Source organism: Humulus lupulus, chromosome X, assembly GCF_963169125.1.
Source record: "Humulus lupulus chromosome X, drHumLupu1.1, whole genome shotgun sequence".
Lineage (NCBI taxonomy): Eukaryota > Viridiplantae > Streptophyta > Magnoliopsida > Rosales > Cannabaceae > Humulus > Humulus lupulus.
In genome coordinates this window covers 74146860-74218948 of record NC_084802.1, presented here as the reverse complement: position 1 = coordinate 74218948, position 72089 = coordinate 74146860, and the positions used below count along the sequence as shown (strand labels likewise).

Sequence of the window (72089 nt, the reverse complement as noted above, 5' to 3'; positions counted from 1 at the left end):
GGATACTGATCCCGCATATCTGACTCCAATTCCTAGGTTGCTTCCTCGACCTCGATGTTCCTCCCTAATAACTTAAACCAATGTATAGTTGTATTCCTTAGGCCCTTCTCCTACATGTATAATACCTAGAGTAGTTGTTCCTCACTTACAGATCATCATAACTCAATACATGAGTCTCATCTGATACATGCTTTCGAAGCATCTAAATATGGAAAACATTATGCACTCTTGACAATACCGGAGGTAAGGCCAACCTATAGGCTACCTAACCAATCCTCTCCAGGATCTCAAAAGGTCCTACAAATCTAGGGCTCAACTTGCCCTTCTTCCCCATCCCTTTCAACGGTGAAACCCTTAGGAAGACTTAGTCTCCCACTTGGAACTCCACGTTCATGCGCTTCAGATGTGAACAACTATTATGTCTACTTTGCGATGCGAGCATCCAAGCTCTAATCTTTTAGATAGACTCATTGTTCCTCTAAACTGCTTCAGGAAATCACAACTCTCCAGAAAACCAAAATAAACCCACATTCAACCCAAACTCGACCACCCAAACAACTCTAGTAACATAGATATAAAAAATACAACCATCAAAACTCTAAAACACAAAAAAACTCAAAACCCAAGGATTTCATCAAAACACCAAGTACAAACTAAAAGCTTTGAAAACTTAGATTACCTCCTAGAACTCGAGTTCCCCACTAGATTCCCAAAGATTGGCAGCTTCTAATCCTCAAGAATAAACTTCCAATTCCCTCCAAAGATCTCTTTTAGTCATTAACATTCAAGAACTTTCCATCACCCATTGAGAGAGACTTTCCAAGAGTGAGAGATAAAGTAACGGTTTTAGATAATCAGCTCAGCACTTGGCCTATTCCCAGCTTAATGGTATCAAAAGACCAAAAGGCCCCTCCACCACAGTCTCTTCTCAAATCCCCTCAAGGGAAAAAGGGTCTTTTGACACCACTTTCCTGCTAAACCTCCAATTCCACTTATAATATGCAATTAATTCCAATATCCCCAGATAATCACCAAATTACTTCCTATTACCCAATAAGTTCCGGTAGATTACTAAATTACGAAAATAGTCCTAGGCTCACCCCGAGCTGGGTATTTAACCCCGTACATTTTCGCTAATTTCCTCACAAGATCGTCTTGTGCCGAATAACTCAGACATATCCACATAATAATTTGTTCTATATCACAAGACACGTATATTTACAAATACAACCTCAATGGGTCAAAATTATGAAAATACCTCTTCTAATAAGAAACGGGCCCAGATGCATACTTAATACACCTAAACATGCTACAATAGCCATATCATAATATAACTCACATGTTTCATATAATCATAAAATACATATAATAACTGTTTATGCCCTCTCGACACATTAATCAAGGCACTAACCCTGATTAGAAATTTTAAGGTGTTACAATTATGCCCTCCTTATAGGAATGTCATCCTAGAAATTTTTTTCCTAAATAGCTCGGGATACCGATCTCGCATATCTGACTCCAATTCCAAGGTTGCTTCCTCGACCTCATTGTTCCTCCCAAATACCTTAACCAAAGGTATAGTTTTATTCCATAGGCCCTTGTCCTACATGTCTAATACCTGGAGTGGTTGTTCCTTGTAGGACAAATTGGTCTGGATCTCCAGATCTTCATAACTCAATACATGAGTCTCATCTAGTACATACTTCTGAAGCATAGAAATATGGAAAACATTATGCACTCCCGACAATGTCGGAGGTAAGGCCAACCTATAGACTACCTGACCAATCCTCTCTAGGATCTCAAAAGGTCCTACAAATATAGTTCTCAACTTTCTCTTCTTCCTAGGCCTCTTCACCCCTTTCAATGGTGAAACTGTTAGGAAGACTTAGTCTCCCACTTGGAACTCCACATTCATGCACTTCGGGTCTGAAAAACTTTTCTGTTTATTTTGCGACGCGAGCATCTGATCTCTATTCTTTTCGATAGCTTCATTATTCCTCTGAACTGCTTCAGGAAATCATACCTCTGCCAAAAACAAAAACAAACCCACTTTAAACCCAAACTCGACCACCTAAACTACTCCTGAAAAATAGAAATACAAAATACAACCATTAAAACCCTTTACAACACAACCAAACTCATAACCCAAAGATTTCATCAAAAAACCAAGAAAAATACTAAAAGCTTTGAAAACTAAGGTTACCTCCTAAAATTCGAGTTCCTCACTAGATTCCCAAGGATTGGCAGCTTCTAATCCTCAAGAAAAAACTTCCAATTCCCTCCAAAGATCTCTTCTAGTCATTAACCTTAAAGAAATTTCCTTCACCCATAGAGAGAGAGAGAGAGAGAGAGAGAAAGTAATGGTTTTAGCTAATCAGCTCAGCACTAGGCCTATTCCCAGTCTAATGGTCCCAAAAGACCAAAATGCCCCTCCCCCACAAGTCTCTTCTCAAAGCACCTCAATGGCAAAAGGTTCATTTGACGCCACTTTCCCGCTAAACCTCTAATTCCACTTATTATACCAAATTAATTCCAATATCCCTAGATAATGTCCAAATAACTTCCCATTACTTGATAAATCCGGGTAGTTTACTAAATTACCCAAATGTAACACTCTAGATAGCCAAGACCGTTACACTGTGTGTTTAAAATAGTGTAAGACTTACAAATCAAGTCATTTAAATGAAAATGTGATCCTAAAGTTATAAACAAGTTAGGTTTAAAAGATTTTGGTCATAAATGGATAATTTTCATTAAAATAAATGTTTAGTACATGGGATCCCAAAAACAGGGTTTAAAGGACGAATTTACAAAATTCCAAAAATTATATACAATCAAGGCCACTCTAATGGAAAAATGCACATTTTAGGTTTTCTTCCTTGTGCAATCCCTCGACCTTGGCGAACGAGCAGCTGACAATGTACACCTCGCCCCCATAGCTCTCCAACTCATGGTTGATCCATCTTACCCTTGCCTTTACCTGCCCCACGTAGCACCCGTGAGTCGAGGCCCAGCAAGAAAACCATAACATCATAGCATAATCAATAATGATAATCAAATAATTCACAAGAAAAGAACCTGATATTCAGCAGGCCATAGCATACACATAATTGGTGATGACAATCAATGAATCATCAGTCTATCATCCAGGTATTCAACACGCCATAAACATGAAATTAACAACAGTAAACATATTCATATTTGACAGTTTATCGCAATCATCATACAATACTCAAGGTCGATGCCCTTAGGCTGCACCCTCTATTTAACCCACTGACTCCAGCTTGCTTAGGTCGAGCCAAGTGTTTATCTAGCAGACCCCAGGTCTGAGTGGCCGAGATGCGTCCTGTGCGCAAATTATCAGCCCCGGTTCTCTTAGGCCGCTTATTTCATGCTCACATGGCATATAATAATCATACAATATTTGTATTCAGATATAGGGAATCTTAGTCCCAACACAGCCACATAAGGGTGCAGTTTTCTTACATTGAATTCCGAGCGGAGATAATAGAGCGGCCCCGAGCACGATCCTCAGCCATAAGCATTGGCTAAAACCCTAGTCACAAAAGTCAATGGGTATTCATCAACTTCCAATTCAAAATAAAATACATAGGAGATAGAAACTAGCCTCCGGGACTTCAATTTCTACTAAACCAGGTAGTAGAAATTGTCCCGAGCGCCTAGGTTCGAACCCCCGAGCCTTACCAATTCTAGAAATAATTCTAAGGTAGAAATCCCTGGCGGGTTGCGACTTGACTTAGTGGGTCGCGACTTGCCCCCAAGTCAGAGAGCACCCTAGGACAAAATGGCCATACTCGCTGTGGCGCTCATAGGCTGGGTCGCGGCGTGCCCTCTTCGAACCCAGAAAAACTAGGTTTTTCTCTTCTTCATCCCAGCAAAGAACTACAAAGCTTTAAACCAGAATTTTCTACTAATAAAACTCATCAACCTCCATCAAACCAACTATGAATCTAAGGCTTGTGCTTACTCAATCAAACTCAAAACCATAGCTATATTACTAAAGCTAATAATCCAATTCAGCAGCTATTCTCTATCCAAAAACCAGTCAAACTCACCTCTTAAACTCAAAACTATAGAACACCAAAATCAAGCAAATAAAGCACAACCAGCAATAGAATTTGAGCTTACCTCATGATAATTATGACCCCTGAATTGAATCTCAGTCCATCCCAGCTCCAACCTTTAATTTCCTAAGCCTTCAACCATTAATTTTCCCCCTTAGCTTACTCAAGGACTCCTCTGACTTCAACTCTCAGCTTTGCTTCACAAGCTTTTAATCCTCAGCCATCCTTGGCTTCGCCAAGCTTTAAACTGAATTTCATCAGCTCCTTAGTCCTTCAATTTCTTCAAGAAATTCCCTGCTTAGGCCTAATTCCCTGCATTTTTCTTCTTTATCCTCAAAGCATAAATGAAAGAGAGAAAAAGAATTCGTGAGATAGAGAGAGAAGAGAGTGCCCAAAGTTGTTTCTACAACTTTCTGCGTTCATCCCAAATAATTTTGAGCATATCCCTATTATGAAAAGTATATTTTGCCCTCCCATTTAACACTTAGTCCTTTAATAAATCTAAGTGTAAATTATTCATTTCATTCCCAATTCCAACTAATTCCTTAAATGTTCCTATTATCTTCCAATTAATCCCGTCATCCAATTAATTACCAATTATTTATTCAATATCTAATAATTCCCAAACATATTCTCTAAATTACCAAAAATACCCCCAGGCTCTCCCGAGCTGGGTATTAATCCCCACCGTGACTATTTTGCCAATCCGCTCACTAGGACCGTCTCGAGCCATATGCTGAAAATATATCCACATAATAACGTGGTCTCAACAATTTATCACATAAAATCACATTTATGCCCTTAATGGGACAAAATTACAAATATGCCCTTATAAGCTAAACAGGACCCACATGCATGTTTAATACTCATAAACATGCATTTAATCATATCCATATAATCATGCATGCCACATAATCTTTCATTTAATCATTTATTCACATATATACCAATTATGCCCTCTCGACACACTAATCAAGTCCCTTAAGACTTATTAGAAATTTTGGGTCGTTACAAAAATACTCCTAGGCTCACCCCGAGCCTGGTATTTAACCCCATTGTGGGTTTTTCTCTAATTTGCCCACTAGGATCGTCTTGTGCCAAATAACTCAAATATATCCACATAATAATGTGGTCAAAATTCCAAAACACATATTTTTACAAATATAACCTGAACGGGTCAAAATTATGAAAATACCCATTCTAATAAGAAACAGGCCCACATGCATATTTAATGCCCCAAAACTTGCTACAATAGCCATATCATAATATAACTCACATAGTTCATATAATCATAAAATGCACATATTATCTATTTATGCCCTCTCGACACACTAATCAAGGCCCTAAGCCTAATTAGCAAATTGGGAAGTTACAATTATCCCCTCCTTATAGGAATTTTGTCCTCGAAATGTTTACCTGAACAACTCGGGATACCAATCCCGCATATCTAACTCCAATTCACAGGTCACTTCCTCGACCTTCTTGTTCCTCCATAATGTAACAACCCGGATTTTTAAGACTCGATAATGCGGAAATATAAATATTTTCACTTAACCAAAAGTCTCAAAAACCCGTATAAAAAAAAAACTTTTTAAAAGTCGTATAGCCATACTTAACATTTAATACGAACATATTTTATAAAGAGTAAAGTGAGCCTAGTTTATGAAACTGGCACAACATTTCTAAAAATAAAATGGCTTCCCAAAAGGTCGGTCCACATGTACATTCGTAAGGTAGACTCCAGCGCTCACTGCTCTGCCTTGCCCTTGTTCTTACCTACAATAGGAAACAACTAGGCAAGCAAAAACACATAGTAAGTTCAACTTTAAAACAAAAGCATGCAGGGAATTAGGGTTCTGGATCCATTCAGACTCTACACAATCAATTTCATGAACGCAAAAGCGACATGGCAAACTTATGATCATACCTGATAACCAATGACAAATTATTTCATATAAACAGATAAATTACTGCACTCAGAAAATCCTAGAACAAGCAAATATATTATATCACAACTATATCTTATCAACAAATAAATCCATGCACTCAAAAAATCCCAGAGCAAGCAGATATAATATATAACAATATAATTCGAGACCAACGCTCGACAATTTCCAACAATACGGGCGTAACACGCCCTCCAGCATAAATGCTAATCTGTAAGAGAGAACCTAGTATCATCACTAAGATCTAGCCAATTAATATCCCCATCAAGGGTAACTATCACATTACCTAGGGCATCACTACTTATCCAAGAATAAACCCCTCACAAGGGTAACCATCAAGTTACCTAAGGCATCACTACTTATCCAAGAGTGTAATCAAAGTTCCACGGGTTTACAGAGACTTCTATGTTAATCAATGGTACTGGTGAGCAGTTGCCCCTAGGGTGTTCAACCTCACTCAAACTTGGCAACCCCTAGTATCTCTAGGCACTCTCAATGAATGGCCAATATTCACGACTACTATCCGGGAATAACTTATCAGAGCACTTGCTTGGGTTCTAATCGTTCACTTATTACGTAAGCATAAGGGCCCCTAGGTCCCATTCATTTTGGCACCCCTAGGTTTAAACCAGCAATCCTTACCTCTTGGCCACTCGTCGCGGTAATGAACCGGATATAAATAAAATCAAGCAGTGTGACGGGGATCACCCGTCTAGAATATGACAGATATCTACTGGTCATATTTTCTGAATCAACACCAACTAAACTAACATCTCTAAGCAAACTTTCTACGATAGCGTATCTATGTGCATGTGTCTCTATACTAACATACAATACAATAGTCGTTTCATCTTGCAACCACACAATAGAAGTTGACTTACTTGGAGTCCTTTGCTCTCAGCAAGATTTCACTCGTCAATGTATAATCTAGTTATGCTTAGCCAATACTGTAATTATCCATACAATATACTCGGATTAATTATGGCACTTTATAATTCATTAATATTATTGTGGGCAGTTTGTTCATTTTAAAAATCATTTGAAAGGATTAAAGATCCTTATTTGGTTTTATACCCATTAAGGAAATTCATACAAAAATATTTGAGACTAAACCCTAAGTCTTGGGGAGACCTACCCTATGGTCTCGATACCTAGGCTCGGTTATCACAATAGTATTTTCCCACAATCTGCTAAAAATTTTAGTCTTTAAAAGTTCTGCTATTAACCCGTACTTTCAACAGTCAATAAAATATATAAAAGATTTTAGCCGGTATTATATCCCGAAAATACTAATTAAATTCCTTAATTATTTTTAAAGAAAATAAACTCTTAATTTTTCCTTTTTATTTTTCTTAAGGTTTTAATCTCTAAAATCCTTTTTAAGAAAATTATCTATTTTATCTTATTTTGGAAAACCGTTAAAAATTTATCATCTTGACTAGTTAATGTTTTTCAAAGTCAATTAATCAAATTTACTTACTAGAAAAATAATTCACTAAATTATTTTATCAAAATATAGGGTTTTAAACCCTCTTTTAATTTATTAACTTATCAATAAATTAATTCTTTTATTTTTAGAAAGAATAAAAATTCTTTAATAATAATAATTCTCACTAAACTGAAAGTGGTATTTTAGGTCAAAATATGTTTTCAAGACTTACCAAGTTTTTATCTTGCAATAAGAAAAATTTTACTTTTTATCTTAAGTTCCAAAATCTCATTTTTACACTGTTGACCCTCAAATTAGCCAATGACGCAGAGTCAAATATACGATAGGAAAATAGTACGATGCTTGAAAAAACAATCTAATGGAAAGTAAAGAACACCAAGAATTATAGTGGTTCGGCCCTAAAGATTGGTAATGACCTACGTCCACTTGATAGTATTATTGATGTTGAGCTTCAAAGGTGTGATCAAAGAACTAGGGTTCTTGAGTTTCATAAACCTTAGAAGGAGAAACAATACAGAAGATTGATAATAGTAATACAATTCTCTTCTTCTCAGATCAGAAAAGAGGATTCGGAAAAAAGATCCCCCCTTGAGCTATTTCTTGTATATTAATAGGCTCAAGGAGGGTTACATGAGTCAATTAATGATATCTTTATTTAATAAACTGATATTCAGGTTATAATGAAGAGATATTCTCGGATATCATTACAACTATACAAATTTATACATAAATAAACGGAGTATACGACCAGGCTTGTCGTATATAAAACTTGAATCCCGCATATGGAAGTATCTCTGGTCGATAGGCGAGCAGCATCTCTGCCATGTGTTGAAAATTCTTGCCACGTCATCCACAACTGTTTTTTGGATAAACATACACTTAGTGTGAAAACCCTATTTTTCACATTTTTAACTACATAATTTGTTAGGTCATAACTTAAAATTTACTTACCCAATTGTTACCAAAATTTTCTAATTCCATTTTTTGTATGCCATTTAGCTCTTTGTAAAATCTTTGTTCAAAAGGAGCATTTTTTATTGGTGAAATTATTTTCCAACAATGAGGTAATAATGACCTTATTTTCAAGTCCTTAATTTTTCCAAACTTTGGCACTTAATAACTTTCAAAACGTTCAGTATTTTGTTAATAAATTTTACAGTGTAATACTAGGTTATGCCAAGATTATATCCACCAAAGTTTAGAAAAAACTGGGTTGATTTACCCTATACAGTGGCTGTCCAAACTTGGTCCTGAAATTAAGAATACGATGAAAAAAGCAGTTTTTTACCTAAACTTTGAAATAACATAACTCACTCATTTTTAAACATTTTTTAGTGTTTAAAAATCTCAATTTTATGTAATCAATCTCAAAAACATCACAGTACAATTAAATTTTACAAAATCACTATACAGTGGACGCTTGACCCCTTGGAAGTCATAGCTCAAAACTTATATTTTGTTTTAGGGTTCTCGCCAAAATCCCCTATTTTCAAAAATCAACACACAAGCATCATAAAAATTATTGAGAAACTACCATAGCCTTATTACATCACCAATAAGAAACTTTAAGCATTAAATATACAAAATAATGCTTAAGAATAAAAACCATATAATAACAACCATAAAAGGTAAACTTTTTACCTCTTGTTGATCTTGTCCTAGGTTTTTGATGTTCCTACTAGCTTTTGAGTCCTTCAAATCTCTTTCAATACCTTAACCAACTCCCCCCACAACATAGATAGTTAGCAATTAAAAGACCTATGGTTAAAAAGTTTACAAAGTCAAGTATTGTGAAACTTTACCTTAGGGAAACCTTTCCTAGACCAAAGCTTAATGCTTCCAAGCCTTCTTAGTGTTCTTGAGGCTCAAGATGGAGAGAAAACTTGAGAGAGAGCTTTCAAAAAAGATGACACTGAAAGTGAGAGAGAGTGGGGTCGGTTGGGGAGGGTTAGAAGAGCATATAAACTAAAAAAAATATCTAAACACTTGAGTGTTTTTACCATCCACTTGATGTCTTAACCCTTATATTTAAATTGGGATTAAACTAAAAAAAAATTTGGTCAACCCCATTAACTCCTTCACATGGCCGGCCACCACTTATTTTGTATATGTGATCATCTTTTTTTTTTTTATATAAAGGTTAATAAATATTTCCTAAGAAGAAAAATCCAATTTGATTTCCTATAACTTTTTTCACTGTTATTAAGTTTTAAAAACAAAACCTAACAAATAATAATTAAATTAAATATCTCTCATATTTAATTTAATTAATCACACAATAAATTTTAACATAAGGTCCATTCATGGAATAAAATTCCACAATTCGGGAAAATTAAGCATTTAACAAAAAATGCTCTAAAATTTCCATTTTCCCTTAGGTTTATTATTTTTTACAAAATGTTAATTTATATGAATGTATTTTATGCCCAAAATATATTTTCCATAATTTTTCATTTTATTTTTTGAGATTTTTACCCGATCAGGGTTTTTGTGTCGATCCAAGACCGAAAGTCTTATCTTGACTTTTAAACACAAAATTCACAATTTGGCTAGAAATTACTCATGGAAATAAATTCCAAACAAATATAATATTATTTAAAATAATATTCTTAACTCGGAGAAAACAATCCCGACCCGAGTCGTTTCAAGGTACCTGGAACGCAGGACGTTACACATAATACCTTAAATTAAGGTATAGTTTTATTCCTAAGGACCATGTCCTTCCTATATAATACCTACACTGGCTGATGCTCGTAGGATAAATCGGTCTGCACTCCAGATCTTCATAACTCAATATATGAGTCTCATCTGATGCATTCTTCTGAAGCATCAATATATGGAAAACATTATGCACTCCCGACAATGCCGGATGTAAGGAAAACTTATAAGCCCACTAATCCTCTCCAAGATCTCAAAAGTTCCTACAAATCTAGGGCTCAACTTGCCCTTCGTCCCAAACCTCTTCACCCTTTTCAATGTCAGAACCCTAAGGAAGACATAGTCTCCCACATGGAACTATACGTTCAAGCGCTTCGAATCTGAATAACTTTTTTGTCTACTTTGCGACGCAAGGTTCTGAGATCTAATCTATTTGATAGCCTCATTGGTCCTCTGAATAGCTTTAGGAAATCATAACTCTCCCAAAAACCAAAATAAACCCATTTTCAACTCAAACTCGTCCACCAAAACACCTCCAGTAACATAGAAATACAAAATACAACCACCAAAACCCTATAAAACACTACCGAACTAAACACTCAAGGATTTCATCAAAACACCAAGAAAAACATTAAAAGCTTTGCAAAATGAGGTTACCTCCTAGAATTCGAGTTCCCCACTGGATTCCCAAAGCTTCACAGCTTCTAATTCGTTAGGAAAAACTTCCAGTTCCCTCCAAAGATCACTTCTAGTCATTAACCTTCAAGAAATTTCCTTCACCAATTGAGAGAGACTTTCCAAGAGAGAGAGAGAGAGAAAGTAACGGTTTGAGCTAATTAGCTCAGCACTAGGCCTATTCCTAGCCTAATGGTCCCATCCCTAGCTAATCAACTCCGTTACAAATGCTTAATTGTATCTTTGTAAGCATAACCCATTATTTCAGAATTTATGACTTAACTTAGAGAGTGGCACCTTAGGTTCGGCAAACCTAAAATACATCACCCTTTCCTATCTTTGTAACAAGCCAAGCTTGATATTTTCAAAATTCTAATCCCAAGAATAGGCTGGCACCAAAGTGGTGCCACTAACTGTGCCAAAAAATTAGTGGCGCGTGCCACCATTATAGTCTCCCTAACTTTTCTCATTTGTTTGTTTAATTAATTTTTAAGATAATATATTTATTTCCAAAAACAAATATCAGTTAATATATAAATTAACCTTATCTTAAAACTTTAGTTTGAATAATATCTTATACTAAGATAATAATTAACTCCCCTTAATATTATTCCCAACACTGATTAATATTTATTTTAACTAGTATAAAGTTTTTCAAATAAAAACTAATTAGCTAAATAATTAATTAATTGCACATAATTATCTTTTTACCATGGAAAATTAATTCCTTTGCAATTTAATTATTTTCTCCATTAATCTTGCTGAGACATCCTCATCCTTGATAGTGTAGGACAAAGGCGACTTGGGGGCCATAGACCTATAATACGAAGCTCCAATAAACAAGATTGGTAATTAAACTCTTTAATTCAATAATCTTCTTTATTAATTCAATTATTACCCCCCTATAAATATGGAATTGCACTCTAAGTAATTATAGAACTATATTTACAGAGTTTTCTCTTGTAGTCCATTGATGTAATCCATAAATGTATTTTTGTCCTCCATTTATTGGTTCGCTAATTAGAGTTGGTCAAGAATTACTGGTTTACCCTTCTAATTACCTCTTGTTCCTTAAGTACCATTAATTCACTAGTGAATAATTAACCTATAATCATATTATATATTTGAGCTCAATACCAATTCAGTCCCAGAATTAACTCTTAAGGGAACCAATATTCGATCTGCTAAGAAAGCATGGATTCATTTATTGTAAAATCATTTTCCCAGCCTTCATGATATTGAATCTCCAAAAAAATTCACTAGCCTCATTATATCAAGAGACATTAACGAATGAATCAAAAGTTCCTATAAACATGAACAGAAGTTCATGATAACTTGGGATATAGACTGATCTACAAATGAACTCTATTAAGATATGAATTAAATCTTTATGGAAACGGTAGGTTTATGAAGATAATTATTTCACATTGGTTCTGTCATATATAATCACTATTATATATAGTACATTTATCAAGATGTCTATCCACATCAGTAATCTGAATCTAGATTACTTGCATCCCATATGCTTAGCAAACTGTACTAGCAATCATTCATTAACGATTTTACACTTTAATATGTTGCTGACTATTTTATTTATTATATATGATCTTAATTCTCTCGTATGTATACAAAATCATATTATCATAAATGAATATTGTAACGCCCTACTGCCTTAGAGCCGTTACCAAGTGAGTTTAAAATGTGCTTTCAGCCCGCTAATCAGGATTTTAGGTCAAAAAGTGTAATTAAATCATAAGTGGAGTTATAAACTTTGGAAATAATTCCATTTACTAAAAATCATAAAGTGTTTGACACTTGGGACCCCAAAACACTGTTCAGAAATATTTACAACATATAAATACAAAGCAGGTCGACTAGACGACAAAATCTAGTTTTTAACACAACCATCTCTCAAAGACCACTGACTGTGGCAGCCAGGCAGGCCAAACATGTACGCGCCGCTTCACGCTCTCCGTACTCATGGTTGGTCGACCCTTCCCTTGCCCTTACCTACACCACAGAGCACCCGTGAGCCGAAGCCCAACAAGAAAACCCTCACAAGCAGAAAACATAAGCATAACAAACACATAGCATATATAAATAGGCCATCAATAGGCTAAACACATACGGCCAAGCCGTCCCAAGCACTTTACCAGGCCCTAGGTTTGCGGTCCACACCGTGAGGATATCCTAGGTATCCTTTAGGGTCTCGCCCTGACAACTCACACTCCACGTACTCAACACTGCTCCCAGCCCCTTGCCGCACTCGGCCTTGCACTCGACGTGCTTAACGCCGTTCCCAGCCCCTTCCTGTTTCCCGACCCCTGCCGACCTCGGCCTGCGCCGTTCCCGGCTCTTGCCAAACATTTACACAATTGAATTCATAGCATAATATAACATATACTGAAATTTAACAAACTCAATTCAAAGGGCTACGCCCTGTAGTTCAAACATATTGGGCTCAACCCTGCATACAAGCTATATGGGAACAGGGGTTTTCTTACCTACGCCCTAAGCTCTCAGAGCATCGATATCCCGAGCATAGTCCTCTAACTTGAGCCTCGCCGAAACCCTAGTCACAACACATTCACAATATTCATCCATTAAGTTCTAATCCATTAAATAACTTTGAGCCATATCTCTAATCTCCGGGACCTTGAATTCTATCAATCCGGGTGATAAAATCCATCCTGAGCCTTAACCTTTGACTTCCCAGGCCTAAACACACTTAAAAACACAAAATGGCATTAAGAGCCGCGACCCTATGGGGCCATGACGCAGCCCGTTCCCAAACCCGAGAGCACAACCAAAACAGGGCATGCACACCGCAGCCCTAGCTAAGGCATGCCGCGACCTGCCCTTCTTCCAGGCCACCCAAATGCTTCGGAAGGTCGTGGCTCAGCAAGAACAATGCCGCGGCCTGACCCATTGAACCCAGAAAAATCCTCCATTTTCTCTTCTAAAACCCAACAAACCATCCTTAAAAATCAACCTAACAATCCAAACATTAATCTCAGAAGTCTTAAGACAATCACAGCAGCAAAACCTAACAAGAACTTAAACCAAAAACCTCATAAAACCCAAAATCAATCTTTTACCCAACTACATGCATATTCTAAAAAAAACAAGCAGAAACTTCAAGCTAAAACCTTGTAATTTAAAGCTTACCCTTGCTGAACTTAGTCTCTGAATTTGGTCCTTAAGCCTCAGGCTTCTAGCTCCAAAGATTCCCAGCTTCACTACTTAGTCCTTAGCTTGATTTCACCAAGAATTCTCTCAAGCTCAAATGGAGAGAAAGAAAAGAAGTCAACTTCAAGAGAGAGGGAAAGAAAGAGTTAGTTTCTGAATGTTCTAAACAATTCCAAGTTTTGTTTTGTTTAACTTAAGTCTATAGGGTTACCTCAAGGCTCGGGGTACCAAAATGTCCCCGAGGGCAAAATGGTAAATTTCCCCAATATTCCCTCCTAGACAATCGAACCTCAAATATATCTCCAAATATTTATTTCGATAACCCAATAACACCATAACACATCTAATACCCAAAATACCCCTCAACTCACCCTGAGTTGGATTCTCAACCTCGTTGTGACTTTCTGGCTAACCGCTCCCCAGGACTATCTCAGATCGTGCTGCACAGATAAATCACATACATATCCCATTTATCACATTTATACCCTCAACGGACTAAGATCACAAACATACCCTTAATATCCAAGTGGGGCCCACATGCATATTTAATTCAACTAAACATGCATCTCTATCACATATTCACATAAATTCACGTATTAACATATTAAATCATTTATTGCCCTCCAGGCACGCTAATCAAGGCCCTAAGCCTTATTAGCAAATTTTGGGTCGTTACAACTATCCCCTCCTTACAGAAATTTCATCCTCGAAATTACCTGAATAATTTGGGATACCGCTCCCTCATCTCTGATTCAAGTTCCGACGTCGCCTCCTCAATCTTGCTGTTCCTCAACAACACTTTCAGCAAGGCGATATTCTTGCTCCGCAAGACTTTATCCTTCCGGTCAAGAACCTGAATGGGCTTCTCCTCATAGGACAACTTCTGATCCTGCTCCAAGTTCTCATAGCTCAAAACGTGCGTTGTATTTGACACATACTTTCAGAGCATGGACACATGGAAAACATCATGAACCCCTGATAGAGCTAGAGGCATTGCTAGTCTGTAAGCTACCTCACCAACCCGTTCCAGAACCTCGAAGGGGCCAACAAACCTAGGGCTCAGCTTGTCCCGGACACCAAACAGTTTCACTTCCCTAAAGGTGAAACCCTAAGAAATACATGATCACCAACCTGAAATTCAACGCCCCTGCGTTTCAGGTCTGAATAACTTTTCTGTCGACTCTGGGAGGCGAGCATTTGCGCTCTAATCTTCTCAATCGCCTCATTGATCCTCTGAACCATCTCTGGACCCAGATATCTCCTCTCACCTGTCTCATCCCAATGGATAGGTGATCTACACTTCCTTCCGTAAAGCATTTCATACGGAGCCACTCCGATCGTCGCTTGATAACTGTTGTTGTACGAGAACACGATCAAAGGGAGATACTTACTCCACTATCCCCCAAAATCTAGCACACAGGCTCGCAACATGTCCTCCAATAACTGAATTATCCTCTCAGACTATCCATCTGTCTGAGGATGATAAGCAGTACTAAACCATAACTGGGTTCCCATAGCCTTCTGCAAAATCTCCCAAAACTTGGAAGTGAAGGAGGGGTCTCTGTCGAATACTATCGACCTCGGAGCCCCATGAAGTCGAACAATCTCCTTCACATATAACTCAGCATACTGCTCCATAATATAAGTCATCTTAACAGGCACAATCACCCACACCGACACCCATATCAAGTCATGCTGTCCCACGGTCCTCGGCAAACCAACCATGAAGTCCATGGTGATATCTTCCCACTTCCATTCTAGAATCCCCAGAGGCTGCAGCAACCCCGCTAGCCTCTGATGTTCAGCCTTGACCTGCTGACAAGTTAAGTACTTGGCCACATAATCCACCACATCCCTCTTCATGCCCGAACACAAATACAAAACTCTAAAATCCTAGTACATCTTTGTTGTACCTAGGTGCAAAGAATAATGAGTGGTATGCGATTCATCCAGGATCTCCTGCTGAATATCAGAATCCATTGGAACGTAGATCCGACCCTTGTAATTCAGTAATCCCATCTTTGAAATAGAGAAGTCCTTAGTCGCTCCGACTAAGACATTCTCTCTGTGACCTCTCAACTAGGAATCTTTCCCCTGCACCTCCTTGATCCTCTCAAGATGTGTAGACTGGAGAGTGATGTTGGCTAACTGACCAACAACCAACTTAATACCTGCTCTTGTCACCTCCTCAGCTAGCTTATCAGATATTTTTCTTGAGCTAAACAACTACCCTGGGCCTTTCCGACTCAATGCATCAGCCACAACATTAGCCTTCCCAGGATGGTATAGGATATCACAATCGTAATCCTTAACCAATTCCAGCCACTGCCTCTAGCCCATATTCAGGTCCTTCTGAGTAAAGAAATACTTCAAGCTCTTATGGTCGGTGTATATCTCGTACTTCTCACCATAGAGATAATGTCTCCAAATCTTAAGTGTGAACACCATGACTGCCAACTCCAAATCATGCGTGGGATACCTCTGCTCATACTCCTTTGTCTGTCTCGATGCATAGGCTATCACCTTACCAGCTTGCATCAACACGCACCCCAAACCCTGTCTGGATGCATCACAATAAACTACAAACTTTTCATTATCTGTCGGCAAACTTAGCACTGGCACAGTGATCAATCGCCGCTTCAACTCCTTGAAGCTATTCTCACATCTATCCGTCTAGACATACCTTGTCTTCTTCTTTTTTAGTTCTGTCAAAGGCGTAGTTATTCTGGAGAACCCCTCTACGAACCGCCGATAATACCCCGCCAAACCCAAAAAGCTTCTCACTTCAGGAACATTGCTCGGTCTAGGCAAATCTCTGACTGCCTCATTCTTACTTGGGTCAACCAGAATCCCCTCCTTACTAACAATATGGCCCAGAAATGTAACTTGTGGTAACCAGAACTCACACTTATTGAACTTAGCATATAACTTATGCTCCCTCAACCACTGTAGAACCAACCGCAGATGCTGCTCGTGCTCTGTCTCTGACTGAGAATACACCAGGATGTCATCGATGAATACAATCACAAACTTATCCAAATAATCCTTGAAAACCCTATTCATCATGTCCATAAAGGCTGCTGGGGCATTGGTTAATCCAAAGGACATAACCAGGAATTCATAGTGTGCATACCTCATTCGGAAAGTGGTCTTTGGTATGTCCTCCTCTTTAATCCTTAATTGGTGGTAACCTGATCGGAGATCTATCGTGGAAAACATTGTTCTTCCCTGTAACTGATCAAATAAATCATCGATCTTAGGCAGTGGATACTTGTTCTTAATGGTTAACTTATTCAACTCCCTGTAATCAATACACAGCCTAAGGGATCCATCCTTCTTCTTAACGAACAACACTGGAGCACCCCATGGCGAGAAACTCGATCTGATGAACCCCAAGTCAAGTAACTCTTGCAACTGAATCTTCAACTCCTTTAACTCTGCTGGAGCCATTGTGTAAGGTGTCCTAGATACTGGCTCCGCTCTTGGCACCAATTCTATAACAAAGTCAATCTCCTGCTACGGCGGCAACCCTGGAAAATCTGCCGGAAACAAATCCAGAAACTCACACACCAATCTAGTATCACTCGGTCCAACCGACACCACCCTAGAGGTATCCACAACACTCGCTAGAAATCCCATGCAACCCTCCTGCATCAGGTCTCTAGCCTTCAATGCTGAAATCACTGGTACACGTGGTTCACTAACTGCCCCCACAAACACATAGGGTTCCTCCCCTTCCGGTTCAAAAGTCACCATCCTGCACTTGCACTCAATCATTGCCCCATACTTCGATAGCCAATCCATCCCTAGAATCATATCAAAGTCGTCCATCTCTAACTCAATCAAATCAATAGTCAATTCCCTACCATCTATCTCTATTGGCAATGATCTAATCCATTTCCTAGAGATTACCAATTCTCCTGTTGGCAACAAAGTCTAAAATCCCCTAGCATACACACCACTAGGTCTACAAAGCTGATCTATCACTCTAGCAGATACAAATGAATGGGTATCTCTCAAATCAAATAATGAAGTATACAAAGGACCAGCACTAGAGATCTGACCTATCACAATTGAGGGGCTAGCCTCCGCCTCAGTCTGAGTCAAAGTAAATACCCTGGTAGGAGCAAGACTGTTACTCTACTTCAGCTCCTCTTTCCTGACTTGAGGGCAGTCCCTCTTCAGATGATTGGCACCCCCACCGACAAAGCAGGCCCTGATCCTGGACTCACCTTGATGTCGACGTCTGCACCGCGGACACACTGGGAAACTCCTCTAGTTGTCACTTCCACCCTGACGACCAGTAGAAACACCCCGTGCCCTCCTATCTAAACTGGGAGGAACAAAAGAATCTAGGGCCTTCCTCTTCTACTCACTAAAGCCATCACCCCGATTGGATCCAAAAAAAGGAGGCATTATCCTCCTGTCATCGCGCCTAATAATGCTTTCCTTCCAGATCTGATCCTCAACCCTCTTAGCTGTAAGGGCCTGTCCACTACCTGAGCATAAGTTGTAGTCTCCAGATCCAAAGTAATATTCACATCGCAAGCGATCATAATGTTTAACCCTCGCACAAACCTGTCTCTCCTTGTCGCATCAGTTGGCACCAAATCTGGCGCAAACTTTGCCAGTTTGTCAAATCTCAAAGCATACTTAGTCACGGTCAACCGATTCTGAGTTAGGTTGATGAACTCGTCAATCTTTGCAGCTCGAACTGCCACACTGTAATACTTCTCATTAAATAAGTTTCTGAACTCTTCCAAAGTCATAACTATTATGTCCCTTCTCTGAACTACCACGTCCCACTAGATGCGAGCATCCTCTCTGAACTTGTAGCTAGCATAAGCTACCCTCTCATTTCCCTGAACCCTCATAAAATCCAGAATTGAGGAAATCATATTCATCCACTGCTCTGCCCGCAGTGGGTCTGGTCCACCCTCGAAGGGGAGGATGTTGTTTCCTGAACCTCTCATACAAAGGTTCCCACTTATTCTCCATAGCAGATTGAACCGGCACTGGCAGCCCAGTGACCTAAGGTGAGGCCCGCTGCCTCAACTGTCGAAGCTCTTCCTCTGTTCGTTGCAATCTTGCTTCCATCTCGGAAAACATCTCTTGCCAATCCTATGGGGCAGGTGGAGGGTTCTTACCCTGGTTGTCATCCTCGGCCATACTTCCATGGAGTCTAGATGATTGTCGAGGCATCTCAATAGATATGCCTGCAACCAATGACGCCGCTCATCAGGCATGATAACAACATCCAAAACCACATCCCAACCACATTAGCCATCCATAAACAGTAATTCACATAACATACAGATAGCATACAACACACAATGGGCCATGCCCTGGCATCATACATATGTTAACTCATTCATCATGCTCTATATAAGATAAGAAGGCAATCAAGGCATTCAAGCACATATTCAAGCATATTATTCAATCATACCAACCAACCCTGAGTCAAGCTTCACACTGATAGCTAGTGTACATGTTCGGTCAATCTCCAAAACCATAAACCTTGGCTCGCTCTGATACCAAGTTGTAACGCCCTACTGCCTTAGAGCCGTTACCAAGTGAGTTTAAAATGTGCTTTCTGCCCGCTAATCAGGATTTTAGGTCAAAAAGTGTAATTAAGTCATAAGTGGAGTTATAAACTTTGGAAATAATTCCATTTACTAAAAATCATAAAGTGTTTGACAACATATAAATACAAAGCAGGTCGACTAGACGACAAAATCTAGGTTTTAACACAACCATCTCTCAAAGACCACTGGTTGTGGCAGCCAAGCAGGCCAAACATGTAGGCGCCGTTTCACGCTCTCCGTACTCATGTTTGGTCGACCCTTCCCATGCCCTCACCTGCACCACAAAGCACCTGTGAGCCGAAGCCTAGCAAGAAAACCCTCACAAGCAGAAAACATAAGCATAATAAACACATAGCATATACAAATAGGCCATCAAAAGGCTAAACACATACGGCCAAGCCGTCCCAGGCACTTGACCAGGCCCTGGGTTTGCGGTCCACACCGTGAGGATATCCCAGGTATCCTTTAGGGTTTCGCCCTGGAAACTCGCACTCCATGTGCTCAACGCTGCTCCCGGCCCCTTGCCGCACTCCGCCTTGCAGTTCAAGCATATTGGGCTCAGCCCTGCATACAAGCTCTATGGGAACAGGGGTTTTCTTACCTGCGTCCCGAGTTCTCCAAGCATCGATATCACGAGCACAGTCCTCTAACTTGAGCCTCGCCGAAACCCTAGTCACAACACATTAACAATATTCATCCATCAAGTTCTAATCCATTAAATAACTTTGAGCCATATCTCTAATCTCTGGGACCTTAAATTCTATCAATCCGGGTGATAAAATCCATCCCGAGCCTTATCCTTTGAGTTCCCAAGCCTAAACACACTTAAAAACACAAAATGGCATTTAAAGCAGCGACCCTATGGGGCCATGCCGCGGCCCGCCCCCAAATCTGAGAGCACAACCAAAACAGGGCATGCGCACTGCGGCCCTAGCTAAGGCATGCCGCGGGCCGCCCTTCTTCAAGGCCACCCAAATGATTCGGTGGGCCGCGGCTCCACAAGAACAATGCCGAGGCCCGACCCTTTGAACCCAGAAAAATCCTCCATTTTCTCTTCTAAAACCCAACAAACCATCCTTAAAAATCAACGTAACAATCCAAACATTAATCTTAGAAGTCTTAAGACAATCACAGCAGCAAAACCTAATAAGAACTTAAACCAAAAACCTCATAAAACCCAAAATCAATCTTTTACCCAACTACATGCATATTCTAAAAAAAACCAGCAGAAACTTCAAGCTAAAACCTTGTAATTTAAAGCTTACCCTTGCTGAACTTAGTCTCTGAATTTGGTCCTTAAGCCTCAGGCTTCTAGCTCCAAAGATTCCCAGCTTCACTACTTAGTCCTTTGCTTGATTTCACCAAGAATTCTCCCAAACTCAAATGGAGAGAAGGAAAAGAAGACAACTTCAAGAGAGAGGGAAGGAAAGAGTAAGTTTCTGAATGTTCTAAGCAATTCGAAGTTTTGTTTTATTTAACTTAAGTCTATAGGGTTACCTCAAGGCTCGGGGTACGAAAATTTCCCCGTGGGAAAAATGGTAAATTTCCCCAATATTCCCTCCTAGACATTCTGTGATGCCCCATGTCACTATGGCTGCTTTCTGGAATGACGAATGTCACTACAAACCAACACGAGTCTTTTCAGCGTGCTTTGTCCTCACTCACATGCTTCCTAGGATAACTTCACAGGAGGTCACCCATCCCTAGATTACCCCAGGTCAAGCACGCTTAACTTTGGAGTTCTCAAGTGATGGGCTACCGAAAAGAAGATGCATCTTGTAGATATAGGCAGTACCCATTAATCCATTTAAGCCTTCTTCAACTATGTAGTCTCATACCTACACAGTCTTAGAATCATCACACTTGACCTTCCCTAGGTGGTGTGGGATTGCATAGCTTACCCGGTCTTTCCCCTTACGGATCACGGGATTCTGACTGTCACAATCACCCCCCCCCCCCTTACAGGCCCGACGTCCCCGTCAGCCACACTTCCGGCTGGGTCAAGGCTCTGATACGATTTGTGACGCCCCACGTCACTGTGGGTGCTTTCTAGAATGACGACTGGCCCTACAAACCAACACGAGTCTTTTCAGCGTGCTTTGTCCTCGCTCACATGCTTCCTAGGAAAACTTCCCAGGAGGTCACCCATCCCTAGATTACCCCAGGTCAAGCATGCTTAACTTTGGAGTTCTCAAGTGATGGGCTACCAAAAAGAAGATGCATCTTGTTGATATAGGTAGTACCCATCAATCCATTTAAGCCCTCTTCAGCTGTGTAGTCCCATACCTACACAGTCTTAGAATCATCATACTTGACCTTCCCCAGGCGGTGTGGGATTGCACAGCTTACCCGGTCTTTCCCCTTACGGATCACGGGATTCTGACTGTCACACATTCTAACCTCAAATATATCTCCGAATATTTATTTCCATAACCCGATAACCCCATAACACATCTAATACTGAAAATACCCCTAGACTCCCCCTGAGTCGAATTCTCAACCCCGTTGTGACTTTTTGGCTAACCACTTCCCAGGACTGTCTTGGATCATGCTGCATAGATAAATCACATACATATCGGATTTATCACATTTATACCCTCAACGGACTAATATCACAAATATACCCCTAATATCCAAGTGGGCCCCACATGCATATTTCATTCAACTAAACATGCATCTCTATCACATATTCACATAATATTCACGTATTAACATATTAAATCATTTATTGCCCTCCAGGCATGCTAGTCAAGGCCCTAAGCCTTATTAGCAAATTTTGGGTCGTTACTAATATAGAATTTTCTAATGGTTATATAAATTATTTAAAGAATAGTTATATTATTCAAATATAATAAAATGTACTTTTATTTAAATAAATAAATAAAAAGTCTTTCACATGCATTTAGGGCACATACCCTAACAGTTGAGGTGGAACCTAGACGCAATAAAAGAATAAGAATAAGAACATCTTTTGGTCTACATTTCTGACTTATATTCTGGAAGGAGAACCTCAAACTTTCAAAGAAGCGGTAAACTCTACTATTGGTCCACCTTGGAAAGAAGCCATAAAGAGTGAAATTGATTCTATCTTACAAAATCACACTTGTTAACTTGTTGATCTTCAATCGGGGAATAAACCTCTATGTTCCAAGTGGATTTTCAAAAATAAGCTAAAAATAGATGGATCAATTGACAAGTACAAGACACGACTTTTCTAGGCTTGCAATTGCGGCTTTACGCAATCATGAAATACATCAAAAAGATGTGAAAACAACCTTTCTTAATGGATATTTAGAGGAAGAAATTTGTATGGAGCAACCTGAGGGGTTCTCTACTCTAAGGAAAGAAAAGAAAGTCTGTAAATTGGTGTAGTTTTTATATGGCTTAAAGCAAGAACCAAAATAGTGGCATCAGAATTTTGAAAATGCAATGATAATAAATGGATTCAAGATCAATGAAAGTTATAAATTCGTGTATGTCAAAGATATTGAACATCGATATGTCTTTGTTGTTTTGAATTGTGCCCTTAAACAAATTGTAGTAGACAATGATTTTAATGAAATAAATGAATCAATTTAATTATTGTATATATGTAGCTTATGTACTATATTATTGCTAATAATATTAAGTAAATATCAAAAAATTCCCAAGTTAATCTATGTGGTCCCAATCTCATATTGGTATGAGAGGATCGAGATTGAGATATTAAACTTAAATCATTTGCAGTAAAATAAAGTTATGGACTCTTTCGATTAATTACTGCTAGTACGGTCCACTAGTATTATGAATACATGTGACCTAGATCTGGATTACTAGTGTAGTAGGATACTTTAGTGGAGGTACTTTGCATGCTGAGAGTATGTAGAATTGGGTTATATGTGATTTAATAATACTTATTTAAATACCGTTTCGTAGTATTATAAAACACATCAACTGATGATCATATACAAATTGATCTTAATCCTGAAGTTACTATGAACTTCTATATATGTCACTTGATCATTTGATTCTTGCGTCACGGTTTGTCAGAATGATCAGGCTAAGAACTATTGTTTTTGGGACTCAATAATGTGTATGGCTGGGGACATAGCTTAACAGATATGGAATCTATACCTTCTTATAGAGTGAATGATGATTCCCTATTGGGTTGGCTTTTGGAACTGAAAAGGTTATTGACGTCAAATTCATAAGAAAATTATGAATTAACCTTCACTAGTAAAGTCAATGGTACACTAGGAATCAAGATATAATTAAATGGGTAAAACAGTAATTTTATTCCCATTTAATTATGAATCATCAATAGAGGATTGATTTGTATGTAATGATTATATCAACAGACACTTTATGGTTACAATAAAGTACTCAGCAAATATATATCTTTAATTCTCAATAGTTCAATTTCATATTTATAGTGCAATAATCATGATATTAATAAATATGATTATTGAATCAAAGATTTTTGGTTAATAATCTTTTATTTATTAGAGCTTAGAATTATTGGTCCATAGGTCCCCGGGGCGGCTCTATCAACACTAATCAAGGTAAGAGTTGATACAAGGGTTAAACTGTGAATAAGCTATTTGAGAGCATATTTATTTTTTCGAATAAATGTTCATTTATGTAATAATTGAAGTTGCACAATTTATTATTGCATTTATGAAATTTAAAAATTATGTAGAAATAAAAGAATTGATTTTATTCAATTATTTTATTTAACTATGAATAAATAAATATGGATAGTCAAAATTGGTTTTGATTATTATATTTATTTAATGAATAATAAGATGATAATGGAAATTCAAATTAAGAATTTTGAAATTTAGGTTGTTATCTTTTCCTTAAAAATATGATACCTTATGTAACGCCCTGCGTTTAGGGCATCGGATAAACCCTAGTTCGGGTATTTTAATTCCTTGTATTATGTATTATGTCGGGGGCACATTTTATGTTACAAGAAGTTGTGATGTTTGAATGGTAGCCATGCTGTGGTAAGTGCGGTTTTTTTTAAAAACTGGGACCTTTGGTCGTGGACTGGGTCAAAAACCCAAATCGGGTAAAAATCTCGGATTAATTAAATAGGAAATACTAGGGCATAAAAATATTAATTTTTTTTTGCACCGGGACTTTATAGTCGAGCCAATAAGTTTAAGAAAAATTGATTGAGGTTTGAATCTCAATCAACCGGGCCTAATATTAAGAAATTCTTGCCCGAGCCTCTAAGGGCATTTTGGTCAATTGAGTAAATTACAAAAATTATGTGTTATGTGAAAATTTTATTTTGGTCACATTTATTTTATTTTATCTTGGAGATATATAAAAACAATTGGGTAAAAATTTGGTTAAATTTGGAGAGTGAAATTACCAAAGGGCTTTTGAGTGCATTAGACATGAGTAAAAGGGGCGAGGACATTAAGGTCTTTTCCAAGGGAGGAGAGAGAGAAGAGGGGCAGTCAAGGATTTGCCTAGGGTTCTCAAGAGCCTACGACTCCTACCCTAGGAAGTGTAAGAGCCTCACCCACTCATTGTCTTAACTCCAATCATTCCTCTAACACACCAATCATTTTTTTTTATTTCCTTCTTTTTCTCAAGAAAACAAAAAGAGAAACTTTCTTCATTTCCCTCCCCAAAACTGAGAGGTCTCTCTTCCCTCTCCATCTTTTTCCATTTTTCTCTCCAAGGAGCAAGAGCTCTCACTCTCCATTGAAGGAAGGAAGAAAACTCAAGAGCACACTATGCAAGTGTAAGTTTAGAAAATAGTACATTATTTTCTTCTCTTTTTTCGAAATCCTAAGGGATTTTACTATGCATGCATGCGATTATAATTGCCATGCATGGCATGGATCTTGTATTCTAGGGTTCAAGAGTGGTGGTTCTAGGAGGATCTAAAATATTTGAAGTTTGTTGATGTTTTAGTGAGAACAAAGGTAAAATTTTTAGAGTTTTGGCAATTTTGTAACACCCTAATGTCTCATAAATTATCGAGAACACATCGTTGGATCATAATCATAAATATTTCTCTTTTATTGAATAAAAACTTACAAAATAAGTATATGGATCCATGATTTTACAAAAATAAAATAATTATCTTTAACATATTAAAATGAGCAACATTTAAATAAAACTTCAAAAGAACACATTCTTTAATAAAAATAAATAGGCCTGCTTGATCTTCCTCGACTATAGGGTCCTCACAAGTACATCATGAAGCTCATAGGTCCCACTCGCCACCGAACTATCTATCATCAATTTCCCGAAATAACAACATTATAAGGGGTGAGCTTCTAAGCCCAGTAAGGAAAATACAAACAAGAGTTAGTCATATAATCATTTAATCAACATATCCTAAATGACCAAAAAAACTTATTTATACTAATCATAGCACATCACACAACCATAGGTCATATCATAGCCTAAGTCATAATCTTAAATCATAATCTAAGTCATAACCATAGTCATAAATCATAGGTCATAAGTCATAATTGTAACTATAGGTCATAGATCATAATAATAAGTCATATATAATAAAATGATAAGTGCTTATACAGAGGGTGGAAATTAAGCCCCGAACAAAAATCCGTCATACACCAGACATCAACTTAGGTTTGTCATAAAATTTTTGCAACCGAGCCTACCGGACATAAGTCCGTCATACATCATTGGACACCTTAGGTCCAGACACACTTACCCCTTTATTGTACCTGAAATGTTAGGTCATACAAAACATAAACTAGATCATAAACTAAACTACCTAATTTTCCTTACCAAAAACCAGAATATTTAAGACAAGAGCGGGATTGGAAACTCCTAAAACCAAACATAAAGAAACCATAAGTCCTCTACAGAAAAGAAGATGAATAGAAGATCTAAACAATTGGAATAAAGACTTGCCAAAAATCTTAAGCTTCCAAGAAATTGAACACCTAACCAAAAGTCCTTATAACGCGTTAGGATTTGAAGAAAAGGAAAGAATAAGAAGAATGGAAATGGACTAAACTTGAATATTAAAAGTATAACGTTCTGCGTTTCGGGTACCTTTAAACGACTCGGGTCGGGATTTTTCCCCGAGTTAAGAATATTATTTTAAATAATATTATATTTGTTTGGAATTTAGTTCCATGAGTTATTGCTATCCAAATAATGAATTTTGTGAATTAAAAGTCAAGATAAGACTTTCGGGCATGGACCGACACGAAAACCCTGAACGAGTAAATATCTTGGAAAATAAAATGAAAATCTATGGAAAATATATTTTGGGCATAAAATACATTCATGAAAATTAAAGTTTGTTCAAAAATAATAAACCTAAGATAAAATAGAAATTTTAGGGCATTTTGTGTTAAATGCTTAATTTTACCAAAATGGGGAATTTTATTCCATGAATGGACCTTAGGTTAAATTTTATTGTGTGATTAATTAAATTAAATGTGAGAGACATTTAATTTAATTATTATGTGTTAAGTTTTGTTTTTAAAACTTAATACAAGTGAAAAATGTGATAGAATGTCAATTTGGATTTTTCTTCTTAGGAAATATTGATTCACCTTTATAATATAAATGCATATATAGGAAGAGGTGGCCACCATGTGGGGTTTTAAATGGTGTGAACAAAATTTATTAATTTTTAAATCTCATTTTAAATATTAGGGATAAGGGCAAGTGGATAGTAAAAATACTCAAGTGTTTTAGGATATTTTAGAGTAGTCTAAACCCTTCTAGACTGCCCCCCCTCCCCCCCCCCCCCCCCCCCCCCCCTTCCTTAAAAAAAAAAAAAAACCGACCCTCTCTCTCTCTCACAATCACTCTCATCTTATTTGAAAACTCTCTATCAAGTTTTCTCTCCATCTTCAACCTTAAGAACACTAACAAGGCTTGGAAGCTAAGCTTTGGTCTAGAAAGGGGAACCCTAAGGTAAAGTTTCAAAAAACTAGACTCTTGTAAAGTTTTAACCATGGATTTTTCAATCGCTGATTATATATATTATTGGGGGAGTTCATTAACATTTTGAAAGGGTTTTTAAGGAGCCAAAACTAATAGAAAGATCCAAACCTTAAGCAAGAACAACAAGAGGTAAAAAGTTTACTTTTATGGTTGTTATTGTATGCTTTTTAGTTTTAAGCATTATTTTGTATAGTTAATGCTTAAAGTTTCTTATTGGTGATGTAATAAGGTTATGGTAGTTGTTTTATAATTTTTATGATTCTTGTATGTTGATTTTTGAAAATAGGGACCAAAACCCCCAAGAGTTTTATAGGAAATCCGAAAACAAAATAAATGTTTTGAGCTGTGACTTCCAAGGGGTAAAGCATCCAGTGTATATTGATTTTGTAAAATTTAATTGTACTGTAATGTTTTTGAGATTAATTACATAAAATTGTGCTTTTTAAACAATCAAAAAATGTTTAAAAATGAGTGTGTTATGCTATTTCAAAGTTTAGGTAAAAAATTGTTTTTTCGTATTCTTAATTTCGGGACCAAGTTTGGACAGCTACTGTATAGGGAAAATGAACCCAGTTTTTTCTAAAACTTCATGGACATATTATTGGAATAACCTAGTATTCCACTGTAAAATTTTGTAAGAAAATACTGAACAGTTTGAAAGTTATTAAGTGTCAAAGTTTGGAAAAATTAAGAACTTGAAAATAAGGTCATTTTCACGTCATTGTTGGAAAATAATTTCACCAATAAAAAATGCTCATGTTGACCTAAGATTTTACGAAGACCTAAAAGGCATACCAAAAATGGAACTGGGAAATTTTGGTAACAATTGGGTAAGTAAATTTCAAGTTATGAACTAACAAAGTATGTAGTTAAAAATGTGAAAAATAGGGTTTTCACACTTAGTGCAAAAAATGAGATTTTGGAACTTAAGGTAAAAAGTAAAATATTGCTTATTGCAAGATAAAAACTTCGCAAGTCTTGCAAACATATTTTGACCTAAAATACCACTTTGAGTTTAGTGGGAATTATTTTTTATTAAAGAATTTTTATTCTTTCAAAAAATAAAAGAATTTATTTATTAACAAGTTAATAAATTAAAAGAGGGTTTAAAACCCAATCTATTGAGAAAATATTTGAGTGAATTATTTTTCTAGTAAGTAAACTTCATTAATTGACTTTGGAAAAATTAACTAGTCAAGATGGGAAATTTTTAACTATTTTCCTAATTAAGATAAATTAGGCAATTTTCTTAAAACGATTTTTAGAGATTAAAACCTTAAGAAAAATAAAAGGAAAATTAAGAGTTTGTTTTCTTGAAAAATAATTAAGGAATTTAATTAGTATTTTTGGGATATAATACCGGCTAAAATCTTTTATATATTTTACCGACTGTTGAAAGTACGGGTTGATAACGAACTTTTAAAGAAAATGATTTTTAGCAGATTGTGGGAAAATAATATAGTGATACCCGAGCGTAGGTATCGGGACTTAGGGTTTAGTCTCAAATATTTTTGTATGAATTTCCTTAATGGTTTTAAAACCAAATAATAATATTTAGTCCTTACTAATGATTTTGAAAATGACCAAACTGCCCAAAATATTAATAATGAATTATAAAGTGCCATAATTAATCCAAGTATATTGTATGGATAATTACAGTATTGGCTAAGCATAACCGGATTATACATTGGAGGGTGAAATCTTGCTGAGAGCTAAGGACTCCAAGTAAGTTAACTTATATTGTGTGGTTGCAACATGAAATGACTATTGTATTGTATGTTAGTATAGGGACATGTGCACATATACACACTGTCGTAGAAAGTTGCTTAGAGACATTAGTTTAGTGGGTGATGATTTAGAAAATATGAATGGTAGATATCCGTCATTTCCAAGACGGCTGATCCCCGTCACACTACTTGATTTTATTATGTCTGGTTCATTACCGCGACGAGTGGCCAAGAGGTGAGGATTGCTAGTTAAACCTTGGGGTGCCAAAATGAATGGGACCTAGTGTAGAGTCCAAGAACTTTACTTAGCTAGTTAGATAGTAGTAGTAGTAGTAATAGCTAGTAGTAGTTGTATTATATTTATGACTGCGGATTTTGGTTCAAGCCGGGACATAGTTGGACACTCGTAGTAACACTTGTAGATTTTATAAGTTTAACATATAGTTTAAGAATATTAATTATAACCTAAGGTTTGATTAATATGACTGATTATGAAGGTGACATTTATTATACTATAAGGTTTAGATAGACCCAATAAGATATTAACACTTGTCTTGTGTATGTTTAATGAGAATTAAGTAGTTTTCAGGAATAAGTTTATTAAGAGCAATATTTGAAAATCCTAGGGTCTGCCAGCAGCTTTGAAATCGTTAAATGAATTAGTCAAGGCTGTTTACTCAGTTCAAATTAGGCTAAAAAGGTGTAATTACATGTATAATATTTCAGCGTCTGCCGATATATCGCAGCTCTAGGGGGCGATATATAGCCATACGAGGATACGAAAAACACGTAGCTTCGCATGACAACCTCGACAAGCCTCGGGTATATCAGCTCAGGCGATATATCGCCTAGCATGAGTGGTATATTGGCTATGGTGCATGATTTTTGAACTATTTTGAAACTGAGCTCATTTTAATCCTTAACCTCTTGATAATTCCAGAATCTTTCTGACCGAGTCTTCAGCCTCTACTGAACGATTATTCAAATGTTTTTCAATTAAAAAGCCATTACTTTATTAAAGCTAAATGAAGATCTTTTCATTCTTGAACTCTATAAATAGGACCTAGTACCCAGCCAATTCTTTATTCATCAAGCTGAGTTCAGAGCCTACAAGCTGCTAGGATTACTTTAGAGTGTAAACACTTGGGTTGGGGTTATAAGCTTAATAAACACTTGGGAAGTAAGGCTTATAGTATATTTCGGTTTCAAGGTGTAGTTCGGTCATAGAAGCACTCAAGGTATCCCTAATTCTAGTTCCTTTCTGTATTGATTCTTATAGTTTTTCTCTACTCAAATCCTAACTCGTATTCTCTATTCTTGGTTAGGCATCTAAGATCTTGAACGTAATTCTTGTTGGTAAGTATCTTTTCGATGGTGTAGTTCATTCTTTTCATCTGTTTTCCTTAGTATACTCACCTCTCTTTTGTGGTTTTTAGGAGTGTTCCAAAGTTCCGATCTTGTTCTCACATCCCGATTTTCGGTAAGGAAAATAGGGTAGATTTGTATGTTTTTATATATGTTTATGTTATGAGTATGGTATGTTTTTGGTTGTTTTAGTATATGAATTGTTTAGATAACTATCACATAATTTGTTTAGATATCAAATATATAACTTGTTTAGATAACAAATCCCAATAGTAGATCCTTGGGCATATTATTGTTTAGATAACAACCCCATAAATTTATATGACTTGTTTAGATAACTAGCCCCGTAAATTTATGGGCATATGATTGCCTAGCTAGCAAGTCCCAAGAAGTATGATGGGCATTATAATAGATGTTGTGTTTATATAGTTATATGATTATAGTTTACAGTTTATAGTTTATAGTTTATGTGTATGTATAATGTTTCATACTTCTAGTAGATTTTCCTTGCTGGGCATAGCTCATTCCTTTGTGTTTTATATGTGTAGGAAAATAGTTATGGCGGTGGGAAGGTTCTTGGCAGCTTGGGGATGTGTATTGAGCAGGATGGAATTGGTGGATTGCGCGCGTATGATTCGAGGATGAATTTTTAAGTCTTTTAGTTATGATTTCTATGTATTATTTTTCCGCACTTAATGTTGTAACCAATTTATTAAGTTATGTTTTGTTTTATTTTCAAAACAATGGGATCCCATATCCTAAGTGAGATTTTTATGTATTTAAACCTTTACTTACGGTTTTAAATAAAGTTATGGTGTTTTCATATGTACGTTTTCTTAAGATTAGTATAGTAGTTATTAATGGTCCAAGGTCTAGAATAGATGGGTCGTTACACCTAGGGGCCCTCATGCTTACTTAATCAGTGAATGGTTAGAACCCGAGCAAGTGCTCTGATATATTATTCCTAGATAGCAGCCGTGAATATTGGCCATTAAATGAGAGTGCCTGGAGATACTAGGGGTTGCCAAGTTTGAGTGAGGCTGAACACCCTATGGGCAACTGCTCACCAGCACCACTGATTAACATAGAAGTCTCTGTAAACTCATGATACTTCGATTACACTCTTTGATAAGTAGTGATGCCCTTTGATGGGGATATTTATTGGCTTGATCTTAGTGTTGAGACTCGGTTCACTTTTACAAATTAACATTTATGCTGGAGGGCGTGTTATGCCCGAATTGTTGGAAATTGTCGAGCGTTGGTCTCGAATTATATTGTTATATATTATATCTGCTTGTTCTGGGATTTTCTGAGTGCAGGAATTTATTTGTTTATATGAAATAATTTGTCATTGGTTATCAGGCATGACCATAAGTTTGCTAGGACACTTTTGCGTTCTTGAAATTGATTGTGTTGGGTCCGGATGGATCCAGAACCCTAATTCTCTACATGCTTTTGTTTTAAGGTTGAACTTACTAAGGATTTTCGCTTACCTAGTTGTTTCCTGTTGTAGGTAAGAACAAGGGCAAGGAAGAGCAGTGAGCGCTGATGTCTACCTTGCAAATGTACATGTGGACCAACCTTTTGGGAAGCCATTTTATTTTTGGAAATGTTGTGTAATTTTCCTATACTAGGCACACTTTACTCTTTACACTTTATCTTTATAAAATATTTTCCTACAATATGTTTATAAAATTTTAAGTATGGCCATACGACATTTTAAAAAGTTTTTTTTACGCGGGTTTTTGAGACTTTTTGTTAAATAAAAACATTTATATTTCTGCATTATCGAGTCTTGAAAATCCGGGTCGTTACTGTTGGTATTAGAGCTCAAGTTGAGTCGGTTCTGTAGACAACCCACATGTACATTTTGTAAAGATAGACCAAGACTCACTGTAAGTACTGTTTTTTCATATATGTTTCCTTTGCATTCTTTTATTTACCTCAATTCTATAAATTGTAGGTTATGGTCGATATACCTAAGATAGGTGACCTTGTGATAGGAAATCTACCCATGATCCCTATGCCTAGGATCGATCAGTATAGACTCTTTAAGGATTAGTTTCCTCGACACTTCGAGTACGATCAATGACATCGACGTGTTGTTTTGCAATGTATGTAGTACATGACGGAAGTCTTTGGTAGAGCCACGGAAGGATCCTGAGCGGTCGGACGAGGATACTGACATAAAGCTGGATGTCTTGATGGATAGCCTAGATTAGGTTATGCTATGAGAGTCTTGTTGATACTTTTTTTAAAGACCTTGCGAACCTACTAGGTTGTAGGGCTTTGGTGTAGTTGTAGCAGGCAGATGTAGAAACCCGACGTGTAGTTAGGGTTCTCTTTTTGGATTTTCTTCCTGCTAACTAAAATCCTATGGCATGATCTGTCATGATCATTTTTTATTGCTAGGTTAGTATTCTTACCTACTATACATTGTGGTATAAAGACTTACGATGGTGCCTGACACTCGAGCCAGGGTAGGTTGAGTTGTTATTAAACCAGAACCAGCTGAGAGAGCGACCTTTGACCAAGATGCAGGTCATGGCCAAGGCAGAGGAAGGGTCGAGGCCGAGGATAAAGAGTAAAGCCGGAACCAAATCTGGCAACTCAGATAGAGGATCATTGACTTTGTGGCGGCTACCGAAAGAGAAAACGTAATCTGCATTGGTATTAACTTATCATCTCTATGCGCTTAGGAGATTTTTGATTTGAAATCAAACAAATGGCAAGGACAAGAGCTCAAAGAGGAAGAGCCGCACCTGCTGCTAGAGCTCAGAACGCGCCTGCCGCTAGAGCGCCAAACCAAGCTGCTAGAGTTCATGAGATAGCCGAGCAGATGAATAATCTGCAAAGGCTAGTGGCGACGCATGAAGCCCAAATTGAAAGAGGGAAAAAGACACAGGAGGATGCTGATGCCCTCCAAGCTGAAAGGTTTAACACCTTTTGGGATGACTCCCCATGCAACCTAATAATGCTCATAATAACGAAGTACCACCTAGAAACAATGAAGAACAAAACCTTGGCCTGCAGGTTATCATTGAGCAACCTGTACTACCAGTAGAAGCACCAAGAGCTGCCTGAGAAAAACCTATATCAAAAAGGTTTGGCAACCAGAATCCACCTATATTCGAGGGGAGCAGTGACCCATCAATGGGAAAGGAATGGATCAGTATTTTGGAAAGAATCTTCGACTTCATTGGAACTATCGAGAGAGAGAAGGTAGTTTATGCGACCTTTATGCTAAGAAAAGATGCCCGCATCTGGTGGGACGCAACCAAGAAAGGGAATAATGTTGCTGAGTTGGAATTTCTAGAGTTCTTGACCTTGTTCAATGGCAAGTACTTTAGTAAGACAGTGATCGAGCACAAAGTGTGAGTTCACTAATCTGAAGTAGGGAATGTCGAGTGTGCAGGACTACGTTCAAAAATTTGACTAGTTGTCTAGGTTCGCCTAGAATCAGGTGAACACTGAAGAGAATAAGGCCTGGAGTTTTATGAAGGGCCTACGCAGAGGCATTGCCAGGTGTGTAGACACTGGTAGAATTGGCCTGGAGACCTATGTCGAAGTTGTGGAATGGGCACTTCGCCAAGAGTCTTAGGTTGGGTCAGAAAAGTCAGAACCATAGTAGAACGAAGAAAGGAGGTACACTCCCAACAACCCCGGACAGTTTTAGGCCAATTAGAATGGCCCAAGTAGAAAGTTTAACCCGAGGTTTGGCCAGAACTCGGGGCGAACAAACAATCCAAGAGGCACAAGACTGATTTTTGGGGGACCTCCCAATCAGGCAATGGCTAGTCCCAACAAACAGCCAAGACGTGAGTTTGAATAATGGCCGCTGTGCAACAAGTGTAACCAATGCCATCAGGGCGAGTGTGGGGTATGTTTTAACTGTGGAAAGCCAGGGCACTTTGCTAAAGATTGCCGAATGTCAGCCAAGGGCAATGGAAATGACCAACAGAAACAAATTGGAGCTTCACCTTGAGTTTATGCGCTTACGCAAAGCGACAAAGGAGTTGGACCATATGATATGGTGCAAGGTCTGATCTCTATCACCCAAACCTCGGCATATGTATCAATGGATACCGGTGCATCGTACACTGTTGTATATGCATCCCTTGTGGAAAAACTAAATAGAAGTCTTGAGCCTATACCTGTTATTTGTGGGTATCCTTGCCTTCGGGAGAGGATATGCTGGTGGGGACATGTGTTAGAGCCGTACCAGTTTGGGTTGAAGGTCGTGAGCTGACGGTGGATCTGTTAGTCTTGGACCAACATGAATACGGTGTCATATTTGGGATGGATTGGTTAACAAGCTATGGAGCCGTTATTAATTGAAAGCGCAGAAAAGTGGTCTTCACCCTAGTAGGAGAAGAACCATTCGAGTTCAAGGGTACGTCCAGAGAAAAGAAGTGTCCCCTTATTTCTGCGATGAAGGCGAGAAAAATGTTGAGTGATGTATGCATCATTTTTCTGGCAAACATAGTGAATAAGGATAATGTGACAAGTCAACAACTATCTGATGTACCGGTTGTGTGCAAGTTTCCCGATGTATTTCCTGAAGATCTCCTAGAGATTCCACCAGACTGAGAGATCATGTTTGAGATTGAGTTAATTCTGGGAATTGCGCTGATCTCAAAGACTCCTTACAGAATGGCGCCAGCTGAACTCAAGGAATTGTAGTTACAACTACAAGAGTTACTAGACAAGAAGTTTATAAGGCCAAGCCATTCTCCATGGGGAGCCCCTTATTCGTGAAAATGAAAGACAACTCGATGAGAATGTGCATTGACTATCATGAGTTGAACAAAGTGACGATCAAGAACTGATATCCATTACCAAGGATTGACGATATTTTCTATCAACTACAAGGAGCATCAGTATTTTCCAAAATAGACCTGCGATCAGGCTATCATCAGCTCAAGGTTAAGGAGACAGATATATGAATGACGACCTTCAAAACGCATTACGGTCACTACAAGTTCTTAGTGATGTCCTTTGGACTAACCAATGCGCCTGCAACATTCATGGATATCATGAATCGTGTATTTCGCGAGTATTTGGATAAGTTCGTCATCGTGTTCATTGATGATATTCTAATATACTCAAAATGCCAGGAAGAGCATGCAACACATGTGGAACTTGTCCTCCATCATCTACGAGACAAGAAGCTTTACGCTAAGTTTTCGAAGTGCGAATTCTGGCTAGAGAAAGTAAGTTTTCTGGGGCACATAGTGCTGAGATACGAAATTTTAGTAGATCCTGCCAAAATAGAAGCTGTTAAGCAGTGGAAACCTCCGAAAAATGCTCATGAGGTTAGAAGTTTTCTTGGGTTAGCGGGATATTACCAGCAATTTGTGGAAGGATTTTCCATAATAGCCACACCAATGACTGCCCTCACCTGCAAAAACATCAAATATGAATGGACTAATAAGCGTGAGAAGAATTTTTCAGGAGCTGAAAACCAGATTGACGACTGCCCTAGTGCTGACAATCCCTAATGGCACAGAGGGTTGGGAGCAGTGCTGATGCAGCACGGAAAAGTAATTTCTTATGCTTCTAGACAGCTAAAAAATTATGAGAAGAACTGTCCCACTCATGACCTAGAGCTTGCAGTAGTGGTATTTGCACTAAAAATATGGAGGCACTACCTGTATGGGATACACCGCGACATTTACACTAATCACAAAAGCCTAAAGTATTTCTTCACTCAGAAGGAATTGAATATGAGACAGCGTCGATGATTGGAACTATTTAACGACTACGACTGCGACATTCTATACCACCTGGGAAAAACAAAGGCGGTAGATGCATTAAGTCAATAGCCAAATGCTTACGTGATGACAGTGAAAGAGGTTTCACCACAGTTACGAGCCGACCTTGCTACCTTGGATTTAGAGGTAGTAGTTAGTCAATTGGCTAACCTTTCTATCGAGCCTACCATTATGGAAGCTATAAAAAGCAGCCAGTTAGTCGATCCTTGGGTTCAAGGATTGATGTACGCAGTGAGGAACGAGGGGTGACTAGGATTCCATATTTCCGAAGATGGAGTATTGGAGTTCAAGGGCAGAATATGTGTTTCGGACGATGATGAGATCAAGAAGCAGATCTTTTTCGAGGGACATAATGCTCCATATGCCCTGCATCCGGGTAACACGAAAATGTACCAAGACTTGAAGAAGTACTTTTGGTGGTCGGGGATGAAAAAGGAGACGGCAGAATATGTGGCACACTACTTAACTTGTCAGCAGACATAGCCCAAGCATCAACAGCCAGTCGGATTGTTACAACCCTTAGAAATACCGGAATGGAAGTGGGAGATGGTCACTATGGACTTTGTCACAGGTCTAGCAACCACTCCCAAGGGGAACGATGCCATTTGGGTTATCGTAGATAGGCTGACTAAGTTTGCTCATTTCTTGTCGATCAAGGTAACTTATGGGGCACATAAGTTAGCAAATATTTACATTGCACAAATAATGAGACTGCATGGTATACCTAACTCCATCGTATCAAATCGCGACAGACATTTTACCTCGACATTCTAGAATAGAATCCAAACGAGGTTGGGTACTAAACTGAAGTTCAGCACTTCTTTCCACCCGCAAACAGATGGTCAAAGAGAACGAATAATTCAGAACATGGAAGATATGCTAAGAGCCTGTGTGCTTAACTTTCAAGGGTCATGGAATGAGAAGCTTCCACTGATAGAGTTCGCTTACAATAATAGCTATGACGATTCCATCAAGATTGCTTCGTATGAGGCTTTGTACGGAAGGAAATTCCGATCACCAATTCATTGGCACAAGATCGGTGAAAGAAAGTTTCTCGGATCGGATGAGGTTGATCAGATTACTGAGGACATCCGACAGATAAGTCAACGCTTGCAAAGTTCGGTTGATGGACAACACAAATATGTCGACCGACGTAGGAGACCCTTGGTGTTTGAGGTTGGCGATAATGTGCTGCTTAAGGTAGCTCCGCTACGAGGGGCTATGCGGTTCGGGAAGAAAGTGAAGCTCAGTCCAAGGTTCGTTGTACCATTTGAAATAATAGAAAGGATCGGGGAAGTAGCTTATCGTTTAGCTCTTTCGCCCGCGTTGTTTAAGAAGCATGATGTGTTTCATGCATCCTTGTTGAGAAAATACATGCACGACCCCTCACATGTACTCAGCTATGAACAACTGAGCATTGATCCTCAACTCGTCTATGAGGAGAAGCCAGTGATGATTCTAGAAAGAAAGGAAAAAGTGTTGAGGAACAAGACGTTGTTGTTGGAAAGGTGCAATGGTGTAACCATGGCATTGAAGAGGCAACCTCGGAAACAGAAGACAAGATGAAGGAGATGTATCCTCATTTGTTTTAAGTTTCGAGGACGAAACCTCTATAAATTGTAGGTATTGTAACGTTCTGCGTTTCGGGAACCTTTAAACGACTCGGGTCGGGATTTTTCCCCGAGTTAAGAATATTATTCTAAATAATATTATCTTAGTTTGGAATTTATTTCCATGAGTTATTGCAAGCCAAATTTATAAATTTTGTGATATAAAAGTCAGAGTAAGACTTTCGGTCTTGGACCGACACAAAAACCCTGATCGGGTAAAAATCTTGGAAAATAAAATGAAAATCTATAGAAAATATATTTTGGGCATAAAATACATTCATAAAAATTAAAGTTTGGTAAAAAATAATAAACCTAAGAGAAAATGGAAATTTTAGGGCATTTTGTGTTAAATGCTTAATTTTATCGAAATGAGGAATTTTATTCCATGAATGGACCTTAGGTTAAATTTTATTGTGTGATTAATTAAATTAAATGTGAGAGACATTTAATATAATTATTATGTGTTAAGTTTTATTTTTAAAACTTCATAAGAGTGAAAAAGGTTATAGAAAATCAATTTGGATTTTTCTTAGGAAATATTGATTCACCTTTATAAAAAAAATTCAAATTAAAATTAAATAAAAAAATAATATAAATGCATATATAGGAAGAGGTTGCCGGCCATGTGGGGTTTTAAATGGTGTGAACAAACTTAATTAAGTTTTAAATCCCATTTTAAATATTAGGGATAAGGGCAAGTGGATAGTAAAAATACTCAAGTGTTTTAGGATATTTTAGAGTAGTCTAAACCTTTCTACCCCCCCCCCCCCCCCCCCCCCCCCCCAACACACACACACACACACACAAATCTGGCCCTCTCTCTCACACAATCACACTCATCTTATTTGAAAACTCTCTATCAAGATTTTTCTCCATCTTCAACCTCAAGAACACTAAGAAGGCTTGGAAGCTAAGCCTTGGTCTAGAAAGGGTTTCCCTAAGATGAAGTTTCAAAAAACTAGACTCTTGTAAAGTTTTAACCATAGATTTTTCAATAGCTGATTATAAATGTTGTTGGGGGAGTTGGTTAAGGTTTTGAAAGGGTTTTTAAGGAGCCAAAGCTAATAGGAAGATCCAAACCTTAAGCAAGAACAACAAGAGGTAAAAAGTTTACTTTTATGGTTGTTATTGTATGGTTTTTAGTTTTAAGCATTATTTTGTATAGTTAATGCTTAAATTTTCATATTGGTGATGTAATAAGGTTATGGTAGTTGTTTTATAATTTTTATGATGCTTGTGTGTTGATTTTAGAAAATAGGGACCAAAACCCCCAAGGGTTTTGTAGGAAACCCTAAAACAAAATACATGTTTTGAGCTGTGACTTCCAAGGAGTCAAGCATCCGGTGTATATTGAGTTTGAAAATTTTAATTGTACTGTAATGTTTTTGAGATTGAGTACATAAAATTAAGCTTTTTAAACACTCAAAAAATGTTTAAAAATGAGTGAGTTATGCTATTTCAAAGTTTAGGTAAAAAACTATTTTTTCGTATTTTTAATTTCAGGATCAAGTTTGGACAGCCACTGTATTGAGAAAATGAACCCAGTTTTTTCTAAAATTTAGTGGACATATTATTGGCATATCCTAGTATTCCACTGTAAAATTTTGTAAGAAAATACTGAACAATTTGAATGTTATTAAGTGTCAAATTTTGGAAAAATTAAGGACTTGAAAATAAGGTCATTTTTACCTCATTGTTGGAAAATAATTTCACCAATAAAAAATGCTCATGTTGACCTAAGATTTTATGAAGACCTAAAAGGCATAACAAAAATGGAACTGGGAAATTTTGGTAACAATTGGGTAAGCAAGTTATGAACTAACAAAGCATGTAGTTAAAAATGTGAAAAATAGGGTTTTCACACTTAGTGCAAAAAATGAGATTTTGGAACTTAAGGTAAAAAGTAAAATATTGCTTATTGCAAGATAAAAACTTGGCAAGTCTTGCAAACATATTTTGACCTAAAATACCAATTTGAGTTTAGTGGGAATTATTTTTTATTAAAGAATTTTTATTTTTTCAAAAAATAAAAGAATGTATTTATTAACAAGTTAATAAATTAAAAGAGGGTTTAAAACCCTATCTTTTGAGAAAATATTTGAGTGAATTATTTTTCTAGTAAGTAAAATTGATTAGTTGACTTTAGAAAAATTAACTAGTCAAGATGGGAAATTTTTAACAGTTTTCCTAATTAAGATAAATTAGGCAATTTTCTTAAAACGTTTTTAGAGATTAAAACCTTAAGAAAAATAAAAGGAAAATTAAGAGTTTATTTTCTTTTAAAATAATTAAGGAATTAATTAGTATTTTCGGGATATAATATCGGCTAAAATCTTTTATATATTTTATCGATTGTTGAAAGTACGGGTTAATAACGGAGATTTTAAAGAAAAAGGATTCTACCGGATTGTGGGAAAATACTATTGTGATACCCGAACCTAGGTATCGAGACCTTAGGGTAGGTCTCCCCGAGACTTAGGGTTTAGTCTCAAATATTTTTTTATGAATTTCATTAATGGGTTTAAAACAAAATAATGATCTTTAATCCTTACTAATGATTTTGAAAATGACCAAACTATCCAAAATATTAATAATGAATTATGAAGTGCCATAATTCATCCGAGTATACTGAATGGATAATTACAGTATTTGCTAAGCATAACTGGATTATACATTGGAGGGTGAAATCTTGCTGAGAGCTAAGGACTCCAAGCAAGTAAACTTATATTGTGTGGCTGCAACATGAAACGAATATTGTATTGTATTGTATATTAGTATAGGGACACATGCACATATGCACATTGTCGTAGAAAGTTGCTTAGACACGTTAGTCTAGTGGGTGCTGATTTAGAAAATATGAACGGTTGATATCCGCCATATCCAAGACGGCTGATCCCCGTCACACTACTTGATTTTATTATGTGCGGTTCATTACCGCGACGAGTGGCCAAGAGGTGAGGATTGCTGGTTAAACCTAGGGGGTGCCAAAATGAATGGGACCTAGGGGCCCTGATGCTTACTTAATCAGTGAACGGTTAGTACCCGAGCAAGTTCTCTGATAAGTTATTCCCAGATACAAGCCGTGAATATTGGCCATTCAGTGAGAGTGCCTAGAGATACTAGGGCTTGCCAAGATTGAGTGAGGTTGAACACCCTAGGGGAAACTGCTCACCAACACCACTGATTAACATAGAAGTCTCTGTAAACCTGTGTAACTTCAATTACACTCTTGGATAATTAGTGATGCCCTAGGTAACTTGATGGTTACCCTTGTGAGGGATTTACTCTTGGATAAGTAGTGATGCCTTAGGTAACGTGATAGTTATCCTTGATGGGGATATTTATTGGCTAGATCTTAGTGTTGAGACTTGGTTCTCTCTTACAGATTAACATTTATGCTGGAGGTCGTGTTATGCCCGAATTGTTTGAAATTGTTGAGCATTGGTCTCGAATTATATTGTTATATATTATGTCTTTTTGTTTGTAGTTAAATGTTAAGTATGGCCATATGACTTTTTAAAATCTTTTTTTTATACTGGTTTTTGAGACTTTTTGTTAAATGAAAACATTTATATTTCTGCATTATCGAGTCTTGAAAATTTGGGTCGTTACAAAAAGTACCTTACAGTGCTTAGGGCATCATTATATACCTCAAACACTGAAATCACTCCAAAATCTTACTTCCCAAGTATTTAGAAAAGCTTTAGATTTGAAAGCTTTAACCCCAAAACCCTAGTGTTTCTCTCTATAATGAACTTAGTAGCTTGGAGGCTTTGAACTATGCTTGAAAGATGATAAAAAATGGCTGAGTAAAGGGTCCTATTTATAAATATCAAGGAGTGAAACTTACTCCTTTTAAAATGAATAAATAAATGATTAAAAATACATTTTTCACTCAACAGATGCCCAGAACACGATCAAAAATGTTCAGGAACAAGTCAAAGTTATTGAGAGTTGTTTCTAATTTTGGATGCCACGAAAATTAAAAAATTGGTCACTGGAGCCGATATATCGCCTCCTATAAGCGATATATCGTCTATGCCATAATCTCGAGGGTCCACGGTTTCGTTCGTGCTAAGTCAGCTTCTTTTCCGTATAAGTCATAGGAGATATATTGGCCCCTATAGCTGTGATATATCAGCATACATTGATATTTCAAACACGTTTTTGCACACTTTCAGCACACTTGAATTTGTTTAGACCACTTTGACTGAGTAAAAGGTGAACCTAATAGTTGCTTAAAGGTTCTAGACCATCTACACTTGTCCATGATTATTTTTATTCACCAAAAACCTTAATCTTTTAATAAACATACATGAGACAAGTGTCACGTTCTTATTTAGTTTATCTAAACCTTAGGTTATAATAAATAATATTCTTAGGCTTTACGAGTTTCCAAAAAAATCCCGACTTGAACTAATAACCACAAAAAATAAAATACTAAGCTACTGCTACTACTACTACAACCACTTTGTAGTTTATTATGATGCTTCCAGACAGGGTTTGGGGTGTGTATTGATGCAAGCCAGAATGTTGATAGCCTATGCATCGAGACAAGTGAAGGAATATGAGTAGAGATATCCCACACATGATCTGGAATTGGCGGCGGTGGTATTTGGACAAGGTTTGGAGACATTATTTATATGGCGATAAGCATGAAATATACACTGACCGTAAGAGTTTGAAGTACTTCTTTACTAAGAAGTATCTGAATATGCGCTAGAGACATTGGCTAGAATTGGAAAAGGATTATGATTGTGATATTCTATACAATCTTGGGCAGGCCAATGTGGTAGCCGATGCGCTGAGTCGGAAGGGGCCCAGGACAGTTGTTCAATTCGAGGCAGTGTCAGATAAGTTAGTAGAAGAGATGACTAGAGCGGGTATAGAGTTGGTGGTTGGTCGATCAGTCAACATTACTCTTTAGTCTACACTCCTTGAGAGGATCAAGGAGGCATAGGGGAGGATCCCCAGTTGAGAAAGCACAATGAGGGTGTCTTAGCTGGAGTGGCTAATGAATTCTCTATTTCGTAGATGGGACTATTGAAGTACAAGGGTCGGATTTGTGTTCTGATGGACTCTGGTGTTCGGCGAGAGATCTTGGATGAGTCTCATACCACTCCCTATTCTTTACATTCGAGTACGATGAAGTTGCACCAAGATTAGAGAACTTTGTATTGGTGGCCGGGAATGAAGAGGGATGTGGTAGATTATGTGGCCAAGAGTTTAACTTGTCAGCAGGTAAAGGCTGAACATCAGAGGTCAGCAGGGTTGTTGCAGCCTTTAGGGATTCCAAAGTGGAAATGGGAGGATATCACCATGGAGTTCCTGGTTGGATTGCCAAAGACCGTGGGACAACATGATTCCGTGTGGATGATTGTGGATAGGTACACCAAATCCGCCCACTTTCTACCTGTGAGGACGACTTATATTATGGAGCAGTATGTTGAGTTGTTTGTGAAGGAAATTGTACGAATTCCTGGGGCCTCGAGATCGACAATATCCGACAGGGACCCCACCTTCACCTCCATGTTTTGGGAGAGCCTGCCGAAGGCTATGGGCATGCAGTTGCGGTTTAGTACTGCTTATCATCCTCATACGGACGAACAGTCTAAGAGGATGATTATGATCTTGGAGGATATGCTACGAGCCTGTGTGCTGGATTTTGGGAGAGCTTGGAGTAAGTATCTCCCTTTGATTGAGTTTTCATACAATAACAATTATCAAGCGACTATCGGAGTGGCTCCGTATGAGATGTTATATGGGAGGAAGTGCAGATCACCTATCCATTGGGATGAGACGGGTGAGAGGAGATACCTAGTTTCCTAAGTTGTGTAGAGGACAAATGAGGCGATTGAAAAGATTAGAGCTTAAATGCTTGCCTGCTAGAGTCGCCAGAAGAGTTACTCTGACTTGAGACGCAGAAACGTAGAGTTTCAAGTCGATGATCATGTATTTCTCAGAGTTTCTCCCTTGAGAGGAGTGAAATAGTTTGGTGTACGGGGCAAGCGGAGCCCTAGATTTGTTGGCCCCTTTGAGATTTTGGAATAGGTTGGAGAGGTAGCTTACAGATTGGCGATGCCTCTAGCTCTATCAGGGGTTCACAACGTCACTACACCAAACACCCATTACCATAACACATCATTATAATAGTATTTAAAAAGAGTTATTTTATATGTGAAAAATTTCAGGCAACAAAGTAAAATAAAATACCGCCAAAATGACTAAGTTTTTTCTACCTTTCCTGTGAACCCATTTCCCCTTACCCATTTCTTCAATCTTTCTTCAATCTTTCTCTTCCTGATCTCTCTTGGTCTTTCCCGTAGGCTAGTAGTTCTCTCGGTCTCTCACTCCCCTTCATGAAAGACAAATCCTGAGAAGGGCTTCCCCACATTCGAGTCAAGGGTTTCACTGATTCAAGACGAAATTACTACAGTTGGATCTGATTTAGAAGCACTGAAGGTATTGAGCAAGACTCTTACTAATAGTTTTCTTGTTCTTGGTAATTACGAGAAGATTAAGAATTCTTTTCCGTATTTAAGACTTATTTTTTCTATATTTCTTGTGATTAAATATGCACAAGAGAAATCAGGTTCTTCAGGCTCCTTTCACACTTGCAAGCAAGAAAGTTTAATTGGTCAAGCAATAGATTCATGTTGTGTTGACGAAGCTAGTAGTGCTGGATCTATCGGAAATAAAGTTCAGCAGAGCGAGTCTAAGATATCAGCCCCGAACCCTGAAACTGAGAAAAATGGTGATGATGAATGAAATTCTGAATCGGTGAAGGTCAAGAGGGATGCTACCAAGAGGGTCCTTATTAATAAAGCTCTGCCTATTTTGACCATTCATCTTAAGAGGTTCAGCCAAGATGCTCGGGGTCGCTTAAGTAAATTGAATGGCCATGTTACTTTCAGAGAAATAATTGATCTTAAACCATATACGGATGCCAGGTACTTTTCTGACATTTAAATTGTTTTCATTAATTGTAAAAGTCACAACAACATAATTGTTTGATCTTTATCATCATCATCTTGTTCCTAGCCCTTTTGTTCTCTTTACTAATTTTAAGTGCATAGCATATCTGCATGTGAATTTAAGTTTTAGCTTGCAATTTTCATTATCCGGAGCCTTTGTCTTGAAAAACTGTATCTTTCTAACAATTGATTAAAAGAAAACAAAAATTGACATAGGAACATTTTATTTTTCTTTTTTGTGGAAAATATTGGTATTCTGCTCAAGTATGTATTCACTGCATTAGATGTCAACCGATGGTTCCATTAGTAGTTTTCTACACTTGAGCCTTTTACATTCCTAAAATTGTGTAGGCTTATCCAGCATTTTGATCCTCAACCAAGGCTATCATGCAATGCATCATTTGCTAGCATCAGATGAATATGCATTTGGATCCCTCGTTTGTGTTGTTTCTACTCTTGCTTTTCAGGGTTGATTTCCTTCATTGTTTTGGCCTTGAGCTCATTGGGCAGTTTACTTCACTGGGTTTTGATTGTATGCAGACATAAATTCTCACTCAAGTAGAAAGTGCTTCTATATTTTACTAATGCTTGTAGTGTGTCATCTATGAGCAGGCCCGTGAGGCTGAAATTTCTGTACAGGGGAAATTGGTAGATCCCCAGCGCAAAAAGAGCAAAGGTTGGTATTTCTTTGGAGTTTTAAAAACTTGAACGATGGTGTGCTCAAATTTGAGTGGCCTATGAAAGTTCCAATGTCATTATTTTCTACTAAATAAGAACAAAAGTAGGTAAATACAACCATTTTGATGCTCATATGCATCAACTTTGTGATCCTGCCATTTCTTATGTATTGGCAAACATTTCATTATTTTTTTAATGAACCAGTTTTATTCAGATAGAAAATATGAAATATAAAGAACACGTTGGTATTTTATACAAAGAAATATCTGCAAACTTTTTAGTAATGTAAATACTATCTTTATTTTATATGTGGGAGGAGTACATTTTAACTTTGCACTTATCTCCAGACATTGGTTTGCTAAACACACCTTATTTCTACTATGATTTTTATTTCAACTATGCTTTTAAACATTGTATCTTTGTCTAGAATTTGGTTTGTCATATGCAACAGACATAATGGGTGCATTTTTAATGTTTAGCAAGTTTATGGAAGCTTGATGAGCAGCCTGAATGGTTGAGGGGAGGAAAGCTGCGTGATTATCAGCTTGAGGGTCTGAATTTTCTTGTTAATAGGTATGTCATTTTATTTGGAACTGTTTTTCCATGATTAAGTGTTACCGTAAAAGTATTATACTTTGGCAGTTATTTGTTTAAAATCTCTTTCTTTTTGCAGTTGGCGAAATGATAATAATGTTATTTTAGCTGATGAGATGGGTCTTGGTAAAACTGTTCAGTCAGTATCCATGCTTGGGTTTTTACAGGTGTAAATGTAGTTATTTTGAAAATTTCTTGAAATTTGAGGTCATGAGTATTTCTTTAGAGCTAGACTTGAGATCAAGGTTTTGTTTGTTCTCTTTACAGAATGCTCAACATATCCATGGGCCATTTCTTGTTGTTGTACCATTATCCACATTGTCAAACTGGGCAAAATAATTTAGGAAGTGGCTACCTGAGATGAATATTATTGTATATGTTGGTACTCGTGCAAGTCGAGAGGTGAGTTTAAGTTTTTCCATTACATGTATATTGGTATATGTCACATAGATGTTTAATGTAAATATTTTAATATTAGTAACAGTCTACATGCTGCATTATGATTACTTTTTCTATGTCAAAAAGTGCCCATCGTAAGTGAGGGTTTTTTAATAACTTGGGAGGAGGTCACGAACATGTGACCATTGTCTCTTTTAGTGCTATCATAATTAGTGCCTCATTTTTTCTTAAAAGTTTTCTGTTGGATGCAGGTTTCTCAACAGTATGAATTCTACAATAACAAAAATGTTGGTAGGCCAATAAAGTTTAATGCACTATTGACTACATATGAAGTAGTTCTGAAAGATAAAGCTGTCCTTTCAAAGATCAAGTGGTGCTATCTGATGGTTGATGAAGCACACAGGTTAAAAAATAGTGAAGCACAGTTGTATACAACACTTTCGGTAGGTTAATCATGGCAATTGAATTTACAACTGCCCATTTTATCTTTCCTTTTCAAGTTTAGTTTGTTACCATTTGCTAGTGCTGTGATTGACAGAAATTTAGCACCAAGAACAAGTTATTGATTACTGGTACTCCATTACAGAACAGTGTGGAAGAGTTGTGGTAAATAATTTCTCTTTTTCACTAACACAGACATATAAGATTTTGTGTGTTCTGCATTGTTGTAATTTGCTATACATGCATGTGATTACCCATTTAACAAAACAGTCCAGCTTGTTTGGAGTTTTATGTTTAGAGATGATTATGGTGCCTGGGAAGTGGGAAGTATGGGAATAATTTTTGTTCTTCTCCCTCCACCAATTGTGATTATGAGCACATATACCAAATCTTTTAGCTGTTGGACGGGTTTAAACTCTGTGCTTAGTAATTCCTTTAATGTTCAAATTTGCAGAAATATTGAATTATTAAATTTGAATTTCTTATGTTCTATTTGATAATTTTTGGCATCTTTAATTATGTGTGGAGAGGTTGAAGCAGCTACTGTTTCTAGATATGCTAAAATTTTGATGTTGGGCAACTGTTTTGTTAGCTGTTATAGTGGAACCAGCATCAATTTCATCTGGTGTCTAGATATCATTTTAATAATATATTTCTAAACTACTCCTATTTCAAGTACTATTCTTTTTTATTCTTACAATGTTGTTGACTCTTCTGTCTTTTTTTGGCTTTTATTACATTTTAGTTATCATAATCATTCTCTGAATTAGCTTCATTTCCCAGATGTTCTTCTTATTTGAATTCTTCAATAAAATTTTGTTATTATAAACAAGAAAATGCATAACATAGTTGTACAATTACAGCTTATATTGTGACTGATAATAATCTAGAAAGGAGATTATGGAAATATAGAAAAAGGGAGGTGGATAAATTCTTGAAAACCCTTGCTTTTTTTATTATTTGATTTCGTGAAATAAAATAAACAATATATAGATTTATATGTATATATATACATATGGAAAATGGGTATTTTTCTTATGCACTCTTGTTATGTCAGGTGCTTCACTTGCTTGCTTTATACTTTTGCAATTTTTTAGACCACCATTTTATTGACCTTGTTAGAGCTCCGAGAAACAGCTTAAGAAGTAGATCTTGAGACTGAAAAATATATAGGAAAGCCGAATTATTATCACAATTTTTTGAATAAATTTTTATTGTGTCGATGAGGGAAACTTTGCTTAACTTGTCTTACCTTCCTACTCATGCTTATTGATTTTCCATATTCACCTTTTGTGTTCTTGTAGGGCCCTGCTTCATTTCCTTGATCCAGATAAGTTTAGGAGTAAAGATGATTTTGTTCAGAATTACAAGAATCTTGGCTCTTTTAATGAGAATGAGGTATACAACTTATCTTGCTTAGTCATCATAGAATATTTATGATTAGGTACTTAATATTGATTTCATAACTCTTTATTTCTTTTTGGCTGATTGTCCGTACTCTGAAAGTAATATTTGCATTTGAATATTTATAGCTTGCTAATCTTCATATGGAATTAAGACCTCACATTCTCTGAAGAGTTATTAAGGATGTAGAGAAATCTTTGCCTCCAAAAATTGAGCGAATTCTTAGGGTTGAGATGTCTCCACTTCAGAAACAGTAAGTTCTATTGTTAATTTATACACAAGAGTCTTTATAATATTAGTTAATTTACTCTCTCCATGTTTGATGCTAACATATTTCATTTAGGTACTATAAGTGAATATTGGAACGCAACTTCCATGACTTGAACAAAGGAGTTCGTGGGAATCAAGTATTATGTGTTGCAAATATTTTTTGAAGAATTTATAGGTATTATATGTCTATTGTTAGTTTTTGATGGATGTGGTTTATCATAAGTAGGGGTGACAGTTTAGCACTTCTCCTTTTGCTTGTTTGATGATCTGGGTGTTTTCTCACTCACTTTACTCTTGTATTATTTTAGCATTAATACAAGTTGATGTTTCTTTAAAGAAATTTTGGCCAAAATATAAAGGCATGATCCGTTAAAAGCTGGACTATTGAACCAGCCCCAATGATGTATATGATACAAGACAAGATGACTTTGAATATAGGGAAAAAGCACAAGCAGCTCTTGCCCAATTGCTTCATTTGTTAGTTTGATCATTTTTAGCCACAAGTGGTGGTGGAATTCACCCCCAGAACACTCTCAAGAGCTAATGCTCAATTCATTACGATCATCATGCTTCCTTCATTCTTCTACTTTGTATATACTAGACTATTTCAGCGCATCCACTATCCATCACTACAATTACCCACAAACCTCTCTACTATCTATATTCTATTAATGTAATGGGACCTATCATTTGCCTTTCTTTACTTCTGGAACTCCTCTTCTTGATTTATTCTATCCTGTTGGTTTTCAATTGATTTTGGTTTTATTATTGAATTTGCTTTGACAGGGAATTTAATGTACATATTTTATGGGTGTCTTTGTAACTTCTTATGTATAACATAATGCTTCCATGGAAATGCCAAATTAATATTGGTGGAAGAGATTTTTCTTTCTAGAGTCTTTTGTTTTAATAAATTAATATTCTTTAGAAACGCCAGTATTGTGATTCTAGTGTCCATGTTCTGTTAGTGTCTACTGGAAATTTGATATGTTATTACTCATAAGTTTACCATGGATAAAACTTCACCATTCCATATCAACATCATAGTGTGGTTCTAGTTTTCGTATTAAGCAATTGCTGAAACATTTGTGTAATAATTATTTTCAAGTTTCACTTTTAAATATTGTGGTTGAGTTGAAGAAGTGTTGCAATCACCCCTTCCTGTTTGAGAGTGCAGACAATGGTTATGGTGGCGACTCAAGAACCAATGATAGTAGTAAACTTGAGAGAATTTTTTTTAGCAGTGGGAAGTTAGTTATACTCGATAAGCTGCTTGTTAGGTTGCATGAGACAAAGCATCGTGTTTTAATTTTTTCCCAGGTTTGTTTAAGATGTTATTGTGCTTGATATGTTTTTTGAGAGGTTGCTTGAAGCTATGAAGCTTGATTAGAGTGCAACACTTGTTGTGCTTAAACGTCTGTTTTGTTTTTCATTTGGATATAATTCTTTGTTTACTTTTACCATTTTTCTTACTATATTCTACGAATTGTAGTGTCTCGTAGTCATAGGGCACTCTGTATCTAAGTAAGCAAAAATTCTTGTAACGTTAATATTAAAGCCATAATTTTTTGATGTACCAACGTTCCAAGTATTAGCAACATTGTTCTTCTGTTATTTTGTAATAATGGCATGTCTTTTTTCAATTGGCATGTTACACCAACATGCTTATGTCTCTCTATGAATTATGTGTTCCTCACTTTATGTCCAGTTCTTGAACCATGGTGTCCAAAGTACATGATTTTTTGTAGGCATCAAAGCACTTTGGTTTCATTCTTCATTTGACATTCAGTAAAAGAATCCTAAAGTACATGGTTTTTTTTAGGCTTCAAAGCACTCTGGTTTCATATTTTCATTCGACATTCAATGGAGGAATCCAAAGTAGATGGTTTTTTGTAGGCATCAAAGCAGTATAAGAATTTTTTTTCTATGCTCTTTTGTCAAAATTAACAAAACTTAACTTGTAGTTAACTTGTTATGTTAGAACAGTATCTGGAATTATGTTTCTTGATGCTATGACTTTGTCATGTATATGATTTATAAGTAAAATTGAGCATGAAGAAATGTTGTAAGTTTATTTATGGTACTAGCATTTGTGGAGTATGCTATTATTTTAGACCTTAGAAGTTGATGGAATCCCGAACTGGACATTTATGTCAATAAATATATAAATTATCTATGTAAGTTTTATTTTTCATTTCCTAAATGGGCTATTTTTTTTTTTTGTCAGGCTTGTTTGCTAATCCAGCAGCATTTATTTAGTAATTAAGACTTCAGAATTAGGAAGTAGATGGATACTTGGTTGGAGAGGAATAAGAGAAATCTTTGTAGATTTTGAAGACAATGTTGGATAGCATTAAATTCTTGGTTATTTGAGACAAGATTCAAGTGTTTGGTTCCTCGATTGTGTGTATGAGATTGAGTGTTTTGTTTGGTTCTCCCATGTTATGTTTGTTTGTGTTTCTTTTCCCTTTCTCATATTTCCTCCTTGCATGGCTGCTGGCCAATTCAGATTATTTCTTCAGTTTGGTTTAATAAAATATGTTATTGTTTTTCTGAGTGTATGGTTTTTTGGTTCCTTGGGTTACTTTGTGAGAGTTGTGATTTATTTCTTTACTTATTTTGAAAAGGCGAGACTTGTTATTCTACGCTCTTTTAATTGTTATCTTCATTTTGATGACCATGTTAGTTTTCTTTCATACTGAAGAAAATTATAATGCCAATATATCCAGATAAATAAAAGGCATGTTGCCGATTTTCAGTGTTCCTGTATCTTTACTATTGTAGTATGGGAGTTATCTATCTAAGACTGTGATTATGTCTTCGCAGTATATTGTATTACTCAATGCCCAGATAAGTATTTGCTGATGGTTAAATTAATAATACTGATTTATTGTAGATGGTAAGAATGTTGGATATACTAGCAGAATATATGTCACATAGAGGGTTTCAATTTCAAAGGCTAGATGCAGCACTAAGGCTGAACTGTGTCAGCAAGCAATGGAACATTTTAATGCACCTGATAGTGATGATTTTTGCTTCCTTCTTTCAACTCGGGCAGGTGGCCTAGGTATCAACCTTGCAACAACAGATATAGTTATCATATTTGATTCGGACTGGAACCCTCAAAATGACCTACAGGTTTGACTGAAATGAAATCTCCTTTTAATTTTTTAATTTCTTTTGGGTATTTTATGTTATATTTTATGGGTTTTTTCATTGCAGAATATAATCAGAGAAAATGGTTTTACTTAATTAATGCGTTCATTTCAGGCAATGAGTAGAGCTCATAGAATCGGCCAACAAGAAGTTGTGAACATCTACAGATTTGTCCCAAGCAAAAGTGTTGAGGAAGATATCTTGGCGAGCTAAGAAAAAGATGGTTGATGATATTCTCTTCAAATTCTTGAGAAATTTTTTTTCTTTATAGAGTCTAATAATGCCTTTTGTTTTCTCTCACAAGTTTTACTTACATCTCTACATGTATCATTTAGGTTGTTGACCACCTAGTGATCAAGAAATTGAATGCAGAAGGCAGATTGGAGATGAAAGAAGCAAAGAAGGGGAGTTATTTTGACAAGGTACGGGTCCTATGGGGGTGTTTTGAAATAGGTTCCTGAATTAGTTGGATTATGTACAAATTTTTTTTTTCTGTTAAAAAATGATAAAGTAGATTATCAGTGGGTGATTAGTTGTGGTTATCTTTCCCCTGGCCCTTCAACTCCTTTCCCAGGCCCCTAATTCTCTTTCTCTATACATCAATATTTAATGTAGAGTAACCCAAGAGGGGTAGCTCCAATGGTCAATCATATGGTTTGTTCCACAAGGTCGAGTCCCTCTTGGGTACCTACGTTGCAATTGCAATTGCTATAGTTTTCTGGTCCCCAAATATTGTAGGGTTAGGCAGGAAACTTAGTTTTTTTTAAAAATGCAATGTAGAGTTTGTATACTATTTTTCTCTCTCATGTCTTCTTTTATTGTCATTTTCTATTACACCATTGCAGAATGAGCTTTCAGCCTTAAGATTTGGAGCAGAGGAACTTTTTAAAGAAGAGAAGAATGAAGAAGAAAGTAAGAAAAGGCTCTTGAGTATGGATATTGACGAATTTAATTTAAACTTTATATGCTTATAGGTGGAAACTAGCTTAAGTCTTATGTTCTTAATAATAAAAGGACTTTTTTTTTACAATGTGCAGGTATATTGAGATGATTTCTTTGGAGCAATTCTTGACAACATTTGTAGTTGAGGCCTTTAGAATGGAAGAATGTATTTCACTAATTTTTGTATACATTTCTTGTTTTGTATTTAGTGATAAAGGAATCTGAATTTGGGTATAAATTATGTTGTAATATGATTTCTTAAACCTAGACTAGTAGACTAAATATTGTAATTACATTTGAGTAATTAATAAAAATCTATTTATGTTATCTTATTTGGCTTCAACTTTCATATTTGTTTTCCTAGTTTTGTGTAAGTAAAAAAAGATTATGTTTCTCTAAGCTAATACAACACATATGTTATACTAAAGTGTAGTATAACACAAAAAAAATGTTATACTAAAGTGTAGTATAACTAAAAAAAAGTGTTATATAATCGACTATAAATAACATAATTCAACACTTATATCTATATATTAAAATAACACAGAAATTGTGTTATCGTTGACAGTACAATATCACATCTGTATAACACTGATAAAGTGTTATGTAAAGTACCCTGACCAACGATAACATATTCGGTCTTAACACATCAGAAAGTGTTATCGTATGTTTTCATAACACATTTTCGGTGTTATTAAAAGCATTTTTTCTTGTAGTGACTGCTGCTGCTGCTGCTGCCTGCCGCCTGCTGCTGCTGCTGCCGCCTGCTGCCTGCTGCCTACTGCCTGCTGCCTGCTGCTGCCTGCTGCTGCCTGCTGCCTGCTGCTGCCTGCTGCCTGCTGCTGCTGCCTGCTGCTGCTGCTGCCTGCTGCCTGCTGCTGCTGCTGCTACTGCCTGCTGCTGCTGCTGCCACCACTACTACTACCACTACTACTGCTACTACTACGTCTACTTCTACTTCTATCACTACTACAACTACCACTACTACCATTACCACTACCTCCACCTCTACCACTACTACTAATACTACTACTTCCACTACTACTACCTCTACTACCACTACCACTACCACTTCTACCACTACCACGACTACCACTTCCACTACTACCACTACTACTAATACTACCACCACTACTAGCGCTACTTCTACTGCCACTTCTACCACTCCTACCTCTCACTACAAGAAAAAAATACTTTTAATAACACCAAAAATGTGTTATCAAAACATACCATAACACTTTTTGATGTGTTAAGACCGACTATGTTATCGTAGGTCAGGGTACTTTACATAACAATTTGTCATTGTTATACAGATGTGTTATTATACTGTCAACGATAACACACTTTCTGTGTTATTTTAATAAATTGATAAGTGTTTAATTATGTTATTAATAGTCGATTATATAACAAATTTCAATACTTATAAATTTGTGTTATCCTACACTTTAGTATAACACATTTTTTGTGTTATACTACACTTTAGTATGACACATTATTTGTGTTATATAATGAAGTTTGCATTACACAATTCTTTGCATAAAAAGTGTTATTGTAATAGATATTTTAACACAATTTTCGTATTATTTTAATATTTAGATAAGTTTAAATTCTCATTATATATTTCATTTTTATAACACTAATTTATTCTATTATATTTTAATTTTTTTTATATAATTAAAATTAGCTTTCTAATATATACTAGCATCATCAAATGAACTTGATTTTCAAATAACAAAAAGTAAACATTCAACATTGTATTAACAATCCACAAATTAGTTTAAAACATTCAACACTGTCATCAACAACAAAATGTTCTTTAAGTATTAAAGTAGTCTTAAATATTCAACATATTGACAAGTTACTACTTTCAACACAAAATGTTCTACAACTGCCCAACACAAAGACTTCAAAATTAAGTATCCTTTTCTACTTCGCTTGTCACATCTGCAAAATAAACAAAAAAATATTTTATTGTTATTATCTAGCATCACAAATTACTTCCAGAAAAATGCTATGGAAATTATATCCAAGAAAGGACACCACATACAAAATAATGAATTCACAACTACACCAAAGCAAACAAAGAAACCAAACACTAAATTATAAGACATTGGTTGTTTTTTGAGTATGAAAATGTACCTCTTGGAATAACTTTTTTAGAAGGCCATGCAACTGTGGAACCAACTGCTTCTTGTATTGTAAGCATTGCGTCATTAGGACGAAATAAGTAAGATTCTGGTACAATATCAACATCAACCCATACTCGCATAAAGTCTGGTCCAAGAGGCTTTCCATGTTAGTTATCTTTGGATCACTAGAATCCCAATGACCTTCAGCAATAATTACATCTGCCCAGTCAAGCAAGTAGCAAGCATTCTTTCCTTCTGTAAAGTTATGTCTTTTTTCTAGTGCAATACTCTACCAAATTGATTTTAAAGACAATATATTAGTTTCTGTATTTGTTCTTCTAAAATGAAAATTTAAAACAATAACAACTTTGATAATTTACCTTAGGGGACTGAATATTGTTTGACTGCGGTACATTGCGAGACTGTCCTTCGCTTGGTGTCACTTTACCACCAACCTAAATATAAAACCAAGATAAGTTTCATTGGAAGAAAAGAAAACTAAGGTTTATAAGTGCAAGATAGAATTACCACCAAGTGTTATTTAAGTAGATTCATCATTTCAGTCATTTTGAGCTACATATTCTGTTGCTCTTCTTCTAACTTAGAGATCTTGCTATTACACATATTAACAACAGTTAGCTTTGACCTTGTTACGCCTCTTCCGTGTCCGATTAAATGACCAGATTTTGGGTTACCAAACAATTTTGTCAAGGCATCCTCATAAGCGTTGTCTGTAGTTCCAGATTTTGGGTCTTCAAGGAGTATCTCATTCAATGAACCCTGGATATAAATTAGTATAACTAATGTATGCATTATGGAAAATTAGTAAAAATTCACAAATATTAAATGACTAATACTCACAAAAATATCAGATGCCGTTGGGTTTATAGGTTCACCATTCTTCTTGGTATGGGCTCTCTGAAAAGCATCGATTCTAGATATTCTAACATCCTCATTTTCTTTTTTCTACACAATACAACAATAGAGATTATAAAATAGAGAGTACAATAATGGAAGCAAAAATATAAACAGTATAAAACTTAATTATTACCATATCATCGATTGTTCGAGCATATCCTCTTCGACTTAAGGTGTGTGGAACAGCTTTCTTTCTTCTCTCTTGGTATTTGGCCCTTATATCCTATTTAATAAATAAGTAAAAGAGGCATAACTATATTTAATTTAACACCAATAGAGATAAAAGAGGCAGCAACATCACTTCTTACATCATATTTCTTACCAAATGTTCTTTACTAATTTTTTTGCCAACAAATGCTCTCCATTCTACATAACTTTTTATGCAATCCGACTTTAAGGCTAGTTGTTCACTCTAATTTTTTGCATTGATAATATCCTTTAAAAGTCTAGATTTCCCAGCTCTCCATAGTTCTGCCATCATTTCAAAGCACATCTTTTTTGGCAAATCATCATGTAAGTCATATTGTGCCTACAATAGAATATAGAATAATATATTATATGTTTAAGTGTAGAGCTGAATATAAAAAAAAAAATACAGTCATAAAACTTGTAATTCTACCTGAATAGATGCCCAAAGAACATCTCTCATAATTGGTGAAACTTTCCTCCAATCTGAAATAGTGTAAGGAACAACCTCTCGCACAAGAGCGCCCACAAAAGAAGAAAATTGCACTGAGTTAGTACCAACTGGTTGCCCTTTTTCATTCCAATTTATTATCCTTAAGTCATTCTTCATCTTGGTAAGATTTTCCAGTAGAGTTTTTCCCCTTGTCTTCTTGGCTAAGTTCATTACATTTGCATCTACATCTTGAGGTATTTCTTCAATCTCAGTTTGATTTGCCTCATCAGTTATTTTTTATAATCTAACAGATTTTCTAAGAGGTTGTTCAAGTTCTATCTCAGCCTCTTCTTCACATTGTGCAGCAGCCACTTCTTCACATTGTGCAGCAGCCCTTTCCTCATCAACTATCTCTTCATGTTCCTCCCTTACACCCTTTTCACAAACACTATCAACTACCTTATCTACTTCATAATTAAGAGATCTTCTGGTTTTTGAACTTCCAAGTGACATCTCCATGTCTTCCACATCATCATTTGGATTTGGCTCTGTATTATAGACCATACGACGAGTTATTGCTCTAGTACTAAGAGTAGGTGGTGAGTCAATTACAACTCTAATAGGTGCAGTAAACATACGAAGAGAACTCTTTTTCTTTAAAACGGGGCTTCTAAGAAACATATCGTCACAATCAGCTTGAGTCTTCAATGACGATTTTCACTTTTTGGCCACAAAATTGCATAAAGCACCTGGATGAAGGTGTTTTTTTGGAGATCTTCGTAATGTACTCATTTTTCAAGTTGAAATTGCTGCAATATAAAAAGAAAGATAACATAAGAATATAAATCAGAAATGCAGATCACCAAAGAGTAATAAACATATACCAAAACCATATAACCAGAATTATTTCATTCAAATTAAAATAAAATCATAAAGTACACCATACAGAGTAATAAAACCATATTTGTTTCATTCAACAAAAGAGTAATAATACACCAAAATTACATACAAAAACTGTAAGTAGATTTGTTTCATTCAAAGTACATAAGAAACAACAGGAAACTCAATTTTCATCATTGGATTCAAGTCCAAAACACCCTCTATTTGAATCCTTTAAAGCTATATACCAATTACTTGACTCATTCTCCCTTGCATAAAAAGCTTTTTTCACTTGTGAAGCTGATACAAATGGATCCCTAATGGATTGAGCTTGTCCTATATTAGAATTTACAAGCGTATAGAACTCCGACTTCTTCACACCCATTCGAATATTCGCCCAATCGTACCAAAACAATGGCACCTTAAAAGTACGATAATCAAGCATAATTATATCCTTGATAACACCAAAATAATCTTCTTTATCATTCAATTGCCCACTGTCATGTGCTTCCAAGTATACACCGCTGTTTTGAGTTGTTTTCTCAACTCCTTTTTTATGGAATCGAATTCCATTAATCATGTACCCTTTATAGGAAGTGACACCGCGACTTGGACCTTCAGCCAATTGAGCTAACATGTCATCTACTTTGTTCAAGTTAGAAATCTGAAAATAAAAATATACTTGTAAGAAATTTGTACACTAAAAGAAAACGTAAACTTTTATCTTGGCAATAGAATACAACCTTTTCATAAAAGCATAACGGGAACCCTTCAGAATGTCAATTCCACAACAAAGTTTGATGGTTATTCAGATTTGAGTGCCTTTCTTTCAGCTCATCCATATGGACATTGAGAAATGGTTCTACAATATCTGAGTTAAACAATACATACCGACGCGCTACTGCCAAGTTCAATCGATCAAGCTCAAAGCACTCTGCTGCTGATAGTGGATTTTCTTCTAGTAATGTACTATCTTGATTATCATTTTGCTTTAAAAATGTTTCACAAAAGCGTACAGATTCAACAACAAGATAGCAGTTTGCAATTCATCCTTCTGGCCGTGCATAATTTGCTACAAATCCTTTCAATACTTTCATATATCTCTCAAAATGGTACATCCATCGAAATTGCACTAGACCACAAATTCTAACTTCTCGTGCTAAATGAACAACCAAGTGAATCATTGGATCAAAGAAAGAATGAGGGAAATATTCTTCTAGTTGATAAAGAATGTCAAAGGCTTCTAGTTCCAATTTCATAATTTCCTCCTTATCAACCACACGCTGACACAATCCATGGAAAAACTTAGAGAGTCGAAGAATTGTCTCTCTACAACCTTCTTCCATTAAACCCCTTATAGCAATAGGCAATAGTTGTTGCATAATCACATGAAAATCATGAGAATTAAGTCCTGCCAGCTTCTGTTTCTCCACATCTACACAGTTTCTAATGTTAAGCTATATCCATAAGGCAATTTCATGTCAAATAGCCTCTCACAAAGCAACTTCTTATCAGATTTTGATAGAGTGTAAGCTGCAACAGGAAGACGAGTAACACCATTTTCTTCATACGGATGGAGATGAGGCATAATGCCCATCTCTGTCAAATCTAATCTCGAGTTGTAGTGATCTTTAGATTTTCCTTTGCAATTGAGCAATGTGTTAAGTATGCTTTCAGAAACATTTTTTTCAACATGCATAACATCAAGGTTACGACGAACAACTAATATTTCCCAATAAGGCAACCTAAAAAAAAATAGACTGCTTCTTCCAGATTTTTTCTGTGTCTATACCACGACTCCTCTTTTTTCCCTTTCCAAAGTCGTTAGTCACTTTGCTTAACTACTCAGCTACTTTAACACCTGTCAATATAATTAGAAATTGTGGTGCTCTTTCCCTTGCCCTAGCTGTTGTATATTTCTTCTTTCTATAACAGTGTTCTTGTGGTAGAAATCGAATATGATTGCAAAAGGACATCTTTTTGCTATGCTTCAACCAAACAACATTTGAGTGCTCGCCACAAACAGGACAACCATACTTCCCTTTAGTCGCACATCCAGCTACGTTTCCATAAGCTAGAAAATCATTTATGGTCCATAGTAACATGGCCCTTAAATTAAAAAACTTCTTTGTAGAAATATCATATGTATAAGCACCATTCCATAATTCAAGTAACTCATCTATTAAGGGCTCTAAGTAAACATCTATGTCATTCCCGGCTTGTTTAGGTCCAGGAATCAACATAGATAGAAAGGTAAATTCATCCTTCATGCACAACGCAGGTGGCAGATTATATACAACGAGCATTATAGGCCAACAACTATACGTAGAACTCATATTTTTGTAAGGATTGATCCAATCAGCAGCAAGTCTGTAACGACCCAAATTCACTAATAAGGCTTAAGGGCCTTGATTAGTGTGCCGGGAGGGCATGATGAGAATTATGTGTGATGATTATGATTTTAAGCATGTTATATGACTATGTGAATTATATTATGTGATAATTATGATGTGTGAATCGTACCACGTGAGTGCTGTGATACTAGTGTGATGCACGTGCCGGGACGGTCCTAGAAAGCTAGATAATGGTAACTGGTGATTTGGTAACCCGTGTAACTGTTAGTAACCATAGAGAGTAACAAGTTTTATGGGGAAAGTGGTAGAATTGCAAAGCTGGTGAAAAGACAAGTATGGCCTTGAGGTTTAGTTAGGAAGGGGTATTAGTGGAAGGGTAGAACAGTCATTTGGTAGGATAAATGATTATTAGCTGAAGGGAAAATATGATATACGTATAACATTTGGAGAAAGGGGCTTTATGCTGAATGTTGGAGACCTAGAGGAGCAAAACTAAGATGGAAGGGAGAAGCTGAATTTAGCTCTTGGAAGGAGAATTAAGGAGTGATTGAAGATGTCAAGCAAGCTTAGACCAAGAATATTCAGAGGTAAGATCTTGATTATGATATATCCAAGTTTTAGGTCTGAAATTTTAGATAATGAATGTGAATTGAGGCAAGTTGGTGGCTGGTTTTATGTAATTTCAGAATTGGGAAATCAAGGGGGAAGGAGGTTTAGAGCTGGAGGTTGGACTCATCACTCAAGGTAAGGTCTTTGTATGTTTATTAGACTTGTTTTTGTTAAGGTATAGGGAGTTTGGAGTGTGGTTTGAGTTTGGGTTCAAGCTGTTCTTAATTTTCTGGTTTGAGTTGTTAAGTGTGAAATTCAAGAGTGGATTTTAGGATTGAAGGTGTGAGTGAGCTTGGGCATGATGTTTTTGGGTTGTTGTGAGGTTTATTAAAGGTTTAGAGTTGGTTTTGGGACTTAGGATGGAGTTTGGGGTGATTTGGAGAGGTTGGAGCTCGGGAAAATGTGAGGGAAAAACCCAGAATTCTGGGCTGCGAAGGCGTGCCGCGGCATGGGTTTTGTGTGCCGCGGCCTGGAGTCTCTGATTGATGGGTGCCGCGGCACAAGAAAGTGGTGCCGCGGCACAAGGCTAATTTCAGGATGTCACATTTGGCAATTTTTGGCCTTTGCTCCGGGGGTTCGAGAGATGTCTCCGGGGTGTTGTTCTAAGGTTTTGGTGGTTCCGAGAGTGTGGATTGGGTTCCGGGAAGGTAGTCTTGGATTGGTTAATGACAAATAATATTGTATTTGTGTTGTGATTAGGACTTTGGAGAGGCTCGAGGTAGAGGACCGTGCTCGCGGCTTCGTGGCATCGGAAACCAGTGAATTGAAAGGTAAGAAAGCTGCACCTGAGTATGTGGTTAGGTTGGGACTAAGTGTTCCCTATGTTGGTATGTATTGTTATGTGAGTGTGATTAACCATGTGGTCACGATGGGACTAAGTGTTCCCAATATTTGTATATCATGTCGTGAGATGGTGTTATTACGCCATGGGACATACGATTACCGGCCTAAGGGTGTCGGAATCATTATTCGCACACTGGGGCGCGGCTCAGCCACTGGGAGCTGAGGCAGCTTGTTTATCACTGAGCTTGGTTAAGCTGGCCAGAGTCAGTGAGTATTACACTGGGGGCGGCTCTATTGAGCCGAAGACAGTGTGCCAAATAGAGGGTGCGACTAAGGGCGCCAACCCTGAATGTTATTTGATGGGTATGACAATCTATTGGTTATGAGTGTGAATGTTGTGCTATGAACATAGTTGATTGACTGTCTGGACGACAACTGTTATTACTGACTGGATAAATGTATGAAATGTTGAATTCCTGGTTGAGCATTGTGAAATATTTGTTAAGTGTTGCTGATCTTATTATGTTATCATGCTTTCTTGCTGGGCCTTGGCTCACGGATGCTACGTGGTGCAGGTTAAGGCAAGGGCAGGCTGGACCAAGCCCGAGGTGGAGAGCTCCAAGGTGAAATGTACATAGCTAGCTGTTCGATCACCACGATCGAGGAGTGGACCAGGACAGGGACTACCTAACTGCTCGTTTTTGCCTTAGTATGGCCAGTCAGTGTATTTAAACTTTGTAACTTTTGTAAATGGCTTTTAAACTGTCATTTTTGGGATCCCATGTAAATAAACAATGCTTAGTAATGAAAATATAACTTTTGAGACCAAAACACTTTTAACCCTAGTTCCTCTACTGTTTCAGTAACACGATTTTACGTAAATAACTTGATTAGCAAGTCTGGCACCTTATAAACACACAGTGTAACGGTCTTGGCTATCCAGGGCGTTACAAAGTCCTAATCGAAGGTTGTTAGGTTCAAGTTGAAAATCTGGCCATCTCTCATAAACTGCATCCCAAGCCTCTGAATCTACCGGGTGCCGCATTTTCCCGTCTGTTCTTTTATTGGTTGAATGCCATTTTAAGTTTAAAGCCGTCTCTTCTTTTCTAAACATCCTTTGAAACCTTGGTATGATAGGAAAATATCTCAACAATTTTGCAGGCTGCCCTTGTAGAATCTCTTTTGTCTGTTCATTTTGCTTCCATCTTGGATATTGCCAAGTGGGACATACTTGGGCATCAGCATTTTCTTTTGTATACAAACAATAATCGTTGACACAAGCATGGATATACTTATAGCTCAGATAAAAAATCTATAGAAATTTTTTAACTGCATACATTGATGTCGTAGGAGAATATCTTTCGGCAACATTTCTTTGATCATCTCCAACATATCAATAAAGCCAACATTTGAGATTCCATTCTTTGTTTTTAGATTATACAGCCCAACGATAGACGAAATTTTTGTATACTTTGAACAACCTTCATACAATGGAGATTCAGCATCTGCTAATAGACTATGAAAATCAGCATCATTGTTATCGTCACCAAAATCATTGGCGTTACTTGAAAATACTCCCGCTACCCAAAATAAATCATATTCAAAACTTGTGTTTGTTGTGCTGCTTTGAATTGGATCTTCCCCATGATGAAACCATGTTTTGTAAGATTGGTACATGCCCCACAAAACTAAGTGTTCGACAACTTTGTCTGAAAGTTGATGTCTTAGATTGTAACATTTGTTGCATGGACAAAGAATCTTGGCTGGAAATCCGAGATTCGTCATGGCTGTCTTAACAAACTCCCTAGCTTTTTGCTCATATTCAACTGTTGCTCTACAATTTTAGAGCTCACTTCAATAATCAAGCACTGAAACTTAAACTTATCCCCAAAATAAACTATGATTTTGTTTACTAACCTGTTAAGATGGATCCAACTTTTATCCATCTCCATTATTATAAATGTCACCCAACTACCTTCTCATTTACTACGAAATTTAGAAGTAGATTGTAGTTAGATTTCATCCATGCTATTGAACTACTATTACTACAACACTCTACTATGTTAATTAATATCTCTTTGACAAAGATATGAGTTGAAAGACTTTCTATATATATGCTGCATATTTTCGTGAACATAGAAAAATAAACAAACAAGAACATGTATTTTCAATTATTGATTGTTCTTTGACATTAAGTGACCTACATATATAAAATCGATTAGAAATGAAAGCTACCTTAACAAGTGTATAGACAAACAACACACATATATTATTCCTTATCTCGGCGCAGCACACAAATTTTTTAGATCCTACTTCACTAAGACACACAAGTTCTCAACCTTCCGTTATCACCGCAGCACACAATAAAAAACTCAGAACCTACTTCACTATAGATGAATATTTAAGATATTAAAACTCTAATATTTCAATAATATAAAACCAAGGTAAAAGTAATACCTCTTGCAAACAAAAATAAGAGTCTCCCGTAACAAATTACTTGCACACCAAGTATCTTGCCTCTTCTTTTGAAGGCAACCAACTAGAAAAGTTTCAACTAAAGAGAAAAAAAAACTCGGCATTAAATAAAATAAATAGATAAAGAATATATCATGATGATGAGGGTGAGGGGAATTTTTTAAATTATGAATTCTAATCACTCCAAATGTCTACCACCATCACCATCATCATCATTAATTTAAAGAGTAAGAAATTTCACACAAAAGATTAATCACGCGGCTCTAAAGCAAATTGTGAAGGTTAGCTTTGTTTGAATTGGCCAAAATAACATGTATATACAACTATATATATATACAATATATATATATATATGCATGTATCTACATGAAGAATATTGTTGTATAAATTGCGTAAGATTTACTACTTGAAGAGAGGAGCAATATATATATACTTATATAGAGGAGCAATATTTGATGTGTTTGTTTGACTTATAATTAATGTGTTCTGTTTATGGAGAGATCATGTCATATGTTTTGTTTTTGGTTTTATATACTTGAGTTTAGATTTTCAATTAATATGTGAAATTAAAAAAAAAAAGCTTAAGTACGTGAAATCAAACATAGAGAAAATTAATTTAGTACAAAGAACCAAGCTCAAAGAACATAGAAAGAATACTCCCTAAATTGACAAAATCTAAAACCAATATATAGAGGTCATTTTAAAAAAAAATAATATAAATAAAATAGTATTTCCTCAAGTAACATTAGAAAAAGAATTACTCACTCTATTTTGACTGTGTTTGTTATGTACTTTAATTTTATATACTTAAGTTTGGATTTAATATACTTTATTCTGACTGTGTTTGTTATGTATTATATCTTTGTTTTGTTTTATGTACTTGTGTTTGGATTTAATATATTTTGGGTTGGTTTTCAGTCAATCCAAGTCCGAGTACGTAAAACCAAACGCAAAATACATTACATCCAAAATTAACTAGAAAAAAAAAGATCAAAGTAAACGAGATAAAATCCAAAGCCTATATGGAGGTCATTTCCGAAAGCTTAAAAGAATATGGCTATTTTGCAACATTAAAAAAAGAAACTATTTTCACCAATTAATCATCCTTTAATTTATCAAATTATAAATTGATGTAACTTTATGTGTTTTCTTTTTTGAGGAAATGAAGGCTCTTTTGAGAAGATTGGAGTTGTTAAGTAGTCAAGTCAAAAGCCTGGAAATGACTATTGAGAAGGAGGAGAATGACTATATTGCAATCATGAATGATTTGAAACTCAAGACGAAGCAGAGAAAGAATAATTTGAATGTTAACAAATCAGAGTTGAAGTTATTGGAGTCAAGATTCTCCAGCTTTTGCAACCATACGATGGATGAACTGAAGCGCTTCAAGAATGAAGCTTCCCATCTACGCACTTGGTTTGCTGAGATAGTTGAGAAACAAAGGCTTATCAACCAACTTAAGCCAACCTTCATCCCACAAAATCACCACTTTTGACTTGAGAAACCCCACAATTTTGTTTCTCACAAAATCATCTCATAACTTTTGATTTGATAAGCACTTTTGTTGTTTCTCATAACTATTAACTAAACATTTTTGAGGGAGACAGAAAGTTGTTAGACTTTAACTTTGGAATTGTTGTAGAATTTTCTACTATAATACTTCACTTGGTATGATGTTATTTTATATGTTCCATATGCTTTAAGTTGTAGATCTTTTCTGCTACTAAAATTAAAAATCATTACAAAATCTATATGATTAAGTATTATTATACACAGGGTGATGTCCACGAAAACCAGAAGTTTACCATGATGAATCCATGTAGTATAAAGAGCATAAATTCATCCTCCAGTTATTCTGAAATCATAACCTTTTCTCAACTACCTGTCATATAACCACACAAAAAATAAGCATAATAGACAAAATAAGCCAAAAAAGCCAAAAAAAAGATCATTTAGATATGAGAATTAACACTAATACAGTTAGTGTTAATTCTCATATCAAGAAAAGCCAAAAAAGATCATTTAGATAGAAGAAGATATGCATCAAGTTGTGTAAATTCACACAAAACACCAACTGAGAGAATCAAAACACAAAACACCATCTAAAAGCTTCTTAGAATAGATAATTAATGTATCATCATAGAAAGGTTTCTTTTGCTCATTACAATTTATGTTCACTACCCCTCATTATCTTTCTTTGCCAAAGTCAGACTTGAAGGGACCAAATCTCTAAGAAGTTTCAACCAACCCCTGTCCAAAGTCAGACTTGAAGGGACCAAAGAAAAGAAATAATGTTTGCTAAACTAAATTTTGATTCTCTTTGTTTGTATATTTCAAGAAAAACTCCACTCTAATCATATCCATAATGTATATTAATTACATAGTCTATATTAGTTTATTTTATAAACTTAGATTATATAATTTTTAGTTTATAAATATTATTCATAAATGTATATTAATTATTAATGATATCTAACTCCAACCATATAATACTATTACTATAAAATACAAAAAAAGAGTTTATTATATATTTATACTATTACTATTACTATATAATATATATTTATATGTATACTATTACTATATAATATATTTATACTATTATTATATATTCATGTATTGATATATGCAACAAGGACTACTTGAAGAACATTTGGGAAAAGGAACAAACACTTTCTAACAATTTCGTTTTTCTCTCAATCCTTACAAGAAACACATTCAAATTCTCTTTCTCTGTATTCTCTCTTTCTCTCAATACAACTTATCCTTCCTCTCTTTTTCAAAATGAAAGACAACAATATATATATATATAAGCTATCAAGTTAGTTTACAACTAATACCATTAGGTTAGTTAGGATTTGTAGGAAAGATCTCCACATATAGATTAACAAAGAGATTTCAAACTCAAATTTCTTACTCAGGATTCAAACAAAAAATTTTTACATAGATATTACTTGCTTGTCAACTTTAGGCAAACATAATTTAGCAAAACTAGCTCATAAGAATAACAGTAACACAGTAAGAAGAATCAAATGTAATAATGCACAAGAATCTGAGATTACACCATAAGTCTTTATTAAGCATCAACAATCTGAGATTACACCCTATACACAGTTGAGAAGAACTAGTACACTCAAATTATAATAGTTCACACACAATAGAAGTCCTAAAGAAACTCTCTCACAAAGCTAGTTCTCTCTTTCTTAAAGTCTAATCTCTAAAAAATACGGTATTATAGAATGAGGTATATGCCATTCTCTTTGGTTTTCCTTTGTTAAGATTTTTAGAGAACTTTTCATCATCTGAAAAAAAACTATCAGTGTAATTTACTATTAACACAGTTAGAAGAATAGTCTATTAAAAAACTTGATCTTGAAAAATTTTCCATAAAACAAATATATATGTATTAGAATAGTGAAAATAAAATATTATCACTCAAAAGTTCTTAATTACAAGTGCCAAATGTACAACAACACATATTCTTTATCAACAATATTAACCACTTGTCAATTGAAAACATGCCAACAAATAATATCATATTCTAGTTGCTATATTATAAACCCCTGGAAAAACAGATTACAAACACACAGAAAAATGGCTAACAATATCGAAGAAAAAGTCAGCTGACAGGAATTTAATCAAACACACCAGAAACGCCCAAGTTTTCTTGGTTCGGACTTAACCAAATCTGGTTAGTCCTACAGCCAAGGCAACAGAGGTACTTAGTCAAATTCACTATCAAACATGAGATTGCACACTCAAGGCACACAATGACAAGAAGTTTTCTGAAGTAAGTCATATTCTGTTGTATTCCACACTAGTAGGTAAGACTATAGTCAAGTAAGTCAACTAGTCATCTCAACAAGTTTAATATCACTTGTATCAACATACATAAAATCATTTCTATTTAAGAAAGCCACTGTGTGGAATAATTAGAGTAAACATATCTTTCTAGTGTTGTTAGAAAGCTAGCTTATAAAGTAAGTTATGGTAGTTATATCCTACACATTGTATAAATGTTCCAGCTATCTTATAAAGCTAGTTGGGTATTGTGAGGAAGAAAAAAAACTCAAGAGAAGAAGAGTGAAAATAGAGAAAAAATGCTGAGATGTGATATTCATTCTTGCAAGGTTGAGTTATGTAATGGTGTGTGTTCTTTCTTACTTTCTTTTCTGGTTTCTTGCTGTGATCATAAGGTGTTTGTGTGTGTTGTTTAATTCTTTAACTGAGCTTTTTGTTTCTTATTGAAAACATTTGGGGGCTTGGAATTGGTGAAGTAATATCTAAACAAATGCATCAAGTTCATTTAATTTTTAAATGTAGAACATCATATTGCAGCTTAGATGTAGTAAATCTTAGAAGAGAAATAGAAGAAGCAACACTTTTAATAACCCATGTTGCTAAACAAGCTCATTATCCAAATTCATCTCTACAGAGTTTAAAGGTTCTAAAAAGCTTGTCTCTCTGATATGAAAGCTTCTACAGTTCACAAATGTCATTTTCAAGAATATCTTCATTACAATATTTTGCCATTCAGAACAGGTGTTATACATTCTCAATGTTCATAGAAGTGCCAAAAAAAAAGCTTCAAACCAACTTTTTAAATCTGTTTTAGGGACAGTAAAAATAGAAAGTGGAAGTCTATGTTCCAAAAAACAATCACCATATTCCATTACACCAGTTGATTATATATTTAGATAGGAAATAACTTGGCTTAGAATACACACTATATAATGAATAATCCAAATGCAATGACAAATGACGCCACAGCAATTACTGTAGTTTCCACTGTCTTTTTACAGATTGAAACTTAGAATCAATAAAGAGATTATTAAGCCCTTGAGGCTGGTTTTGGCTGTGGAGTAGAGTGGTGTCTAGCCAACACTTATTCGAACCACGTATGTGTTTGTGTTTGTGTTCCTCTTTATGTTTCATTTCTGTTTTGATTTGATTCCTTGATTAAACCAGTTTTGTCTTTAAGATTGATTATTGATCAATTGTTTTCTGGTTTATGGTGTGTTGATTTTCACTACAATTTATCAAATACATATCATCATTAGGACTGTATTATTATTATTATTATTTAATTCATTTTCATTGGTGCATTTTTCAAAATTTGATCTCATTCACTGAACAAACAAAAGAAAACACTTTCTTAAATCTTAATTATAAGGAAGATCAATGATCTGGGTTTTGGAAAGACAACAGAAAATCTTCAGGATTACATTGACTAATACCATTTAAATTATGAAAAGAACAGCTAGGGTGTTCAGTTTTCTTTCCAAAATTTGAGACAGCTCCCAAACTCTTTTCACAACAGAATTTTATCCATGCAAAACTCATTCTACATCAATCAGTTGTACTAATAACTCTAACAATATCATGAGAATCCTAAATTCCATAATGGAAAACATCACTGTGCTAATTATGGAAAATTAGTTTACCCATTATAGGCCATATAAATACCAAGTTTAGTATGAATAAAAAAAATTACACCTTTCCCACAATAGGAAACAAACTTCTTATGTCCAAACCAACCGAGATAGTTTATAAATATACAATCAGAGAAAGGAGTTAAACCTAGATAGGATTAGCATTCTCAGGATCAAAATGATACTCATGCATGACCGATTCAGTCCCTTGGCCAGGGCAAGGGCCTTTATAAAATACCAAAATCCTCTTCCCCCCTATGACACCTTTGGTTGATTTGAGTCTTCTGGATGCTCTAAAGCCTGCCTTAACTCTGCCATTCGCTTCCTTCTAGCTCCTCAAACCAAGCCCTGATTGGAAATTGCAACACAATGAACATAAAACAAAGAAGGCATTTTGCCAAGAATTTAACCAGATAAAACTAAGACAAAACACATAAAACTCAACCAAAGATTTTAATTTTGAAATATGCAAAATCTGATATTATAGATTCTATGAGACTGTACCAAAACAAATGTCCCAGCAATATGCAAAATCGAAAACACATATGAAAAATTGAAAATTAATTTTGAAAACCACAGACTTTATAGATTCTATGAGATTCAAGCTGATAAATCTAACATCTACAACTAATTACTTACCTGGCTTACCAAGACCGAAGAGAAGAACAAATTTGAGAAGCCCAACGACTGGAAATCGAAGGTTGACAGAAAGATAGAGAAAGACGAGAGAGAGAGAGTGAGGAGTTCGTAGACCGTACGACCAAGTCGAAGAAATGGGTCTCTTCTTTGTGTCGATATGTTGAAGGAAATGGGCAAAAATGTTGAAGGAAAGCTCAGAAATCAGTGTCTCAGGTCTCAAAAATGGGGAAGAGAAAGGAGATGGGTGTCTCGGGATTCTCAGGTCTCAGAAATGAAAAAAAAATTCTAAGTGGCGGGATGTGAATATATTACCGCCTTTTTTACATAAAAAGTTGCCCAATATAATACTCTACAATAATACTTTTCAATTAGTATTATATTGATGTGTTAAGGAAATGGGTATTTGGTGTAGTGTGGTAACTATTAGTAACCTTAGTGTTAGTGGTGTAAGTGAAATAAGAAGGGAAAAGTGGTATTTCATTTAGAATGGTGAAATGACCTAGCTACCCTTGAGGTTTAGTGTATGGCTTAGTTTGAGGAGGGGTAGAATGGTGTTTTGGTGTTAAAATTAGAAACCCATAGCTGAAGGAAAAGACTCTCACATGTTAGGCTGCTCCAGATTTTTCCTTGGGTCATTTGGTTCAATTTTGAAGAAGAGAGAGATAAAGCACAGGTCATGAGAGATGGGTTTTGAAGGAATTTAAGAGTGAAATGAATTTGAAGAAGGGATTAGCAGCCATCCATACTTAGGAATTTCGAATTTGGGAAGAAGGTAAGAATTTAATTTTCTGGTTTTAGGTTTTCACTTGTTCTTGTAAGTTCTGAGTTTAATTTTGGAAAACTGGGATTTTGGGATGAAGTTGAGGAACACTAGCTTGGGAATTGATGGTTGAAGCTTGGAGTGGCATTGGAGGCAGCCTAGGGTCGAATTCCTTTCTAAGGTAATGATTTTTGACTCTTGATTGTCTTGAGTTTTCTGGGTTTTAGTTACTGTTCTTGAGCTTCAAAGCTCAGTTTTGATTTCTATTTTTGATGGGGTTGTTAGCTAAGTTGTGGTGTTATTATGTTGTTTTGGGTGAGCTACAGTGATTTATGGGCTCAATTTTGTGTTTAGCTGGTGATTGGGGAGGATTTTTCGACCTTTTGCTTGTGGAGGGTCGAAGAGAGAAACCCAGAAATTTGCATTTCTGGTACTAGCTTTGTAGCGCTAGGTTGGAAGCACTACAACGCTAGACTGCATTTCTGGGGGGGCTAGAGTCTCTGACTCTAGCACTGTAGCACTCATCAGGTCACGCTGTAGCACTTCTCAGCTTTCAAAACCTGAGTTTTGGGTACGTTTTAGGGTTGTTGTCCAAGGGCTCGAGGGTCGATTCCACCACCCCGTTTGGTGGAATTGGAGTTACCAAGAGCTTAGGGTTGGTCCCAAATTTTTTTGATGGAATCAAATTATAATGAGGGTGCTACTTATGGTTTGTGATTAGGTGATCTCTTGGGCTTTGGGATAGGATCGTACTCTAGGGGCCGTCCCTTGAAATCTAGAGCAAGTGTAAAAGGTAAGAAAATTTCACCCGTTTGTGTGGCTATGTTGGAAATAAAGTTCCCTATATTTGAATACATGGTGCAGGTAAAGGCAAGAATAGCTCTGGGGGCGGGATGTACATAGTCAGCTGCTCGTCCGTCACGGCCGAGGGATAGTACAGGGACAGGAATACCTAAAAATGTGTATTTTGCCATTAGAGTGGCCTTTGCTTATGTGGATGCCAAAATTCAGCTTAAACGAGGCCCCCGCCTCGTGACCCTCAAAACATAGGTTTCAGATGTGTGAATATGGAATAATTTTCCCCTCAATCACTGTGAGCCAATACGCTAAGTTTGACCTCAAGGAAGAAAGGCCTCCCTGACAGAAGTCTAAGAAGGGCATCTGTGAGCGACTAAATGTTGAGATACATGAGCCTTATTATGCGAGGCACTTCCTCAAAGCCGCTCTGTCTGGACCCTAGAGGCACAAAGGGCCTCGTTATGCGAGGGCCATCACGCATATGCCCCAGTGAGGCCCATCACGCGCATGCACCCGCCGAGGTACCAAGGGTCTCGCATGGGGAGACCCATCCCCGAGCCTCGTGAACGCCCAAGCGTGCACATGCCCTTCCTAGGCACTCCGTCCGTACCCTAGAGGCACCAAGGGCCTCGCTATGCGAGGGCCATCATGTGTATGCACCCAGCAAGGCCCATCACACGTATGCACCCACCGAGGCCCCAAGGGTCTCACAAAGTGAATGGCACCTCGCGCAACCTGTCTTGTACCAAGCGCCTCGCGAGACGTCACGCCCCTGCGCACCCAGGTGCCTCGCGCCACCTGCCTTGCACTAGGCGCCTCGCAAGACGTCATGGC

The 72089-nt window shown here is 36.4% G+C and overlaps 1 pseudogene; it reads left to right on the top strand.

Annotated features, from left to right (window-relative positions):
- Positions 1-46052: 46052 nt before the first annotated feature.
- Positions 46053-52919, top strand: LOC133803733 (protein CHROMATIN REMODELING 5-like; annotated as a pseudogene).
- The last annotated feature ends 19170 nt before the right edge of the window (positions 52920-72089 follow it).